The sequence below is a fragment of the Vipera ursinii genome, assembly GCF_947247035.1.
Source record: "Vipera ursinii genome assembly, chromosome: 6".
NCBI lineage: Eukaryota > Metazoa > Chordata > Lepidosauria > Squamata > Viperidae > Vipera > Vipera ursinii.
The window spans coordinates 48,389,967-48,444,376 of NC_139515.1; the positions used below are offsets into that span (position 1 = coordinate 48,389,967).

The window sequence follows — 54,410 nt, forward strand, 5'->3', positions numbered from 1 at the left end:
AAGCTTAACAAAAATGTTGCTGTATATTAATTAAGGAAGGCTTTGTTAAATTTTTTGCATCTGTTGAACAGACATTTATAAGTGGTCTTTGTTCAAAGAAGCTAGAAGAAAAATGTCAGTATATTTAAATAAAATTGTCAGGGTGATTTCTAGCTTTATAAATATTTATGCGTTTAGAAACTATCTCTTGACAGTCAGTAATAGCTTAGTCATAGTAAATAGTTACATATAAAGTACAAAGTATTTAACTGATGAAAACTTGCCATGAAAATTATATTCAGATTTTTTTTAACTGCTTCACATATTCTTTCACATTCTTAGGGAACGGACACTCAATTTATTCACTGTATTCCATTAGATCTAGCTTTTGGTGCATTTTACTATATATAAGGAATGTTAAGCTTATGTCTGCATTTTCAGGTGTGGCATTCATGTGGCCCATAAATCTCTCTTTGCACCTATTAGACATCTTGTTATTCCCCAATATTTTACATATAAACAAATCAGTTAATAAAAATGGGAGGCTGACAAGCTACCCAGCAAAATAGGAACCTGTAGCATTTTTTCACTTCTGTGAGGTCTGGATTCAGAATGGGTTACTGTTTATAGTGGAAGCAGGTTTATGTGCCTAAGAAAAGATAAAAGTAAATAGTTGAATGCTTCTTTTTGAGGAACTAGGGGAGGGTAGCATTGTTAAACTAATACTTTGTAACTAGGTATACTCTCCATGTTATCCATTTTGTGACTGGCTACCCATTGCGCTTGAGTCAGTCCTGTTGAAAGCTACAAGAAAAAAAATGTGTATTCAATACAAATAGCTGTTTTCCTGTGGTGTATAGACATTTGTGTTACAATATATATATGCTTTGGTTAGAGTTTGAAAAATGACCTTTGACTACTAGGATCAATTGGAATCACAGATTTGAGAGGAATCTCTAGCAGAATGAGTAGCCCGTAAGTTGGAGACCCCAAACCTTTCCCAGAAGCCCTCTGGCCCACCTCCATATTTGGATAGTGACTTGGCAGTTTGCTGCCAGTCTCTTTTAGAGCAACGGTCCCCAACCATTCTGGTTCTCTGAACTGGTGGGGGAGCCATATCAGCGATGGGGGGAGACGGGATAATTTTGCGTGCATGTACACTGCTTTCACAAATGCAGCTTCACACCTGTGCACATGCACACACTCGCACACCACTGCGGCAGCCTGGTTCCAAACAGGCCACGGCCCGGTACCAGGTCACAGACCAAGGGCTGGGGGCCCATTTTATTCTCATGTGTTATTTTCCCCTAATCCTTGTGTGTGAAAATGATAGTGCTTTCATACTCCATGCTGCATTTTGGGGTGATTAAAAAATAAAAAATAAAACTAAAAAGAGAAAGCGAGAAACGTAGCTTGAAGGTGTATGACTAGAAGATTCAAACCTTTCTTGGGAGTCAAATTTTTAACTTTACTTAAAAAGAGAAAAGGTAAAATATAAATGCCTCTTTTAACTTTAAACATTAAAATGTAAACAGAGAGCTATTTAAGAGTTACAAAAGAAAATGCAATAGTCCAGGCCACAAGATCCTTCTTGCTTGCTAGAAATAGCTTCTTCTCCCCCCACCCCGAACCTTCACACAGACTACAGAAGATCCAAAAAGATTTTTCAGATCACATGATGATTGAGGTGGGGGAAAAAGCCAATAGTGCCTCATGTTTGATCCAAGATTCGCATAAAAATCAATTTTCTAAGTTGTACAGGGAAATAAGACATTTAAATTTTAATTCATCACACATCATAGCTTAAGAATATAGGAGACAAGAGTCAGCCAAGTCCTTGTGGTAGACATATTTACTAATTTCCTTAGAAATGGGGTGCTCCTAAGGCAAATATATTCTGCTTCATTTTACTTTTTTTCCCTGGAATTCAAAATTTTAATATGAGGTGCTGAAGAGATCTTAGTTGTTTTTCTTTGTTTGTTTTTCCCCCACACCTGCTTCATAGCTTTTAGTATTCTGACACTCATTTTAAAAGAACAGTTTTCTTATATCTATCAAAGTGAACAAATTGGGTCATCTTTGTATACCTGGAAAAGAATCATCTCTCTCTGTGTCTGTCTCTCTCTCTCGCTCTCAGAATTTGTATTCTTTCTGAATCCAGCAATAGTGCCACCTGAAACAATTGGTACACATATATTTTGAGCGGCCTGAATAGATAGAACTGATATTTCATTTCCCCCAAAAATTCTGTGTAATCATTTGTACTATATATAATGGCATGATTTGTGAAAACAAGTCAGAGTCATTTAACTAGATAATATTAGGAAGGTGGATTCAGCGGCTAGTTAAATTTCTGATTTGCTGGCTAGGCTCTTGCAGTATTTGCAAGATCCTGATTGTCTTCTCATTTACAGTAATGTATATGTGTCTGCCATAACAAAAAAGGGGGGGGATAACACTATCTTTTTGATGTCTCAGTTTTTCATTAAAAACAAAACTTTTCTTTTAGTTACAGGGTTAAAAAGAATGATCTAGAAAATGGAAGCAGCTAGCATTCTAAAATTATAACAAATATCAGTAATTCTATAAGGAGTTTTTGACCAATAAATTAGAAAAACAAAAACAAAATATGTAACAAATACTGGCCAGATCTAACAAAATGTATTAGTCATTGTAGGATTTATGTCAGAATCAATATTTGCACATTTACATACATTTTAGCCAATGGAATATGCATTTTGAGCTTTCCAGGAACAAAATAAATCTAATGGCAGCATATGACTTTGTTTTTTGTGCTGCAATAATTTAAATATCTTTGGGAATATGGATAATAATCCACAGCACAATACTTTATAAAAGAGAGTTTGTGATTTTTTGCATTTTTGTTTCCAAAAAACTTTATCCAAGGGCACTAACTGAGCATTGACAACAAAGATATGTACAATATTTGTACAAGCCTACTTGGAGTCTTTCTGGAAAGATTCTAGTTTATACATTGCAATTTACTGGGAGGAAGTGTTATCTAGGGATGATCTTCATGCTAATTTCTTGCTGAAAGCCTGAAATTTATTTAAATGAAATTCTATTGCACAAAGAGATCAAATAAGATCCCTTTAATTTGAATCCCAAATAATTTTTCCAGAAACTTTTTATGAAACTTTTATGGAAACTTTTTCCAGAAACTTTTTATGAAAAATTGATCAGTTTTCCTTCCTATTGAATTGTCTATTTCTTTAAACATGAATCACTGTAACTGATGAAATCTATACAGTTTAGGAAGATAGTTAGGAATGATTGAACTCAGTTTAAACTAAGCTGGAAGCTACTATCTTGCAGAAGCGACTTGAGTATCCAACTAGGTTCTTTATTTATTTTAATCATAAGAGTTGCTCATTCAAGAAAATCTAAAATGTAGTTTTTCAGCTGAATATTTTACTTTTGGCAGACTGTAAAGAAGCTATAGGTTTTTTTGAATAATACATACATTTTATTTGGGGACATATAGCCTTACAATTCCCTCTACCAACATCTCAAAATAATACACTTAAAAGACTTTTACACTGGGATTTGAACTTATTTTGTCTCATTCTCCTTTGTTTTACTAGTTTTTTTCCCTGTTATCTTAATTTGGGCTACAGATAGATCTCAGAATATAACAGCAATGAGCACCAGAATTATTATCATTAAACAATGCAGCTACATAGTATGATATCATGTGACCAAATTGCTTACTGATGGCAATTCTAGCAATCCCAGTTGCTGTTGCTAGTCAAGAACCACACGATGCTTTAAAACTGCAGAAATGTTAGTGAAATTGTGAAAATTTCAGCTTTGTTCCTGCAGCCTCACAAAGGATTTCCTCTCAATGCTTGGAATGGAGTTGAAATTCTTTGGTAGCGTACAGAAACATTTGACAGTAAAAGGGCTATCTGCCAGGAAGATTTTGCTCCATCCACTTAACAACTAGTTTAATGACTGCAACCGGGGGTGGGGGGTTGGGGGTTGGCAGATACTGGGATTGCAGTAATTGACAAAGCAGTCATGTGGCATCTCACTTAATGACTGCTTTACTCAACAGGCAAGATTTGAACCCTAACTGCGGTCATAAATCACCTATACAGCCTTTAAAAATACAAAAATGTAATCTATTATGAGTAGTTACATAGTTGTGATCTACTAATAGAGCATTTTTGGTATGCTGCATCTATAACTACAATCATTAGAGAAAAAAGGCATAGACAAATTAGTGCATATTCTCAAATAGTGAGTCATGGGGGAAAAGTTCACTACATTAACTTTGTTCAGTAGAGATTGCCTCTGCAACATTAATACACTTTTCGTACATAAACATTGGCATTAGGAAGCAACTAAGGATGCCTTTGAATTCCAGTGCTACTCTAGGTCCAGTTGAAAAAGTATTTTTCAAGGCTATATAGCTGACTTCAAAACAGAAAAGGCTAGAAACACAATTATATTTTTTCAAGCAAAAGCAAAGGTAGCTGTGTTGCTCAAAAGAAAAACATCCAGAGTAAAGGGTAAGACTATCTGAAAAGTCAGAAATGCTGGTTTTGATTTTTTCAGAGTTCGACATCAGGGGAGCTGATTATTTTTTTCTACTTTTACTTCTCTACTTTTTTTCCCTACATCTTTTTTGCCTGACAAATCAGTGGAGGTATTTTGAAAGCTTAAATGTTATATTTAAGTTTCCTTGCTAAAAGTTATTCTCTAACTTTAGAGTTTTATAACTTAAAACAGAACGGACAATTGTTGCACAACAGTGACATAGACAACTGACACTAGACTATAACAGAACATGCAACATACTTTATTTAACAAACATTAGTGTTATTCTAGATGTTTTCTATAATACTTTTAGAGGGGTGAACAATCATAAAATTCCTTTGTAAACTATATCAATTAAAACTTTATCACAATTCAAAAACCACTATGAATCATATAAGAGCTTGGTAGATCATAGTGTTGCAAAACGAATCCATTGTACTTATTTTGATGCTAACCTGGTACATGTATTTTGGATGAAGTCCATTCACATAGGCATGGTTTAAATGAACAGTTTTGGTCTATAGTCATTTGGCCAAGAACACTAATATTTCTCAACCCAATGCAAAGGTTATATGATTTGTTAAACTATTGTTAGGCAATGATTCTCACTGTATCTAGATCAGAAAACTGCAACTTAATATATAAAATCAGAAAGACTGTTCTTAGTCCAATAAACTGTGATTGTAATATTTGAAGTATTTCACAGTATTCATAAATTTCAAAAAATGGCACCCTCTGAATTCTTCCTGTGGAAACATAAGCTCTGTGTGGTAGTATGCAATATACACGTTTTTCTAAAAACTACTTATTAGTTGTGATAATTATTGATGATTTATTTATGATTTATAAAACATTTTCATCAAACAGCATCTATACAGGAAAATACTATCTATTACTGTCAGTACTTCAGATAAAGTATAAAATAAAATCACAACATACAAGATTTTTGCAAAGTAACACTCTGTAAAATGTTTTATATCAGTAATGCACTTTTTACCTGTTCAAACAAAGAACAAATACCTCCCAAAATACTTATTTTGACCCTGTGTAAACAGATTATATTCCTATTTCTTCTATTCATAGAGCAGGAAAAAGCCCCTCCCCTACAAATAATTTCCATATTGACTAATTGCGACCTTTGTAATCAGGAATTATTTAAAAAGTATAACTGGGTCAAATATATAGAAAGACCTAATGCATCTCAATGAGCATCTCACTTTGGGAAATTCAAGGGAATGAGCTTAGAAGTAACTGCATCATGTAAAACATTCATCATTTCTCCCTGCTCCTTAATAATAAATATAAAGACAATTGTTTTGACATATTGCCACAAAGGAAATATCCTAATCTTGACCCTTAAACATTCAAATCAGTAGTTTCATATTTCCTTCCTCACTGAGGCTTCCATCTTCTATTTTGGCAGCTTCCGTCTTCTATTTTGTCAGCTGTCCAACAACTTTTAACAGTGTCTTATTTTCCTGCTTTAATTGCTCATTTTCATCTTCTATATCATCTAGATCCTTTGAGAGAGAATAAAACAAGATATATTGCTATTAATTAAGTTCTTTTTAATCATTCAGTTAATAATTCACTCTGTAATACATGATATGAATTTTAGTCCATAAAACCAAAAAATGGTGAACTACAGATTGAGATGGCTTAACAAACTGGTTGGGAGCTACTTAATAAACTTATAATTTATATTCTGTAACAAACAATTTACTCTGATATGAATGCTTTATATATTTATCTTTATTATGGCTGTTAACCAGGACAGGAAAATTGGTATTTGTATCTGGAATATCCAAAATTAAATTGACAATGTCAGGATAGTTAAGAAAAGTACATACAGACAAAACAAATCGGCTAAAAACCAATTATTAAACAAAAAATACGCTAAAGGACTTGCTCAGGCTACACATATGCAACAAGGAGAAAAAAGATTAAAATTAATAATATAAACTTTGAAATAGTATAAAATACAAATATACTACATATACACAAACACCTGCAAACGTACACATTTATTTACCATGTATATTTGAAAATAAAAGAATAAAGTTAACAAAAGCGATTTAAGAATTATAAATTCTCTTACACAAACCTGTTAAACCTGAGAAAGATATATTATAATAGCTGACATGGCACAGCCACCCCAAACCTAATGGTTAATGCAGTACTTGCTTACTTGTGCCGTTTTGATGGTTGGTTGAGATATGATTCTGCCTTCTCCCAGCTTGGGATCAAAGGCAGCTCAAGAGATCTTTTGTCACCATGGCAACAGCAAAGCTGATCCAGGGTAGAGATGGTCTGATTCACTGGAAGGGTTTATACACATGACCTGTTTTTACCCCCTCTTGAGGCAGAGGTGACTTGATCTGCATTCTCACCTACACATCACTCTGTACTAGCCTTGAGCCATTAGACCTTCTGGAAAGCCTTGAAGACCTGGCTTTTTCCTCAAGCCCTGGTATCAGGATGTTAGTGGACCCCAGGACATGTGTTTTGCTCTGGGTTGCAAAGCAGTTTTGTGAAGCCTTGATTAATTTTAATTTTGCAACATTTTATGGCTTTACTTTATGCATTACTATGTTAATTGTTTGCAACTGTGGCTAAGATGGCAACTGTAATCCCCCTATCTTTTTGAGTTGTTATCTCTGGTATTTGCTCTTTGCAGCAGAAATTTTAGTTATCAGTATAAATGAAAAGAAAACCTTATCAAAACTGGTTGTGGGGACTCATCTGAGAAATACATGTTCAACAGCATTGTTTTTTGTTGAGCAACACTGAACTTGTCAGCATGATATTGTTTTATTACTTAAGCCAGGGATTACTTAAGCCAACCCCCAGTCCATGGACCAGTACTGGTCTGCAGCATGGCAGAAACCAGGCCGCGCAAACAAGCAAAGCCCCATCTGCAGGATGCAGACAGCCTGCAAAACCATGCTCCCTCAGAAAAACCTCTCCATGGAACCGGTCCCTGGTGCCCAAAAGGTTGGGGCTGCTGATTTAAGCAATACAGACACTTCACATTTGAAAAATAAAGTAGCATTGTCAGGATACAATTTTGAAGTCCCCCACTGTTTTTATTTAATTTCTGAAAAAAGTGTGCACCATATCTAGGAATTTCAAATATCAAGAAAGCTACAATTTAAGTTTACTTTTGTCTTCCAGGTGGGTGTCACAAATACAAATCAAAATAATTGTTTTAAAGCAGACACAGAAACATTTAAAAAAACTTAATATTTGATATAAACACATTCTGGAATGTTTATCTAGCACAAGTAACATTCCAAAATGATTAAAAGTATGAGTTACTTGGACTAGGTCCAAACACAACCACTGGCTGAAATTTAAATAGTCAAACAATAAAAAAAACAAATTAATTGCATTGTGTGCAGGATTTGTTTCCCAATGAACTGAAATTCCTTTCCTAAATTACAAACTCTGTTTAAAAAGCAATGCCATGTAACACACAATAAAATTCAAGTAAGAAAATATTGGGCACATAGAACAGCTCTCTATTATGATTAAAGAATTCATGCTGCATTTCTCAAGAGTGTTTCTTAGAATCCCACTAGAACTGGTCATTTTATTTAATACTTCTAATATGTTTCAACTGCTAACAATAAATCAGTAATAGTTTATCCATTTTACATGCATACAGTTGCAAGAAAAAGTATGTGAACCCTTTGGGATTACGTGGAGTTTTGCATGAATTGGCCATAAAATGCGCTCTAAACGTCATGTAAGTCACAACAATAGAAAAACACAGTCTGCTTAAAATAATACTACACAAACATTAGCTGTTGTCATGTTTTAATTGAACATAAGATGGAAACATTCACAGTGCAGGGTGGAAAAAGTATGTGAACCTTTGGGCTTAATAACTGGTTGACCCTCCTTTGGCAGCAATAACCTCAACCAAACGTTTCCTGTAGTTGCAGATCAGACCTGCACAACGATCTGGAGTAATTTTGGACCACTCCTCTGCACAAAACTGTTTCAGTGTAGCAATATTCTTGGGATGTCTGGTGTGAATCGCTCTCTTAAGGTCATGCCACAGCATTTCAATCGGGTTGAGGTCAGGACTCTGACTGGGTCACTCCAGAAGGCGTATTCTGTTCTGTTGAAGCCATTGTTTTGTTGAATTACTTGTATGTTTTGGGTCATTGTCCTGTTGCATCACCCATCCTCTGCGGAGCTTCAGTTGGCGGACAGATGGTCGTACGTTTTCCTGCAAAATGTCCTGATAAACTCTGGAATTCATTTTCCCATCAATGACAACAATCCGTCCAGGCCCTGAGGCAGCAAAGCAGCCCCAAACCATGATGCTCCCTCCGCCATGTTTTACAGTGGGGATGAGGTTTTAATGTTGGTGTGCTGTGCCTTTTTTTCTCCACACATAGTGTTGTGTGTTTTTCCCAAACAACTCAATTTTGGTTTCATCTGTCCACAGTATATTTTGCCAGTAGTGCTGTGGAACATCCAGGTGCTCTTTTGCAAACTTCAAACGTGCTGTAATATTTTTTTTTTGGACAGCAATGGCTTCCTCCGTGGTGTCCTCCCATGTACTCCATTCTTCTTTAATGTTTTCCTTATTGTAGATGTGTCAACAAAAATGTTAGCATGTGCCAGAGATTTCTGTAGGTCTTTAGCTGACACTCTTGGATTCTTCTTTACCTCATTAAGCATTATGCGCTGTGCTCTTGCAGTCATTTTTACAGGACGACCACACCTAGGGAGAGTAGCAACAGTGCTAAACTTTCTCCATTTGTAGACAGACTGTCTTACCATGGACACATGAACATCAAGGCTTTTGGAGATACTTTTGTAACCCTTTCCAGCTTCATGCAAGTCAACAATTCTTGATCGTAGGTCTTCTGAGAGCTCTTTTCTGCGAGGCATGGTTCACATCAGACAGTGCTTCTTGAGACCAGTAAACCCAAAACAGGTGTGTGTTTTTAAAGGGCAGGACAGCTGTCAGCAACACATCCAATATCATCACACTGGTTGGAGTCAAGGTTGGCTCACTCCTGGCTCCAATTAGCTCTTGGAGAAGTCATTAGGCTAGGGGTTCACATACTTTTTCCACCCTGCACTGTGAATGTTTCCATCTTATGTTCAATTAAAACATGACAACAGCTAATGTTTGTGTAGTATTATTTTAAGCAGACTGTGTTTTTCTATTGTTGTGACTTACATGACGTTTAGAGCGCATTTTATGGCCAATTCATGCAAAACTCCACGTAATCCCAAAGGGTTCACATACTTTTTCTTACAACTGTATATACATACCCATAACACTACTCCTTCTGAGCATAGGAAACCTTATCCAAAATGCAAAAATTAAAGAGGTAGTAAACAGAGAAGAATAAGACATTAAAAAAGGAACTGCATCCAAGCTACTTTAAATCAAGAACACTCACTATGTTTCTGCATAACTTTCTATTCTTGTGAACACCCACATTTCCACCATCTCTGTAAACTCCATACCATATATTGCTTTTTGTTAAATCTGATACTTTTGTGAATCTCATCTCTATCCACAAGTTTTTCACTCTTTTCTTTCTTTTCAATCCATTCACTCTTCTTCCTTCTTACAATTTGACCCACATTTAATCTCTCTATATAACTAAACAATCTCAATATTCTTATTTCAGTTTTGTACCAAGTCCATATTACTTACAATTAGTTCTATCTCCTCTTTTTTTATCTTACATACTTATGTAATCCACACCTATTGAATTCAACTGTTTTTTCCTAATAAATCCAATTTTCAAGTTTAAATGACCACATGGGCATAGCATGCTGTTTTATACACCCATTTACACTTATTTCATCATTCTTTGTTCCCATTATTCTACCAGTATTTCCCCTTCTTCAAATTTCTCTACCCATTTCCCCATCTTTCCTAAACCATTTTCCAAAATATTTGCTCTGATTTTTCACTACTAAATGTAATTTGCATTCACTCCATTATTTTGTCAAATAGAATATTATTTTTCAGAATTATGCTCTTTCTTTGCATTATACAAAGTAATTTTTCGTGTAAAGTATCTGGGTCCTCAGTCATCAATTGTATATCTGCTTGTAAAAGTACACACAAACATACTTCTAATATTCTGTTCATTCTCATTGGCATAACATATTACTTTTATAGCATTAAGAAACAGCTTTTACCTCTATATTCATAAACAATATTTACAAATTGTTAATAATTCATCACTATTCACTCTTTTAGCCTCACCACTGCTGCATGTTGCAACTGTTGTTCTGTCCATCTTTGATGGAACTTGCTGTACTTTTTTCCTTTATCATTCTGCACTGCTCTCAATTACCTTCTGTTCACCCTAATGCAGGGGTGTCAAACTCAATTTCATTGAGGGCCGCATCAGCATTGCGGTTGCCCTCAGGGGTCTGGGTGGGTGTAGTCTGGGTGGGCGTGGCTAAAGTGTGTGTGGCCTACTGGGTGGGCGTGGCCAGCTCTACACCGTTTGCATCAAGGGTGCCTATGGGGGCCTGGGCAGGAGTGGGACAGATCTGGGGGTCTCTGGCAGGAGGGTCTCTGGGCCAGGGCCAAGGCAGTGGGGGCCGTTCCCTCACTGTTTCCAGGATGGCTTCACGGGCCACATGAAACCACTTCACGGGCCGGATCTGGCCCCTGGGCCTTGTGTTTGACATGTCTGCCCTAATGCCTCAACTATTATTTTCATACCACTCCTACTTTCACCTGCACTCACAAAAGTCTAGCTGACATATCTACAACATATATGTCCAAATCATAATTAAACTTGTACTTTCATCCCTTATGTATATTCATCAACACAACTCAATAGGAAATTCTATCAGAACTATTACATCCTTTCCCATTTCTTATCTTCACAACAAAACACACACACACAGACACACACACTTCAATCTGGTTAATTGAAGCCTTCCCATAAGTCTTTCTAGAAAAATACAAAAGGAATAGATCAGGGCACCAGTCTTATTTGTCCTTCTGCCACATGCAGAATTTCCTGATAAAAATTGTACCAGGTGTTTTTGTTGTATTTTCACCTGTGTTACAAATACAGCGCAAGCCCAGTTTTACTCCAAGCAAGATCAAACTACTCTATTTAAGTTAGGCAAGATCTCTAATTTTGGCAACGGACTGTTGGCTTGCAAATCTAAAGTTTAAACATTAGATTTGAAAGCCAACATTCTGTTGCCAAAATTCTTCTCTTCTAAAGACAAGAAACTGCAAGTACACTTCTCTCTTGGATTCTTTGAAAGAAGAATGAATGAATAAAAGAGTGAACAAATAAATGAACATCAATGTGCCGGATTATGCACAAATGTAAATCCAAATTTTGGGGTGGGTGGTGGGTGGGATGGGCGAGGGAATGTATGACTTGTACAGAAATTCTAGGAAACACAGCTAGGTTGAAGAAAAACTTACCCTATTTAATAAATCAATTTCCTCCTTTAATTTTCCAATCAACTCTTCTTTGTCTTGGGCTATCCTCACAAGCCTCAGGTTTTCTTGTCGCTCCTTTGCTAGATCCTTCAAAAAATAAAATTTAAAATAGTTCATTTAAAAACAGTAAAAACAATAGACATTAGATTGCAGCTTTTATAATGATTATATTGACCTTTTCAAGATCATCAATCTTCTTTTCCAAAGAATTAGCTGATACAAAGTTTCCAGAAGAATTTGCATCCCTGTTGAATCTGCTATATCCTGGCCTGTCTGTACGTGAACATCTATTAGAAACTTCATCATCTGGTGTTGTGCTGTGAAAAAAAATACAACTTACAATTTAACATACTTGATGCATAATAGAATTATCAAAATTATTTCCATGTTCCCCAATTTAGTTGTGGCAATATTGATACTAAATCACTGAAGGCAAGTAAACCGCAGCTTGTGTTAAACTACTTGCAACAAGCATTTGGAATGGCTGTGCTAAATTATGCCCATCTTCTTTATTGTAGCATGCCCATAAGACAAATCCACATTACATCTGTTTTACAGATAAGCATCAATTAATGCAAACAAGCCATAAAATATTTCAGTCTTCCAAATGTTCAACAATTTACATACAAAAATGCCTACATCACTGTCAGTTGCTATATTTAGGATGAATATATTACATTTAATGCATGGCACACCTGATTCTTTTATTTTTGTTTGCATTATTTTAAACCAGGATACAGAGTACCTGTAGACTGCTGAGCCACAGTCTGAATATGGACTTCAAATTCAATACAGAACCCACTGGAATACTCTATTATTATTTTTTTAGGAAAAAAACACCACTTAGTTTTAGGACCCTTATGATGTGGAAAAAATGATTATACCAACTCTTTCTATAGTCATTTTTCTCTCTCCCCAATTTATTAATTAAAATATGGGGGATGGGTACTGTAAGGGACAATAAATAATTACAGAAGGAAAGAAAAAATAAAAATAATGGATTAAAAATATCAGTAAGTAATCATTTTTCTAAATAAAAAAATCATTATTTTTATTCCCTGAAACAGAGGTAAAATGTAAATTAAAACCTGAGTTAAACTCGATTCCTCATAATTTCATAAATGCATACACACAGTGTGCTCTTGGTAATTATGTTCTCAGTCAGACAGACAAAAACTTTATTTCAGCATTGACCAATAAAAATACATTCAGTAAAACAAAGTTAGCCCCTATTGTCAATGACAACCATTCGTGAGCGAAGCTTACATATAATGTAGCAAAGCTTTATTCTTTTAGAGAAACAAGATTTATCCTGGTTTATTAACACTGCAAATAAAAATTATTGGAGTGCCTAGGAAACGTAGATGAAAAGGAGTAAATCATCTGAATGTCCCTGTAGAACTGGTTGTGCAAAAGAATATGGGCTATGGTTTCTATAAAACCTGTGTCACAGGGGTAGTGTTGAGTTTTATAAGAGGTTATCCTATATTTCCCTTCCAAAATGGGGAAAGCATCACACTAAGCCAGGGGTGTCAAACTGCTGGCCCACGGGTCAGATGCGTCATGGCAAAACCGCACCCCACCCACTGCCAGCAATGGAAAAAAAGTCATAATACGTCATGACACATCAAATGATGCTGCACTAAGCCATAGATAAAATACAAAATTTGAATTCTGAAACTGCGATGCAATGTAAATATGAAACTGGTATGGAATTAAAACTTAGCTTCTTTTGGATAGCTGTTTCTCAAGACAATTTAGAACAATTAATCAGTGGAACAACTTGCCTCAAGAATTACCGGATGCTCCAACACTGGAAGTTTTTAAGAAAAGACTGGACAACCATTTGCCTGAAATGGTATAAGGGTTTCCTACCTGACCAGGGGGTTGAACTAGAAGACCTCCAAGGTCCCTTCCAACTGTTATTCTGTTATTCTTGTCAATCTTAGTCAGTTAGCTGGAATTGGGATATAGTTTTAGATAGTAGAGATATTTATTCAGAGATTGGATCCAGGCTTACTGACTCCTGCTTCCCATGTTCTCAACTCTAAAAGGGGTAGATCTCTCTGATCCTTTGCTGCCAGTTACTAACCTTTGGATTTTTACAGCCCAGATACGATAGCACTAATTACATAGTACAAATGATAGCACACTTAAGCTGGCTGCTGCACTTACCTGCAGTTTGCTTCTCATTGCCATATGCTGCTGTCCTTACCAGATATGCCACCCTATACAAGTGCCATGATTCTCCTAATGTGCACTTGCATGAGCTCTATGAATTGCTAGGCTACTTTCCACTAAACCACTTCTGAATTTTCAAAGAAAGCCACAAAGCTAGGAGTGACCATATCTAGCAAACAAAAATGTAATTATATTTGCAGTGTTTACAACAAAGTTGTATAAGTTATGCACTGCATACATTATCTTCTATAATGTGTGAGTGGGGAAGTTGGAGAGGATGTTAATATAGTTTCAGCTTTCTAGGAAAATGAAGGGGACTGTTACTATATTGCCACTAAAAGAGATTTCTTAAGGCAGTCTTGTTCAAATGGGGCTCTGCAGATTCCATGAGAAATCACTAAAGGATGTGTTAGAGATTGTGACCAGGAGGTGGGGTGAAAATAATTTTTTTACACTATGCTAGCACTAGCAGTGGTGCAATTTTTACACTGCCAACCTTACACCTTTTGTTATAACTATCACAAAACATGGATAGTTTTGGTTACAATGAATTCTACCAGGAATTTTTTTTTGCGATTTTTATCCAAGGATTCCCAGATAGATGAACATTATTTCAAGGATTCCTCCACGCTAAAGAGTTATGAAGGACTGCTGTAAACATATTCCACAGAGTCTATTTTATAATTGGAAAAAAATTCCTAAACCCTATGTCTAAAATAATACAGTGAACTATTTTGTGGATGTAGCAAGCCATGAGTTGCCAGATAAACAAGATTCTTTCAAAGTAGCTTTACCCAACTTGGAAGATGGACGACAACATTTATCGTCCTCAGCCAATAATACCATCTTGGCTGGAAATAATAGAAACTGAAGTCAATACATGTGTAAGGATGAATGTTTGGGGAAGGCTGTTTTAAAGCATGATGACAGAGCGGTAAGGAATTTTGCAGCTTAATACTATTACCATATTTGGCATTCCTTGTTCTGGACTTTATTATCTACAAACAGGAAGTATCTGTTGCAACACTAAACATAAAGTTTAGAATTCAACTTTTGAAAGTTTACTGAATTCATACTTTGTAAAAGACCTGTTCAGTTGTCATATGCATTTCACATGACTGAAGTTTCCTTGTAAAAAAAATAAGTGTCTTTTGCAGTTCCACCCACAGGATTCTGTTTTATGTGTGTTCATAATTAGCAAATTGTAAGATTAACGTCTATATGAATTAGTTCTTTATTTGGCCAGGAAAAGGAAAGAAATTTTGTGACAGATTGCACTGGTCACTCTACTGAATGATCTGCATCATGACCTGGATGGGGAAGCGTGACCTTCACAGTATTAGTAGTGGCTTTTGATATAGAATTGACTACCCTTTTTTATACAGTAATTTTTATTAAACATTATATTTATTCCCTTTCCAGCACTGATGTTGTTACCTAGTTTGGGTAATGAAACGTCTACAAGCTGAGAGAGCACCAAAAACCCCTCGTGTTAACCCTGAGCTACAAATATCCTCCTTTATTGACAACATAGTTAGTATTATATTTTTGGAAATTTTCTTTTTATTTTGTAGCATTGGTTTTAGGATTCAAAGGTGTATATTTTTCTAATAAAAATAAAATAAAATAAAATAGATTGAATTTCTTTTCAGAACAAAATGCTACAATCAGAAATACAAATAAAAAAACCCTGGGCATTGGCCTCTCACTATGACTTCTACTTACAGATCTAAGAGGATCTCTAAGTCCACAAGCACTCTTAAGTCATGAAGCATCACCCTGATAGATAAGAGCCTGCCCATCAAAGAGTAGCAGTGAGATTACAAAGGACCCCAAACTATCAACAGCAACTGAGATGTAACATTAAATTGCAGTCTGTTCTCTCCAATACAGACCAGGAACAAGTAGCAATAGCAACTTCCCAATATGAGGTGATGTACAATTGGGTATCCTAAGTGTTGTGATGATACCCCATCCTGATAACCTCTTCCAGTTACTTTATATAAATGTTAAAAAGCAGGAGAGACAGGACTGGCCTTTATGCATACCACAGATCACGGGCACTAGGCTGGTCTCTCCTCCCCCACCTATACAGATTAAAGCTACCCACTAGGGTAGATATGGAACCACTGCAAGACAAGACCTGTTTTTCCTAATCTTCATAAGCAGTCCAAGAAGATACCATAGGGCATAGGCCAACTTCCAAAGAAGAAAAGGTGGACTGAAGATGGGTCTATGAAAAGCAGAGTTGGTACCTGTGGCAGCATGAAGAGCCAGTAAGTAGACCAGCTCTTCTGTTATTCCTCTCTAGGCAAGAGGACTTGAGATCACCCACAAGTGTTTCAGATAACTGTTCTTGTGAGGAGACTGCAAGACAATAGTCTCTGAAAGGTTTAGAGCTCTGGGAGATGAGGGAATAACCATCTTGCTGAAGTCGTGATCAGCCCCTCTGAAAGGACACTAGGTTTATAAACTTCTAATTACTTTCAGAAATTGCTTATTAATTGCTTTTCAACTATTGGGAATTTTTGTACTGTATTGAGAGGTCCAACAGCACTGGGTAAGTGTTCCTTCAATCCTAAGCAAAGAAACAAAACTTTTAACTGTAAGTTATATACCGGTAGCTTAATTTTTTAAATAAACAGCAAAAGGATGATTATTTGATTTTAGAAGTTTATAAATGGACTAAGGGTCCAGATAAATTTGAAATAAGATTTTAGAATTAATTATAAAGAATCCTCCCCATGGGAAACTGCTTTTGTTTTGAATTTAAACAATCATTAAAGGGTACGATTGTAAAAATTGAACACCAGAGGGAACTAAAGATTATAAATAAAGGAGAAGAACACTCAAACTGAACTTACAATTATAGAATGAAGCAAAGTATTATAACATTGGGCAAACTGAAGGACATTTTTGAACAAGGAATTCAGAAGTTAATATTAATAGTATCTGCCTTTAGCTGATGTCTTAATGAATAAAAAGGATATATACACAACAAATCAAGAGTGACCTGGGTCATAATCCCTATATTGGGTTTAGAAAAAAGGCTTGTTAAAGGATTGAATTTTTTTCTGAAAAAGGACAAAGAAAAAAAATGAAAAGAAATCAAGTTCTATGATATTGTTTGAAGGGACTAAAGATTAAGATTGTTAGAAATAAAAGGAATGTAAAGTTGATGTACTTGATCAAAATTAAAATAACTAGGGTGTAACTCTTAATGGACTTTTGCTGACATCAGAACTGAAGATTTATTATTAATAAATAATAATAATTTATATAAATAATTTATTGCATTATTAATACATGCAATAAATAATAATAATAATAATAAAATAATAATTAAATTAAATTATTATTAATAATTTATTAATTTGTTTACAGATAAGAGATATGGGAAGAGGGGATCATTTGTTGTATTTTAAGAGAAATAGATAAGTTTATACTTGTGACAAATGTGGGCAATCACTTCTTTATAATTTTTTTACTACATTCTTATTTTTCTTTTTTCTATCTTTTCCCTTTTTTCTATTTCTTCTATTCTTTTCATTTATTCTGGTTTTTTCAACTTGTATTAGTTTTCACTGTTGTAATTATAATATTTAATAAGCCACTACTAATACTAGGAAGGTCACACTTCCCCATCCATAATCCAGGTCATTCAGTAGAGTAATCAGTGCAATCTGTCACAAAATCAGGCCTTAACCCCACCAGAAAAGGGTCCAGATAATCCATTTTTAGAGTGTTGCGAAGTTGATCCATGCAAAATCTAAAACTGAGGTTCATTAAAACTTCCTGTGATGGGCAATGATACGATCCACTTCAGAGTATGGCATAGGATATTCAACACTCTAGAAACTAGAAAGGAGGGTGTTGGATACTTAGAGTAGAATGAAAAGGAAGATTCATCTTGCAAAAGATTTCTCTCGTGTTAATATAATAAAACCATATTTTTACTTCTTTCGGATGTTGTAGATTTCTTTTAGGAAGTTAATGCTGTCATTACCTTCTGTCATTGTATAATGGCTTTTCTTTTGCCATCTCCCTTCCAAATCTTTGGCTTAGATAGGTTTATTTTCAGTGTCATGGTTTCTTGGGGATTAGGTATCAAAAAAAAAATAGTAGAATAGGAAGATAAAGAGAAAAGGGCCAGGCTTTATTGCCATTACTTTCTCTTTAAGTTTGAATAAAAATAAGTTCACACTGTATTATGTAACATATTGTGCTAATTTGCTCTGTCTTGGGTGTCTTTTTGGGATTGCGTCCAGGAAACATCTGTTCCCACAGAAGCAACACTGCTTTAGTTACCTTTCTTATCATTACTTTGTAATAAAAAATACTATTGGTATGTTTAGCTCCTTAAAACTGTGGTATTTGCTAAATATAATTACAGAATTATTGGAAAAAATAGGGTGTATCAGTAAAAGTAGAGTTTTTGTTCCTATGTTGATGGACTTACAATTTTGATAGAGCGATTGTTTGCTGATAAGGTACAAATGAGTACCACTGACTAGGGCACAATAGATTAAGAAAGCTTGGTTTAGCTGAACAGTAGCACTTAAAAGCAGTAGCATACATATCAAAAAGGAGACCCTCTATGTCCTGAAGTGGATATGACTGGAATGCATCTGTATCTGTAGATAACCAGTGAAAGCTTGCTAATATATTGGTTCTTAGGTATTTCTATCTAGTATCCTACAGAACGTGAATTATTTTCCTGAGAAGGTCATTTAGTCTCCCATCTTTTCAATTAAACTTCTTAATATTAAAATTTATTTTCCACTTTTTCCCTCCACTCCAAAAGGTGGTAGTTCAGTAAGCTATAGCTTACATTAAGTCTATTTTGGAGTCTCATCATGGGCTATATAAAACTAGTTGAGAAAGAGCCTTAACTTGCAATTCTAGGTTTTATGGAGTTCAAATAAAATCTACTATTAAACAAGGAACTTTAGTACCAAATCTGAGTGTTTGTTTTCTAGAATCATAGTTATACTTCACTAATCAGTAATCTACTAAGCAATTCCTTACCTTTTGTATCTGTTTCCAATTGCTCTAGATGTGTCCTGTTAAAATATATTTTAAAAACATAATTCAGTATCTAATATTTATAACTGCTGATTTATAATGATTGTATAACTAAAAACAATTGGAGATGTGCCTTATATGTCTCACAATACCATTCTTTGGTCAATATAAACATCCAGCAATGACCACTTACAGTGAGATACTGCTTCACAATCATGAAGGTTTTTACAAAATGATCCAATACACTTTGGCTCACAGAGCTCAAGGAAAATTTTAAAATTCTGCCAAGAATTGTTTCTAGAATTATTTATCCATAGACAGAAGAGTTTACATACTACAACCGTGGTGGAAAACCTATGGCACACGTGCTACAGGTGGCATGCAGAGCCCTTTCTGTGGGGACGCACGCCATTGTCCCAGAGGGATGCAGGGAGGGGCTGTTCCCCTCCCCCTCTCCATGCGCACCTGACTAGTGGGAGCTGGAGAGGGCAGGGAAACCAAATCCAGCAACATTCTTGGTCTCTTTCTCTGCACCAGGAACCTGGCAGCAGCTATGAGAGCTGGACGGGGAGAGGGAAACTTATAAAAGCAGCAGGTTTTGGCGAGAGAGAGAAAGAGCATGTGGCCTTTGGAAGCAACGGTGCAGTCGGAACAATGAGCGAGTGGCATGAATTTGGAGAAAGGGCGAGTGAGGAAAGTAGTACACATGTGTTTGGACTTTGGGAAAGCGAGCAAGGGAAGCAGTGGCAGTTTGGACTTTGAGAAAGTGACCAGGGCGAGTGAGGGAAGTATCACGAGTGAGTTTGGACTTTGGGAAGGTGAGCAGGGCGAGCAAGGGAAGCAGCGGGAGTTTGGACTTTGGAGAAACGGCGAGAGAAGTGTGAATGAGCGAAGCAGAAAGCGTTTGGAGAAAATGCAAGAGAAGGGCGAATGAGTGAAGCCGGTTTGGAGAAAATGCGAGAGAAGGGTGAATGAGTGAAGCAGAAAACATTTGGAGAAAATGCGGGAGAAGGGTGAATGAACGAAGCAGAAAGCGTTTGGAGAAAATGCAAGAGAAGGGTGAAAAAGCAAAGCCGGTTTGGAAAAAATGCGAGAGAAGGGTGAATGAGTGAAGCAGAAAGCATGTGGGGAAACGAGATTCGCAAATGGCCCTTCACACACCTGTGGACTCCAGGGGAGGGGATGCCATGAGTGGCATGAGAGTCCACATTACCTGCGCTACACTGCCCAGACCCCAGCCTGGTTTCAGCAGGCAGCGGTGCGTTCTCCTCACTGCATGGAGCAGCTGGGCCGGGCGAGGCAAAGTGGTGACATGCCGAACCTGCCTGGGCATGTGAAGAGGCAGCGGCAAGCGCATACACCTGGCTTCTGACGTCCCAGATGATTGTTTTGCCACATTCTGAGTGCTTCTCTTTCACCCAGGATGCCAGGCACCAGGCGCATACGCTCGTCGCGGCCTCTGCAAATGCCCAGGTAGGTTCGGCATGTCACCGGTTTGCCTCAGGTGGCCCAGCCACTCGGTGCAGTGAGAAGAACACCCCGCTGCCTGCTGGGGTCTGGCCAGTATAGCCCAGGTAACATGGACTCTCATACTGCTCGCGACATCCCCTCCCCCGGACTCTATGGGTTGTGAAGTGGGTGAGAGCCATTTGCTGATTTCCTTCAGGGGATGACTGTTTTTCTCCCTCCCTCATTACAAATATCTTCCCGCCATTCTGCTCTCATGGCTTTGCGGCCCTTATCCAGCAATTTACAGTGGCCTTTCAAGCCATGACTGGCAGCACAGCCACCAGCCGCACTGGCAGAGTGTCCCTCTCCCCTTGTCCCTTCCTGGGTTTGGAGGGAGGGAGGAAGGAAGGGACAATGAGAGGGAGGGAGGGAAGGAAGGAAGGAACAATGAAAGGGAAGGAAGGAAGCATAAAAAAGAAGGAAGCAAGGAACAGACAATGGGAGGGAAGGATGGGACAAAGAGGGAGGGAGGGAAGGAAGAAAAGGAAAGAAGGAAGGAAGGAAGGAAGGAAGGAAGGAAGGAAGGAAGGAAGGGACAATGGGAGGGAGGGAAGGAAGGAAGGGACAATGAGAGGGAAGGAAGGAAAGGAAGGAAGGGACAATGAGAGGGACGGAAGGAAGCAAAGGAAAGAAGGAAGGATGGATGGGACAATGAGGGGGAAGGAAGCAAAGGAAAGAAGGAAGGAAGGAACGGACAATGGGAGAGAAGGAAGGGACAAAGAGGGAGGGAAGGAAGGAAAGGAAAGAAGGAAGGAATGGGCAATGGGAGGGAGGGAAGGAAGGAAGGAAGGAAGGAAGGAAGGAAGGAAGGAAGGAAGGAAGGAAGGAAGGAAGGAAGGACGGGACAATGAGAGGGAAGGAAGGAAAGGAAAGGAAAGGAAAGGAAAGGAAAGGAAAGGAAAGGAAAGGAAAGGAAAGGAAAGGAAAGGAAAGGAAAGGATAATGGAAGGGAGGAAAGGAAGGAAGGAGGGAAGGGACAATGAGAGGGAAGGAAAGAAGAAAAGGAAAGAAGAAAGAAACAGAAAATGGGAGGGAGGGAAGGAAGGAAAGGACAAAGGGAGGGGGAAGGAAGGAAGGAAGGGACAATGAGAGGGAAGTAAGGAAAGGAAGCGAAGGGAAGGAAGGGACTATGGGTGGGCGGGCACCTACCTCTGTCCCACCCCCTCCATCAGAGACCCACGGATTCCCCCCACAGCCCAGCCTGCACCCCCTAAAGGAACCCCACACTCTAAGTGGCATTGAGCTGGCCATGCCCCCCCCCCGGCCATTGACTTTGCTTGCCAAAAAGTTGCGAAAGGTGATCACATGACCCTGGGACACTGACCGTCATAAGTATGAATCAGTTGCCAAGCAACCAAATGTAAATCGCATGACCATGGGGATGCTGCAACAGTCATGTGTGAAAAATGATCATAAGTCACTTTTTTCAGTGTTGTTGTAACTTTGAACAGTCACTAAGTGAATTGCTGTAAGTCGAGGACTACCTGTACATTATCACTTTTTTCCTTTTTTTTTTTTTTTGGTCAGGTTTTTGACATCTTGCTAGACTGGTGGTACTCGAATACTGCGGCCATGCCCACCCAGTGGGCCACGCCCACCTGGCACCCAGCAATAAATAAGTGGGTTTTGGGTTGCAGTCTAAGCACTCGGTCTCTAAAAGGTTCGCCATCACTATAAGTAGAAATATAAAGAGCAATGAACAGAAATTATTCTTAGGCTTAACTCTAGAGCAGCAGCTTTGAAACAGTGGCATTAATGAGAAATTATATTGTATAAAGGAAGAAGGGAATAAATATAACTCAGGGGTGTCAAACTCAGTTTCATTGAGGGCCGCATCAGCATTGCGGTTGCCCTCAAGGGGCCGGGTGTGTATGGCCAGGGTGGGCGTGGCCTGGGCAGGCATGGCTAGAGTGCATATGGCCTACTGGGTGGGCATGGCCAGCTCTACATCGTTCGCATCAAGGGTGCCTATGGGGGCCTGGGCAGGAGTGGGACAGATCTGAGGGTCTCTGGCAGAAGGAGGGTCTCTGGGCCAGGGCCAAGGCAGTGGGGGCCGTTCCCTCACTGTTTCCAGGATGGCTTCGCGGGCCGCATGAAACCACTTTGCGGGCCGAATCCGGCCCCCGGGCCTTGTGTTTGACATGTCTGATATAACTTATTGTTGTTCATTTATATTCCAGCTTTGCCTCAAATTGAACTCAAAGCAACTTATGAAAACATTTAAATGTATTATATAATAATAGGACATATTTGTAGCTTGGGTTTTAGATTTTGGCTGTAGTTTGTTCTCCAAGCTTATTTTAATATAATTCCTGAACGTTTCGTTACTAAAGTAAGTAACATCATCAGCCCATATCACTTTGAAGTATCAGGAAATAAGAACCAATCAGCTGCTTGGAATTCAAATATAGCTCCAAACAACTGACCACACTGGCACACAAGATGCTTGTGAGCGAAAGAGAATAGGACAAGAAAATCCTGCTGCTGATGTTACCTACTTTGGTAACAAAACATTCAGGAATTATATTAATTTTGTGTTTGTTTTTTTCTGGTAATGAAAAGCCTATATAATGATGGAAGAATTCCAATTCTGAAAATCATTATTTATGAAAAGATTCACTTAACAACTGTCTCGCTTAGCCACAGAAATTTTGGGCTCAATTATGTCTTATCTTGAGGACTACCTATATTAACAGACAGAAACTCTGAGATAACCAATTCAAATGCAAAATATTGAATAGTGTCCATAAGGGAATGCTCTAGTAAGGTGGTTGTTGTGGGTTATAATAGTTAAGCTGATTTTTATTTATGTGAGTTTTAATCACTTGAATTTAATTAACATAATCAGAATATTCACAGACTGCACTAATAAATGTAATACTTAAATCCTGGTCTACGACCACAATAACATTTGATTTTTTACCGATTCTATCAGAAAGTAGTTACAAGTCGGTGTATCTATGTATTATCTTCACCCCTACTTATATTTCAGCCTTGACATCTCTTTTGATTGAAAAAGTGCCCTAATCCTTAAAGAATCTGCTTATTGGACATAGTATACTCCAAAAGTGGTGCTAGGTACTCTTGATTCATCCTATAAATATCAGAATACTATGCCATTTTATCTTATCCTTCATGATAGTACACAAATGCTTCTATGGGTTTTCACAAAGAGCTGCTATAAATTAATCCAGAAGGAAGAGGCAATAGGCAAAGTTATGAGGACAAAATAAATACAAGTTGTAATAAGATTTCCGTATCATATTATTCAACATCAACCAATAATGCCAGACCAATGTAACATTGGCACTAAAATCTGTCAAAATAAGAGTTAAAGATATTTGTACATATGCATTATAACATCTCACCTGTAATATATATGAAGGATTTGGATCCGAAATAGTGGATTCATTTTGTATTGTATTTTGTTGTGTGATTGCATCTTCTCTTTTACGTTCTTTTTGTCCTGCTTCATCATCATCATCATATTCATCCAAACTCTAAAATAAAACAAATCAGTGTTTTCCAACTTGCACGTTAAATCTGAAGTACTACATTTCATCAAACTTTGGATATTGCAAAATGTATCTATACACTATATGGCCTTTTGGGTGTTAACAGGTACTACTTGCCTACATTAAGCTGCGTATAATGAATGTATTGGTCTAAAGGCTTTCTTGGTTAAATGCAATATAATATTTCAAAGGTAAACTCTATCTATGTACATGATTGAGATTCAAGGCAAGAAAAGTTCTGAGGATAGGTTTTAAAAGAAAGGAATACGAATTGCAGACATTTAATTAAAATTTAATTAAAATTCCGATAGTTAATTTTAAAAATTGTAAATTATAATTATATACTACTAAAAACTCTACTGTTTGTAATCTCCGATAAGCACAAATGGTCCATCATGGTGCAAAAGGTTTTGAACAAGATTCCTCAAATCTATCTTAAAGAATGCATACAAAATCTTGTAACCATTACTCCTATGTAATTGAAATTTCAAGGGTCCTCACAATAGTGTATTTGCAAAGTTGTGGCCACTGCAGCATCATTGTAGTAAGCCATGGTTATATGACTGTGATTTCCAAAGCTCTCTGCCAACTTCCCACAAGCAAAGTCAATGGGCAAACCAGCAGGAAGTCGGAGGTTTTCCACAGAAGGTTGATAGTTTCAAAAGGTCAATAAAAAAGTCAAACTCCGTAATTAGGAATGGTAGTACTGAGGGATTGGGAATATGTACCATCACTCTGGGCAACACCTTTTCATCACGGCATGGCATGGCATGTTTTTCTTCTTTTCTATTCTTTTCTTTTTTGTTTTTCAACCTTTTAAGTTCTATTCCTTGCATCTTCCATAGTCTATATTACTCTATTTTTAAAGTTTTTAATAAAATTATATAAAAACGTTATAGGTATGGGAGTAATTAAATCAATACAGGATCCAATTTGACTTGGTCACCTGGACCAAAGGTTTATTCTTCCAAGCTTTGGGGCTTGTGCTGGAGCCCATCATCAGGGAATTTCTCTCTCACCAGAATATGTGCACTGGACTCTCTACACATATAGTTACTGGTTTTGTGTAGTTTTTAGTTGTTAACTGGGGTGTTGATGGCTGGCTATCAAGTTGTTAATGTGATTTCTTTGTGATGCTATGCCCTTGGTGACAAGGTACCCGATAGGCTGGTGTTTTCCAGGCTTCAATCATTTTTATGACTACTTTTAGCAGCTGGAGAATTGAAAGTATGGCTTTGTTCATTTCAATGTGAGGCTACCAATGAGTTCACATCTCACCTAACTGGTCACTCATGCTCTTGCAATCTTGTGATTAGCCTCCCACATCCGTCCCACATAGTGGCAGGGGCAATTCATGCAGGGAATCCGGTAAATTACATTTGAAGTTTCTCCCACCACCAAACGATCTTTGTAGTGCACTATTTGTCCTCGTACAGTAGAAAAAAGATGGCCATATACTTTAGAACTTCTGAAATTAGCTAATTATCTTGAGAAATAAGTAAATAACATTTGGCTATAGTTTATGATAATAGATAAAACACAGATTTTAAATCAGAAGTATGTGAATTACATGGAAAGAGACTGTCATGTACCTTAATCAATACCAGGTGAGCTCCCTTATGGCAGAGAAGGAATAAATTTTCATACAGGTCTATTTCATTTAACAACTGACTTGTTTAGCAACAGTTTGAAGTTACAATGGTGCTGAAAAATAACTTTATAAGCAGTCCTCGCATTTATGACCATTACAGCCTCCTTGTAGTTAAATAACCAACATTAGGGTACTTCACTACAGTGAAGTATTTACAACTGTTGCAGCCTCCTGAAGTCCTCCAATCATCATTTGCACACTTCACAACCAGTTTTGAACAAGCAGAGTCTATGGAGAAGCTGGCAGAAAATTCATGGTGATATGATGTTTTGCTTAATGATCCGTGTTAGCTCGCCTAATGACCATATGAGGTGACATCCTAAGTCCATTGGAATCATGTGATGTTTCACTTAGCAACTGCATCACTTACTGAAGGAGTTGTCAGTCCCAACTGCAGTTGGTAAATAAGGACTAACTGTATTTGCGTGTGCTATCTGCACCCCAAATCAGTGCACAGGTAGCAATGTAGTCCAAGACTTTGGTCACATGCCAATTCCAAACTGCAGCCAAGCCTCCAGCCAAACTGTTCTCTAGATCCTTAGAGAAAACTCGAAGTTTCCTCTGGAATCCAAATGAGTCCATCAATTATCTGCAACTCCTCTTGGATTTGAGGCTCCTCATTATAAAGCCTGTGGCAGCTGTGGCCAGCAAGTATATTACACAACTCCATCTAGTGTACAAATTGTGCTCATTCCTGGTCCAGAAATCAACATTCACAGTCATTCATGTGTTAAACATTTTTTGACTGGACTATTACAATGCTGCCAAAGACCATCTAGAAATTTCAGTTAATTTAAAATGTAGTGACACATAGTCAAGGATGCACCTCAGTAAGTATGCCCAGGTAACTACTTTGTGTGCTGCGCTGGCTCCCAGGATGATACCTATTCAGAGCCAGGATATGTTACCTCATAGTCTGTCAATAAATCACAATTGATTCATCTAGATAGAATGTAAACAATGATTTACAGATTACAATAACATCACTCTAAGCCAGGACTATGGTTAAGTTCTATGCATGTTGCTCCAATCACTTAGAATAAAGGATGTGAATTAAAGACATCTAAAATAAAAGCTTCAAAGCATGAAGAAATTGTAACTATTAGCAAACAGACATTCTCCTTACTTGTAGATATGTTAAGAGCACAAGTTGCTTTGCTTTTTTAAAAAGAAAACAAATAAGATACTGCCAAGAACTTTATATTTTCCTATTTTTTTGGAGGGGGGAGAGGGAGGGAGGGCTAGGTGTAATATGGACAGTTTTGTTCCCCTGATATTAGTGTCTTCAGGTCCTGTAGTTTGTTTCCGTATCAGCAAACAGACACATATATTAACAGCTTACTTGAGGGAAGCTAAACTAGAAGTCATAAACCTTTTTAAAGAAATGGGTTGCACAGTATTGGTGATGCTGTAAGAAATAAATATTAAAGTAAAAACATAACTGAACCTTTACAGCAGGGGTCACCAATCACCAGGCCACGGCGCACCACTGGGCTACAGCTTGTCCAAAACCAGGCCACGGGAGAAATGCAGAAGCATACGCGCATGAAGCTCTATTCATGTGAGCAAGCACACGAGCATGAAGCTCCACTCATGCAAGGTTCGCACAAATGGAACTTATAGTGCTGATTCCCATGCTAAACTCATTCCTAAACTGGTTTTGATCAGCAAGCTCTTCTCAAATGTGTCCAATTATTTCAAGTTGTTTACTTTTGCTAAGAACTGACACTAATGCACATTCCTATGAATTTTTGATTATATTAAAGAATTATGAAAAGATTAAATTGATTCATACGTTAATCCATATGTACAGATTTTTCAGCAGCTGTTTCTCCAAACAATACTAAGTAGCCAAAGTTATACAAAACAATATATTTCTGGTTTCATACTGGATTTCTTGACTATAATAAATGTTCTAGTACTACATTTCTGGTTTGAATCAAACCGATGACATCTGATGGAAAATATTAGCAAAATGATGATACCAAAGAGCATACAGAACCAAATTTCCTATTATTGCTTTTTAATCAGTTACTTTTCATTTTTCTTTCCTACATATTTTACAAGAGATATTTCCGACTGATCTCCAAGATAAAAGAGTTTGTGGCTTAATGTAGCTTACTAAAAGATTATCATTTATATTGCTGTCTGTATATAAAAAGATAAGACAAGTTCAATATCTATTGTCTTCATGGACGCAAACTATTTTTTTTTTGTAGCAGCAACACTGAAATGGTTTTCTATTGATTTATTCCTCCCCCACACTTTCCAGTCTTAGAAAGGTTCAAGCTTACAGCCTTGTTATTTTTTGTAGTTTCTCATAGAAGCACTAACCAGGCCTAACCCAGCTTAGTTTCTAAGCTCATATAAAGTTGGCAAAGTTTAGCTACCTGCTCTCTGATATAATATTGCTAAATTTCAAGAGATTAACTCTATTTCTATATACTGCAGACAAAATAATATGGATTCAACTATTGAGTCTAAGGTTCAATAATAGCACCTTTATAGCACCCTCACCTCTGCAAAAACGCATGGTTAATGCAAATCATTAAGACTACAAAAGCACTGCAATAATTAAACATGTGACAGCATTGTCACATATTCCAAAGTGCAATCAAATTTTTCTGTCCAGAATATTAAAATGCGTGCTTAAATTTTGCAAGTGTATGCAATATACTGAAATATTTTTTCTTAGAAGAAAGACAGCTGAACCAGCATCTGAGGGTGAAAAGGAATGTTTTCACAGGCATAGTTAGTAAATACCACTGGTCTTAACAGACATTCTTCCTTAAATGGAAGCTAATACTGACTAAGCTAAAAAAAAAATATTTTCCTACAATAGATGTTGCAATCCAGTTATTAACCTTTGCAACACCTTCAACCAGAATACATGAAATCTGTATACTTTATAATTAAAAAAAATATTTTTCATTTCATACTTTTAAATATTCTGTGTCATTCTTCATTTCTATATGACAAAGAAAAGCAATGGTTTTGCTATACACATTTAAATGTTCTCATGGCAAGAACAGCTCACAAATGGATTTACATAAGCACCAATCTTACATTCCTACATGTATAGCTATATGTACTAAGTGTATGACAGAGTACACACAATCCTTTAAACATAACACCTCTAAATGTTAACAGCATTTTCAAGGGATTGGAAATGAAAATTTAGAATGCCAAAACCAGCATTAATATACATAATCCGGCTGTCTTTTAGCATTTATTTTAGGATAGCCATGTAATTCAAACCATTAAGAGAAGAAGGGGAGAAAAGACAAAGGTTTCTGAAACAAGTCTTATTGTTAATGTTTTATATTTTTACATGTTTGCTTGAAAGTGCCTTGTTTAGAGTGACCCTCTGCTGCTGGAGGTTCTGTAATCTCGGAGTGGCTTATAGGTCACTTAGATGGGGAGGGAATCTGCTACACTTTCCAATATACTATCAAAAAACCCTGCCCCATTTAATGGATTGGTTTGTGAAATTTGCATATAAGGTAGTGTAGGGCAGAGGTCCCCAACCTTTTGGGCACCAGGGACAAGTTCTGTAGAGAGGTTTTATGGCGGACAGGAGAGGGCGTGGTTTTACACAGACCGGTTTCTGGCATGCTGCGGACCAGTGCTGGTCTACAAACCGGGGATTGGGGACCCCTGGTATAGGGGAAATTTAAGCAAAGAGGCAATCAACAAACAGGTTTTCCTTCCCCATTTTACTGGGAGAAGCTTCAGAAAGCCTCTCATTAATGATCTCCAGCACCAAGTACAGTTTGTTGCTTTGTATTTCTTTACTGCACTACCAGTGACAAATGGATTAAAATTTAATAGAAAGAATCTGGCAAACATTATTATATGAGGTTAGTTACAATGGAAATTAACGTAGAATCTCCCTAGATTTGCAAGTTCTATCTTGCTAGATGAAGCAGAAAGAAAAATGGAATTGTTTGCTTCCACTTTAGATTAAGTATAATTTAGCATGTCAACAAAACCAGAAGGTGTTGCTCATCTTAAATACTGTTAGACAAGAAAGGCCAGGCTCAACACCAATATTTAAATCCTTGACTTACAACCACAGCTAGCACCAGAATTGCCGTTATTAAGTTGATGCAGTCATAAAGAGAAATATCACATGATCACGCTGACGTACGACGGCAATCCTGGCATTTCCCACTGCATTCAGGAGCAAACAAATGTTTGCTGGTGGTTGATGGGCCAAGCTGGGGGACCCACGTGGGGCTGGGGAGAGAAGGTAGCTGAAAAAATGAATGCTTGCTGGCACTTGCTAGGACACCTGAGATTTCTCAGGGCACAGCAAGTAAGCCCAGAGCCGCAGTTCTGGGTCTGTTTGGAACCCCACAAAGCAGGTTAACAGGAAGTAAAATGGCTTAAATGGGGAGGGAGAGATAGGCGGGTGTGTGGCAGTTTGAATGTCCCTGTAATTTAAGTATGAGCTGGCTGCCAAAGGCCTGGATTTTAACCATGATTGTAAGGATGCTACAACAGACATAACTTTGGGTGCAGGTTGTAAGTCCATTTTTTCAGCACCATCATAACATTGAATGGTCACTGAATGAATGATTGTAAATTAAGAACTATCTGTAATTTAACCAAAAATTCAAATAAAGGTAACAAGTCTAGGTAGAAGCTTTGTAACTTTCTATTTTTGTAATTTTCAGTTGTCTTTTAGAAGCAAATCCCTACATGGTGATTTACTTCACATAAATATGTAACAGAAAGTCACGTTCATTTTTAAATAAGGGCATCATACTGCTTCTATCATAGAAAATAGCCAAAATTCCAGTTAAATAGCATATAGTCCTCAATTAACTGCCCTGTTTAACAACCATTTGAATTTATGACAGCACAGAAAATAATATCCCTGTGCCATGATTTTCTAAACGGGAGACCACAGCATTAGATACAATGTATACACGTAGTTCTAGACTTATGACCACTCATTTAGTGACTGTTCAAAGTTACAACGGCACTGAAAAAAGTGACTTATAACCATTTTTCACATTTAGGGCCATTGCAGCATCCCCATGGTCATTTGATCAAAATTTGGGTGCTTGGTAACTGGCATATACATATGACAGTTGCATTGTTCCAGGGACATGTGATCACCTTGTGACTTTCTGACCAGCAAAGTCAACAGGGAAGCCAGATTCATTTAACAACTATGTTACTAACTTAACAACTACAGTAAATTCACTTAACAACTGTGGCAAGAAAGATAATAAAAAATGGGGCAAAGCTCACTTAATTGTCTTGTTGAGTGGTGGAGACATAGTGGTTAGAATGCAGTACTGCAGGCTACTTCTGCTGAATGTCCGCTGCCTGCAGTTTGGCAGTTCGATTCACACTGGCTCAAGGTTGACTCAGCCTTCCAACTTTCTGAGATCGGTAAAGTGAGGACCCAGATTGTTGGGGGCCCTGGGCTGACTCTGTAAACCCACTTAAAGAGCACTGTAAAGCACTGTGAAGTGGTATATAAGTCTAAGTGCTATTACTATTGCTATTGTTTCGCAATGGAAAGTTGGGCTCAGTTGTGGTCGTCTGTTGAGGCCTACCTGTATCTGCAATGTACAGCTGTACATTGTACATTCCTGTACAATGTACAGGAAACAAAATATAGCTGAAATGCTTCACAGTGCAAATTTTTAGTGTGCAGATAACATGCTTAAGATTTTTTTAAAAAAAATTGATTTGTTTTAATATTTACTGCAAGACTCTCTTTCATCACTGGGCCTGCTCACCTTAATTATTTATTAAGATAATAAATCTATTTTAGGCATCCAAAAATATTTGCTGATACTGTCTCCTTCCTTTCAACCAGGATTACAGAAAGCGAGACCAAAAGCAGGAAAACACTTTCCCTTTTTGCTTCAATAAAACAAGAGTATCTTAAACGAGTCCATTTTCACTCATTAAATAGTTTGCAGCAAACACAGATTGCCAGCTGGACCTAACCACGACCCACCTTTATTGCCGGTGAATCCAATAAGTACTCTGCTTTCCCTACAGCGTCCCTAACTAAATTTGAAGTCCCTAAAGACTGGATCCTATACCCTCCCCTTGGCTGTCCTCAAAAACTGATACAGGAAGATTCCTTACCCAGAAAGAGAATACCCCTGTGACTCTGGACACACAGAAACAAGGGAGCATGTGCTTCTCAGTGCCTAATACTACGGAGACATCCACACTAGCCTCATTTCACCATTACTGTATAAAAATATCCAGGGCACACAAGACAATTCTACACCTCCCTGCTGCTTTAAGATATCAACCATGCTACAACATGCAGTGTTGCTACTTGATACCAACATGGTACAGCATGCAATGTTGTTAAGTTTATTATTATTCATTTATTAGATTTGCTTGCTGCCCATCTCATCTAAAGTTCTGCACAGCAGTACTCAAAATTCATCAGATGATGTGACCTGTGGCCAAAATTAGACTTAATGAGCATCTAGGTCGGTATACAAGCAGTCCTCAACTTACAATCACAATTGAATCCAAAATTTATGTTGTTAAGTGAGAAATTTGTTAAGTGAGTTTTACCCCATTTTATGGCTTTTCTTGCCACAGTTGCTAAGTGAATCATTGCAGTTGTTAAATTAATAACACAATTGTTAAGTGAATCTGGTTTCCCCATTTACTTTGCTTGTCAGAAGACTGCAAAAGGTGATCACATGACCCCAGGATACTGGGGAATCAGTTGTCAAGCATCTGAATGTAAATCACATGACTATGGGGATGTTTCAACAATAATAAGTGTGAAAAATGGTCATAAGTCACTTTTTTCAGTGTCATTGTAACTTTGAAAGGTTACTAAATGAACTGTTGTAAGTTGAGAATTACCTGTGTTAATGCTACCTCTAATTTGATACAGTCTCTCACATATTAATCTTTTATGTTCTCTTAATGCTCAGGTCCCCTTTTTTTAGATTTGTAGATTTTTACACTTTTTAAAATATTGTCTACCTTTTCATTTTTTAAAGCTTCTGATGCATCTTCTATGTTTTTTAATTGAGTGTACCCTACCCTATTTATGCTGGTCTATGACTAATAAAGATTTGATTAGTAGTCAATACCACTCCATAGTATCCAAAATATCAACTGAGAACTGAGTTGTTTTCTTCTATGATACATTTATTTACTTTCTTGACTATTGCTGATGTTTTCAGAAGTCTTCTCAAAATTCAACATTTTTGAAAAATGTTGGTGGGCTGTATAAGGCTGCTTTATATAAACGTATCATGGCATCCAAGTATCTTTTCCAAGGCTTTCGTTGCTACCACATCAAATGCAAAATTTACAGCTTATTTCTGCTGCTTTCTTTACTGTTACTGTCAGCTAAATCAAGGCAGAAGCTAACTACAACTTCAATATTTTCACTGCCAATTCTAAAACTGCTGTTTGTTGTCATTATCTTGATCTTACTTTCAACTTAAGTCACATTTTTTCAGTATGTTCTCTGAATTTCACTTTTAGCTATCAGAGTAGCATCACAACAGCACATCACTGATGCTTCCTCCATCAGTTTTAAAACCATTCTTGTCTTCTTTCAATACAGCTTCCCTCAATATGTATTCAAGTATATAGTTGAATGAGTGAACAACCTTATTTGACTCCTCTGCCAACCTAAAGTCAGTATTTTTGCCATATGTTATACAGACTATGGCTTATTTGGATTTCTTTTGCTTTCTCGGTTGTTCAACATACATCAGCAAGATCTCATGTCTTGAACATTTAGCATTGCTCTTTTCCTGTAAAGCTCTAATGTGTTGGATTACTCTAACAAATATTTGCTAGCACGTGGAATTAAGGATACTGTATGATAGTTTACACATTCAGTAAGTCCTCCTTTGGCATTGATATTTGGACTGACTTCTTTGAATCTATTGCCATGCTAGTGTTCTCTAGTTTTCCTGATACTGTTTAGTTAGAAATTTTACTGATTGTCCTTCTGTCTCTTCTATATTTATGAAGACATTCATAAATTTCTATTACTTTCCAATTTGGTAATGACTGAGGTGCTGTTTTAGGTTCCTTTTTTGTACTAGATATTATCATAATTAGGAATATCTTCTAAGGTACCCTCACAATGTTTTCCAAAAGTTAATTTACACTTTCCATCTTTGTTTGGCTTTCTTAGAATCAATAATCTTTATTGAAATACTTCAGAATGCTGTTTCAAGGTTGGAACCTCTTTCTAAGTTTGTTTATCTTTTGGAAGCCTTTCCTTGTGTTTTTGTGGTGGCATGGAGCCATGATGGCACAGTGGTTAGAATGCAGTACTGCAGGCTACTTCTGCTGACTGCCAGCTATCAGCAGATTGGCAGTTCAATTCTCACCAGCTCAAAGTTGACTCAGCCTTCCATCTCTCCAAGGTCAGTACAATGACGACCCAGATTGTTGGGGACAATATGCTGATTCAGTAAACAACTTAAAGAGGGCTGTAAAGCACTGTGAAGCGGTATATGTCTAAGTGCTATTACTATTTCCATCTACAATGTCTTTACAGATGTAGTTATAATACTACTTCTGAAATTCTTGTTAATTTCCTTCCTGAAAGCTTTGTCTTTGGCTTCTCTTCCTTTCTTGGCAATTTCTGCTATCTGTTCTTATATCCAGTTTGCTTTCTTGATCTTTGGCAGTCTCTTTTTTTATTAATCCATAACAATTATTTGATACCATTTCATACTTCTCCTGGTTCCGTATCAATGAAATTCAGGACTCAAAATAAATCCTGATGCTTTGAGAATTGTAAATATACATTGAAGCTCATATTGTGGAAACTGATTGGCTTTCTTCTACTTTAACTTAACTTGAATCTTGCACATGACTTTATAATCTGCTCCATAGTTGGCCTCTTTGTTTTATGATTCAGCTCTTCAAACTCCCTGTACCAATAGCATAGTCAACTTAATTTTGTTATACTTCATCTAGTGAATATTTATCCTCTCAACATTTATGTTAAACAGTTGCTGTGTATTCTTTCCTCAAGATTTTCACTGTGTAGTTAGATCACATTTGAAAAGGTACAAGCAACATCTTGTTTTAAGTTCTTTAGCCTACAGTGATAAAGTGTGATGTAACTAATATTATAAAGTAGGATTTAATTCAAGTTTCAATACGTTTCCAAAATTGACTACTATCAGTTATTGATACTTTTGTCTTCATATTCACATAATATTAACTCAAGGATTTGATTACAGGTAGTCCTTGTTTAAGACAATTGGGACCAGCAACTTGGTCATTAAGCAAAGCAGTTGTTAAGTAAAAAAATGACATCACCAAGACTGTACTTATTTTACTTCAGCTTTTCTTTGCTTTACAGTATCAGCCAGATGAGCTCAAATAGTGGGGATAGTTTCTGGAACCTGACTCATGAGGAAGCCAGATAAAAGGGCAAATCTTATAGATCTTTTCCCCCCACCCTTCCTCTCTTTGGAATGCTTACCCTAGCACTGGGATAATCAGCGGCAAGTAAATTAATGCTTGTATTTACATTCATTGCAGAGGAAGAGATTTCAAGAAAGCACACACACAATTGTGTTAGCCTAGCCCAGACATGTTAAACTCGCGACATCACAACGTCACGTGACATATCGGAACTTTTTCCCCATTGCCGGCCAATTGGGTGGGCGTGGTTTCATTGTGACGCATCAGGCCTCTGGGCTAGCAGTTTGACACCCCTGGCCTAGCCACTTAGAAGACAAAAAGGCCTATAGTGTGAAATTGATTAGGGTCCTGTCATTGTCAGGCAGCATCACAGCCTGCTGGAGGATTCTAATCAACTAATTAAAGGCACAGAGCACTTTTTAAGATTAGGGAATTCTTGTTTAAGCAAACTCTTCAGTTTGTGAGAAGAAAAAAAAACAGAGATCAGGACCAGGAGAATGGGTACTGACTGAAGCTGACTAATGTAACTGAGAGATGCTGCAAAAGTCAAAAATGCATACATTGATCAGAAAATTACTTTTTCATCACCATCATAACTACAGTCACTAAACAGGGATTAACTGTACTTTATTTGAAAGTTTTCTATAATATCCATCAAGTTAGAGAGTTTTTAGAGCAAAGCAAAATATGGGTGGAAGCTGTGACTCATACGTGTTAAATATAAAGTAGAATAAACAAATATTATGTTAATAAAGCATTTAGGTTATAACAATCAAAGCCAAAATATTTGTGTAGCTTAATGCAGCTTTCCTTACGTATACAGCTTATTATTCTTTTTTTTTTTTATTGAAAAGTTTTAAAAATACAGTTTTCCTTTAAAAAACCCCCTTCCCCCTCCCTCCTCCCCTCCCTACCTCCCCCCTTCCCCCCCCTCCCCCCCTCCCTCCTCCCCCCCACCTCCCCCCAACCCCCCTCCCCCCCCGGACTTCCCAGAGCTAAATACAAGGTATATATATATAAAAAAGCAATCATAAACAACCATATACTAACAACTATAAAATCTAAAATCCATCACTCTCTAACTTATATAGGAACAAACAAAACTTAGCATTATTAAATATATATAGAAGACAAAATAAAAAAAGAAAAAAGAAAACGAAAGAAGACTTATTCAAATGCTAGATAAAACTTCTTGACCCTATACTTATTCTGGATAAACTCAATCCATTTTCTCCATTCCATAATATAATGTTCTTGCGAGTAATCTTTCAAATAGGCCGAAATCTTCGCCATCTCTGCCAAGTCGGAAACCTTTAAAATCCACTCTTGTATAGTCGGCAGTTCCTCTTTCTTCCAATATTGACCTATCAAAAGTCTTGCTGCCGTAACTAAATTCAACATCAACTTAGAGTCCACAACTGTAGCGTCAACAATTATTCCCAACAAAAAAAATTGCGGACAAAACTTTATCCTCTGTTTAAAAATCTTCTGCATGTTCCACCAGACTTTTATCCAAAAAGCCTTGACCTTTTTACATGTCCACCATATGTGAAAATATGTTGCCTCTTCATCACCACACCTCCAACATTTAGGCTGATAATTCGGATACATACTTGCAAGCTTTTTAGGATCTAGATGCCATCTATAAAACATTTTGTAAAAGTTCTCTCTTAGACTTTGAGCTTGAGTGAATTTTACATTCCTCACCCAGATCTTTTCCCACGTGTCTATTGTAATAACTTCCTGAATATTTTGGGCCCATTTTATCATACAATCCTTAACAAGCTCTGTTTCTGAATCGATCTCTATCAATGCAAGATATATCCGTTTAATATGTGCTGGTCCTTGATTTCTAATTTGCTTTATCAAATTTTCATCAGTCGTTGCAAATCCATTTTTTTGGTCTTCTTTCCACCTGGCCTGTAACTGAATATATTGAAACCAAGTCTGAACAACCTTCTCTTCTCGCAAGAAACTATATGATTTCAAGCACCAAATATTCCTTTCCAAACTTAAAATTTCCTTGTAAGTAGTCTCATCATGTTTGAAACCAGCATGTATATTTTCTATTGCGTGTTTTGGGATTGCCCACAATGGTATCTTGCTGCTTAACTTATGTCTATACTTCTTCCAAACTCTCAGCAATGCCTGTCTTAAAATATGCATCCTAAACACAGTATCTACCTTCTTATCATACAACAAATATGCATGCCAGCCAAACAACAGATCATGGCCCTCAAGATTTAATAACCTCGATTGTGTCAAATTAATCCAATCGCTTATTCCTACTAGTGCAGCAGCTTCATAATATAATTTAAAATTAGGCATTTTAAGGCCACCTCTCTCACGAGTATCCTGCATAATCTTAAGTTTAACTCGTGGCTTTTTCCCTGCCCACACAAATTTATTGATACCACGCTGCCATTCCTCCAAGTTAGAGTCTTTCTTAAGAATCGGTATCATTTGAAATAAGAATAAAAATTTGGGCAGGACATTCATTTTCACTGCTGCAATCCGTCCCAACAAAGACAATTGCAATTTTTCCCAACTCTCCAGTTCTTTTTGAATTTTCCCCCATAACTTTTCATAATTATTTTTATATAGCTTTGTATTAGAGGGCGACAAAATCACCCCCAAATATTTAACCCTTTTAACAATCTCAAATCCAGTTAATCCTTCTATGAGAGCCTTCTGCGAAACTGTCATATTTCTAGCCAAAATTTTAGTTTTCTGTATATTTACTTTAAATCCAGAAACCTTCCCATATTGTGTTATTATCTCCATCAGGTCCACAACAGAGTTCTCTGGCTGGGTCACTGTAACAACCAGATCATCTGCAAATGCTCTCAATCTGTAATCCTGATCTCCAACTTGTATCCCCTTAATTTTTTCCGAATTCCGAATCTTAACCAATAATATCTCTAATGTTAATATAAATAACAAGGGCGATAGCGGACACCCTTGCCTTGTGCCCTTCTCAATATTACATACTGTTGTCAAACTGTTGTTAACTATAATTCGGGCAGTTTGTTTTTGGTATAATGCCCTAATCGGTTGTAAAAATTTTTCCCCAAAATCCATTTTGTCTAAAACTTTCAACAAAAATTGCCAGTTCAATTGATCAAAAGCCTTTTCAGCATCTAAAAAGATTAGCGCAGCAGAGATCTGGTTGTGCCTTTCCAAAAACTCTAACACATCAACTATATGTCTCACATTAGTTTTCATTTGTCTTCCACTAATAAACCCCGTTTGGTCCCCATGAATCACCTGTTGCAGAACCCTCATCAGTCTATTAGCCAAAACCTTAGCAAATATCTTATAATCTGTATTTAAAAGCGATATCGGTCTGTAATTTTTAACTAAAGTAGCATCCTGGTCTTCCTTCGGAATCAAAGAGATAAAAGCTGTTCTCCAAGACGGGGGCACCTTTCCCCCCCTTTGGATTGTCTGGAACAGTTCCTTTAACGGTTTTATCATCTCTAATTGTAAGTTTTTATAATAGGCCGCAGTCAAGCCATCAGTGCCTGGTGCCTTATCCACCTTCAGTTCCTTAATAACTGTAACTGTAATAACTGTACAGCTTATTATTCTGTCCTTCTATTAACAGCTTTGTTATAAATCCTCTCATTTCTATTTCATCTAAAAAACTTGTGGGATTGTCCACGATTGTCCTGCACGTTTTATTTCTAGATGGGAATTTGATTTTCCTCTACAATGAATGTAAATGTATATGTAAACAGCATCTTCTGCTTCTAAACATAAAGAAAAAAAGGCAAGTATTTTACAACAGAATTAATTCCATATCCTTTGAGAACGAATCACTGTATCATCATTAGTAAAAGTTGTAACTGATTATCCAAATTTCTCACTTTAAACTAATCCTCACAGGCTTTCTACAGTAAAACAACCAATGTAAGTAAAGTTGAACTTTGAAGCCCATCATGTAAATATTTTCAAATTAATACAGTGATGTTTCTTCAATTAATCCTATTAAACAAGAGTACCCGTTCTCCAAAATATAAAAAAGATATTTTGGAAACTAAATAACCTGACCAATGATACATTGTAAAACTGAATTTCTGTAAAACATCACCACTCCAAATAACTTGCACTGGGCCTCCTTATAAATGGCTACAATTAGAACATGTACTCATTTAAATAAACAAGATCATTACAACTTTAAAACAATATTTGATTTCATGCTTGAAAGAGAAATATGTCTAGTAAGGAATGTATTTCATTACTTCATTTTGAATAGTAAGTTTACTTACTTACTATTCAGTACATATTCAGTACATAGGGACGCGGTGGCTCAGTGGGTTAGGATGCTGAGCTTGTCGATCAGATGATCGGCAGTTTGGCGGGTCAAATCCCGAGTGCCACGTAACAGAGTGAGCGCCTGTTACTTGTCCCAGCTTCTGCCAACCTAGCAGTTCAAAAGCACGTAAAAAATGCAAGTAGAAAAATAGGGACCACTACGGTGGGAAGGTAACAGCGTTCCGTGCGCCTCTGGCATCTAGTCATGCCGGCCACATGACCACAGAGACGTCCTCGGACAAGCGCTGGCTCTTCGGCTTTGAAACGGAGATGAGCACCGGCCCCTAGAGTCGGAAACGACTAGCACGCATGTGCGGGGGAACCTTTACCTTTTACATATTCACTTTAAACAGTAGCATGGAGGAAAGAAAGATACGTAGCTTTGATTAAAACTCACTGAATTGCTGACAAAAACAATTTATTTCCAGATTTCTCTCACACACATTCTCTCTCCGTTTGTGTGCACGCACATTCATGTGTGTGTGAGAGGGAGAAACACTAGGACTATGTTCCAAATCAGGGTAATGTCAAAACACGGTGAAACTATTTGGGGCAGATTTTTATTTACAAAAAGGATAGTATGTCTCAGTTAAAAAAATATTAAATGGCTCCAATTTATCAGCAATGCAGGTGGGATTTTTTTTTTTTTTACAAAACATGTGTCTGAACATGTAAAATGCTTGCTGGACAAGGGGGAGAAGGAAGAAGCTTTGAATTCAGAGATTAACAGTTTTTTCCTCTGCTAACAAGTGACCTATGATCATATTGCAATATCTCAGCCTTTTTGAAAGGTTGGGTATAGACGGCAAGCTTCTGATTGGGTAATGTAGGAGTTGATTGGCAAGGTATAAAGGATCTTTGTCACATAGTATTCACAGATGATTACTGGAAGTTTTAGGAAACCTGTTATAATCAAAAGAGAAAAAATTCTGAATAAGATTTCTCTAACACAGACATGTCAAACACAAGGCCCGGGGGCCGGATCCGGCCCGTGAAGTGGTTTCATGCGGCCCGCGAAGCCATCCTGGAAACAGTGAGGGAACGGCCCCCACTGCCTTGGCCCTGGCCCAGAGACCTTCCTTCTGCCAGAGACCCTCAGATGTGTCCCACTCCTGCCCAGGCCCCCATAGGCACCCTTGATGCGAACGTTGTAGAGCTGGCCACACCCACCCAGTAGGCCATACGCACTCTAGCCACGCCCACCCAGTAGGTCACGCCCACTCTGGCCACACCCACCTGGCCCCCTGAGGGCAACCGCAATGCTGATGTGGCCCTCAATGAAATTGAGTTTGACACCCCTGCTCTAACAGGTCTGGCCAGACTCTGAAACGACTGCAATCCTACATAGAACCAAATCAAAGTAGACCTTGAAAGAAGAATGCAGTAGCTAATTTCCTCCTCACACAAACTGCTTTGTTATTGCTCTAATTTTTCATTGAGCCATGAACTAGTATGTCTGCACAGTAGCATTATCGAGAAACCTAGTCTTGCAGCTCAAATTGGACAAGTTCTAGATAACTGGCTGTTGAGAAGACAGATGATTAAAATGGGGAATATCTCTGTGGCAATAGCTAGACCTCAACCACTTTAAAAAGAGAATTTAAAAAAAACAAGCCCTAAAAATTTTAATACTATAGAAGGAATTGTCCCTGCTTAATTTCTTCAGAAATCATATTTCAAGGCAGGAAACAATCCAGTAAATCTATGTGGAATCAATACAGGACATTTAATTATTATTACAAAATATTTGTAATAATATTTGAACAAATCAGGCTGTGAGATTGAATTTGGGATGGTCACTGGGACCAGAGATTTACTCCTCCGAGCTCACAGAACAGCCCAAAGCATATATTTCAGTACAGAGAAGTTCCCTGAAGATGGGCTCCAGCATGAGTCCAAAAGCTCAGAAGAGTAAATCTCTGGTCCCGGTGACTGACCCAAATTCAATCTCGCATCATTATCCTGGGACATGTATATTTGCCTTCAAATCAGGTTGCCTCTGCACAGTGCTAAGAACTACATTAGACTATCACTCATTTTATAACTGAAAAGATCAATTATTAATATTTATTAATATTTTGTTCTTACTTATACCTCATACTAACTCTACTTGAAAATACAAGATTCAGAAGCACAGTAAACAGAAAGAGATAATCCATCTATTGGCCATATTTTCATTCTGCAAACAATGGGTAAGTCAGCATTTTTTGGTTTGGTCTTAGTTGCAGTAAAAGTAGACATCTTTTTCAGGCATTATATAAAATGATGCAGGTGCCACAAACACTTTTTTAATAATTAACTGAACTTTCACAAGAATGTAAGATCCCTCCTATAAAATTAATAGCTTGAATTACACATCTCTCTAAGCCACCAATGTCCAACTTTTAGCTTGCCTAGGCTGCACTGGGTGAAAAGGAATCATCTTGGGCTCCATATAAAATATATAATTAATGCATATACAGTAAATCACATAATAATGTGAAAAGTTTATGATCTTATGGGGCTCACTAGCTTTCCAGGACCACATGTAGTCCATGGGTCACAGCTGGACACATCTGCTCCAAACCTAATAAAAAAACCATATTTTGTGATAGCATTGTATGTTACACAAGCCCAAATGTAAATGAGTTGACCAGTGAGAAAAATTCTTTTGTGATGTCAAACAACTGTCTGTGCAATAGCTGTTTTTATCAGCTACCGGTAAGTCTGTAGTTTCTATATTTTACTTCATCTTGACCACACTGTTTCAGAAGCCCTTAAATACCACAGAGATTTACCTCCAAATCCCATACCTTCATGAAATACAATGATGTGGACTGCAGTGCACAAAGGTGTTAAGGATGCAGTTAAGACAACTGCTTATAATACAACAGACTAATATGACTATAGCTCTGGAAAACTATTTTTGTGTTGTGTTTGACAGCCACGCATGTTTGTTCACAGTTTTTGAGGGAAACTAATGCAGAGTCTTTTTGCATCTGCTACTTTAGTTCTTAATTCAAAATGCTGGCTTTGATCTTTGAAAAACAGAACAAACCCCATCCATCTTAAGAAATAATTATCTGGTGTACAATAGGTGGCTAAATACGCCTTTGTGGTCATTTAGCATGTTGTTATGCTTTTCTGATAATGTTCAGTTGCCTTATAGATCCTTTTCAACAGAAACATAAGATACAAATATTTACTTAAGACTGCCTAAACTTGTGTTATAATTTTTAGTCCAAATGAACAAACAATAAAAAGAGGAAAAGAATAAATATGTCCATCCTACCAAAGCAGATGTGACTGAATCCCTATTTATTAAAGTTTAGGAAGCTAGAAAAATAAAGCAAAAGGTATTAATGCCACCAGAATGAACTCTTAGTAGCATGATGGATTGCCTCTTGTGTTATTTTTGACCTCAGCTGATTATTTTACTGCAGTGTTACTGAAAGAAAACATTTTCCACTCCTCAGGTGCCAAAATAACCTGGCCAACTTTTAATGTTATATTCACTGGGGAAACCTGAAGGAAAGTTATTTGTTATTGCTCTATTTTTTCTAAATCTTCCACTATTTTTTCTCTTTTTTAATTATATAATGGATATACAATCAAGAACAACTTCTCCACAAAAATATCTTTTTCATAGATAAAATGCAGATGGTTATAAAAAAAATCTAGATTTTCAGTATAGAATTTGGCATTGTTTCATAAGACGTGTTTTTTTTTAGGCTTAATTTCTCATCCCTCCTAATACAGATAATACTAAATGATCTCACATTTAGATAAAGTCACATTTGACTGACAAGGGGCCCATTTTCCAGGCTTCAATCACTTCACTGGCTGTCTTTGTACCTGCTCGGCCAACAATCTTGTATCTGCTCAGGCAACAAGGCAATGCTTTAATTTTAAAAGAATAAAGAATAAGTTTAAATCTATGGTCCTAGAATTAAATCTCATTTTCAATAAGCTTTCTCAAATATTGTGCTAAAGGTAAAGGTTCACCCGCACATGCGTGCTAGTCGTTTCCGACTCTAGGGGCCGGTGCTCATCTCCGTTTCAAATCCGAAGAGCCAGCGCTTGTCCGAGGACGTCTCCGTGGTCATGTGGCCGGCATGACTAAACACCAAAGGCGCACGGAATGCTGTTACCTTCCCACCGTAGTGGTCCCTATTTGTCTACTTGCATTTTTACGTGCTTTCGAACTGCTAGGTTGGCAGAAGCTGGGACGAGTAACAGGTGCTCACTCTGTTACACGGCACTTGGGATTCAACCTGCCAAACTGCTGACCTTCTGATCGACAAGCTCAGTGTGCTAACCCACTGAGCCACCGCATCCCTTTTATATTGTGCTAATTGACATATAAAATGTATTTAGTGTTACCATGAGAATATATGGCTTTTACCTTTGCTCTTAATGATATCTTTATTCACAATAGTAGGGATATAATAAAATAAGCAGTTCAAAGTCAATTACTATTTTTTTGTGTAACTTTATAACCAAGTTGTTTAATAGAAACAAATAATCACACATACTTACTAATGAGTTCCTGAATGGTATTTTTTTAAAAAAGTCTATCAAATTGACAACAATAACAAAATCATATAGCAGTTCATGCCAATAGAGAGCCTTGGTGGAGCAGTGGGCTAATGCCTCCTTAAGTAACACCAGCTGCCTGCAATTAGTGCAGGTTCGCATCCCACCAGGCTCAAGGTTGACTCAGCCTTCCATCCTTCCGAGGTAGGTAAAATGAGGACCCAGATTGTTGGGGGCAATTAAGCTGACTTTGTAATAATGCCGCTGGGGTGTGTGTGAAAGCCCTAATAAGCAGGCATATACATAGAATGAAGGCTACTACTGCTAAGCTTGTAAGCCGCCCTGAGTCTTCGGAGAAGGGCGGGATATAAATGGAATTAAAATTAAATTAAATTAAATTAAATATACTGCTAATTATAACTGCTACATACCTGAAGACTAAATTATTTATTATTTTATTTATTAAATTTGAATGCCATTCATCTCTCTATTAAGCAACTCTGGGTGACTAATTAGAAAAAAATATTCATGATGTGAACATTAACATCCTTTTAAAAACATTGACGAAAATGACAGATGTCGGTAGCTATTAGTTGTGCGTGCAGCAAGAATGTATTAATAAAGCTCCCCAATATGCTTGTATTTTTTCCAGTCACCTAAAAGTTAAAGTATATACCAACTAGTCTCTATTTAGAAAATGTTAATTCATATGTCCTTATATCAAACCATTGGATTTTTAACAGAAAAATGAATCGCTTCCAAGAAATTGTAATTAAAATTCTACACAGAATATTTTAGCTTGTAAATATTTCAATTAATATTTTGAAGTATATTAATATATTTATATACTTCAAATATGTTATTATAAATATATTGAAAAAGTATATATAAACAAATATGCTTAATATGTGTAACTGCCAAGCAAGTTCATCATCCTTTATATATCCAAAATTTACAGACTTATCCAACACATCCATCATTCATACTACAAGATGCTCTATAAACAGTCTTCAGCTTTCATCCATTCACTCAGCAACTATTCAAAGTTATAGTGGTGCAGAAAAAAATGGACATACAACTGATCCTTGAAGTTCTGGCAATCACAACACCCACACAATCATGTGATCACAATCTGGGCACTCAGCTCATGATTTTGACATTGCAAGGAGCTGCAATACATGTTCGCCATTTGCAACCTTACCTGCTGGCTTCCCACGAAGTAACTGGAAAACCTGGCAGGGAAAGTCACCAATCATTACAGTAAATTTCTCCCATCCATAGCACACATACCTGCCCATGCGCATTCTCTACAGTTCCTCCCTAGCCTTCTCCCATTCTCCCTCTACTTGTCTGTGGCTTGTGCTGGATTTTCCAAGTCCTTCCTGGCCTCCCTAGCGGCACCTTTGTGTTCATTACCTGGGACATCCATTGTAACCTGAAAATTATCTGAAAAGAATCTCTCTTCTAGTTTTCTATACATCTTTGTGCTCAAGATCAAAGCCCACATTTTACTTCATCAATGCACCTATGCTTGCCTTTTCTAACCTTTGTTTTCTATTGTATACATTCGCATTCACATCATTCAGTTCTCCAATTCTACCTCCCTCAATTATATGAAAGCCTCTGATCTCATTATATAAAAAGGCTGCTCCCCATTAGAGGCTATATTCAAAAGGGTATCTTATACTCTTTCCATATTTCAGCCGTTTTGCTCCAAAGTGTCCTGCATGCTTATCTGAAGCCCATAATAACTCCAATCTTTCAGACCTCAAAGGCCATATCTTGGACTGCATCAGGGCACAGGCACATATCTGTCCATGCACACAGAACCTTCTAGTCCCTCTTTGCTCAGAGATTTTGTTCTAAATCTGTTACAATTTTCAACAATGAAATAATGCTCCGTAACAACCCACTAAACAAGTTTGATAATTTGAACAAGTGGAGCCCAGTGTTGTGGCTCCAGAAACATTAGTAAGAAATAGATTATCAAAACCCTTTTTAATATGGGATTAAGTTTGTATTTGGCACAGAAAAGCCAAGGTTACCCATTAGATAGCTTGTCTAGAGCAAACTATGACTACTGATACCATTAGGTATATCATTGGCCTTTGTTGCCATTGACAGTGGTATCTTTTTGGAGCAGCTGAGTAAGCTGGGAGTAGTACTTTTGTTTCTACCCTTATTTATTTGGGTGCTAACAGGGATAATACCTAACATCTGCCTGGCCTCCTGAATTTTAAGCTGCATTTTGCAAAGTTCTGTCCTGTTTCTTAAGTTATTTAATATCTCTATACATTCTTCTTTAATGAACAAATTCATAGTCTGGGGGTCCTCCTTCTTCCAGTGCCGATACTGAATAAAAGCTCCCCTTAGTGTCTGTAGCTTTAACTGATTAACCACCTGCTTTAACTGATTAACCACCTGATTAATACCTGCTTTCCAAGCCCAATTTAAAGGGCTCAGTTTGGTGTATTATAGGGCTCATATTTCAAATAAATTGTTACTGAATGTGAAACTGGCCCTATCTGGGACAGGGATGCATTTAACACCTCCTTTTACATAAACCTTTCTCCAATTTTGAATAATTAGACAATTTTAGAACTGCTTCAAAATTTTAAAACAGGCATTATCTATGCTTGTAAGATCTACTGGACTAGGCATAATATGGTATTCTAAATACCAATTCAAATGAATGGGAGAAGAGAACTAATGAACAAACAGGACAAGGACAACAAAAATTGTTTAACCTAATTCAGACTGGAAAAACCAGTTAGCAGTTAGCAAGAGAAAGCTATACCTTAATCAATGTGTTCAAATTATTCATGATCTGTAGATAATAAGACATAATGTAGCTAGCTATCTTCTAATTATCATATCAGTATTTTCATAATAATGCGGAAACAAAACTCTGATATATCAGATATGCTGAAAAATATACAAAAGAAGAATTGTGAAGTCATATGTTCAAAGAAACCATGCCTTCTATCTTTCAAACTCAAGTTAAATCACATGTCAAAATAAATAGCTAGGCAAAAAATGGCTTTTGGAGGATGGGCAGAAGCCACTGAACATTATGAGTTATCCAAAGGAAAAAAAACTGAATTGGTTTTCCTTTGAAGGAACAATTGCAGAAATAAGATGAACTTTGATTATGCCTATTATCTCAACAGATTTCTTTACATTAAAGATTCAGATAAATATTATTTTGCCCAAGATAGTTGCAAGTTCTTGGATAGCTGCACTTAGCAGATGGTAGCATGAATATCATAAAAAAGTCAAGACTGTTTTCATCAATAGCATCCTTCTAAAATTCATATCAAGTAGCTGTGAAATAATTAGTCAGTTGTGAAATAAAGTATTGGGTGATTTCAGATGTTACATTCCAGAAAAAAGGACAGTATTGTTTTACATTATTGGAATACTAAAGAGCAAGAATTGTGAATACCATTTTTTCCCAAGTTTTCTGCTTTTCCATTTAAAGAGACTCATGTTCTTGTCACATATTTACAACTTTTGGCAGCATTTTAAATTAATGGCAGAATACATGTAAGTTTTTAAAAAAGACAGTTGTATTAGCTAACAAAAATGTTCATTTTCTCCTTTTTCAAGCCACTGCATACATTAGTATTGTAGAAGAAAAAAACTATATTGAACACTATGTACCTGAACCCTTTTTGTCACAATATTGGTTATAACATGTTTATTGGCTTGTTGTATTTAACAGAGACCAATATCTTTAAAGCAATTTAAAATTTCAGTGAACTTTTTAAAAAGTATTAATACAGAACACAGTATACAGACTTTGATCATATGTTTAGGATGTTTTTCTTTTATTTTTTTATTTTTTTTATTTTAATCCCATTTATATCCCGCCCTTCTCCGAAGACTCAGGGCGGCTTATAATCTAAGCACAAATCAAATGTGTTTAGCAATAGCCTTCATTCTATGTATATGCCTGCTTATTAGGGCTTCCCCCCCCCCAAGGGCATTATTACAAAGTCAGCTTATTGCCCCCAACAATCTGGGTCCTCATTTTACCTACCTCAGAAGGATGGAAGGCTGAGTCAACCTTGAATGCCTTTTATGCCTTTCCTAACACTTTATCTTCAGATACATCATATACAAAACTAAGATCATGGGTTATTCAACAGTTAGCTATTCCAATCCATAATAAATTTTAGTTTCATTAGAAGTTATATGCAATTTTTTTAAAAAAAGATCTCTTATACACTACCATGATTTATTTTATTTTTTTTAGTTTACCCCAACTCCACAGATCTACAGACACCGTTGCAAGCCTGTGAAACCTTGAAGCAGATCAAGAATAAGGCTGTTCCGGGTTCAAGCAGTTTAAGTAACTTCATAGAAACAGAATAAAAACCAAGGCTACCTTCTTTAATGGAAAACAACGGCACCAACTTTACAGGCATTTATCCAAGGGCAAATTATCCCAGTTCGATCCATTTAGGTGGATTCGACTGAAATTCTCAAGCCACACGGACACAACCACAGCAATGAAGGAAGCCCTCTGCGGTTTTAGCGCCTCAAGCAGTTTCATTCCAGCGGCCTCCCGCTTGCCGCGAAGCAATTTGTAGGCAGCCCAGGCAGGCCCCAGAGAGACGGGGAGGGGCCGCCGTCTCGCAAGCCGCCAGGCTGCTCAGGTGCAGCCGAAGGGAGAGGCGTGGCTCTCCTCCCGGGCTGGGCCGCCCCTTCCTCCCCAACGCCGGCCCTCTTGACCCAGCGCCGACTTACCTCGGTGGCCGGGATATTCACGACACCTGTCGAGCGTCTTTTCTCCCTTAGCTTCCTTTTCTCGATCTGCCCTTTTCCCTTCCGGGCGCTGGGGCCGGAGGAGCCTTTGCCCTTGGAAGCCACTTTCTCCTCCTCGGGAGAAGTTGGCGCCGCGCTGGTTCTGCTCCCCGGGGGCTCCGCGCCTCCCGCTCTGGTTCCGGCTGTCGGCTGGGGTTCCTTCGGAGTGCTTCTGGCCAAAGGGACGCAATTCACGCCGCCGCTGCCATTGTTGTTGTTAAGTTCGGCGGCGGCGGCGGCGATGCTGCCGCCACTGCCGCTGGTGGCAATATTGGTGGCTACTTTGCCATCACTCACCCCGGCCGGCGGCGCTTGCTTGGCCCGCATCTTCTCCCGCTTAGCCTTCCATTCCTCCAAGAAATCGGTCGTGGCGGCGCCGCTGCCCCGATAGCCCCCGGTGGCCATGTTTCAGGGAAGCTGCCGATTCCTTTGCGCCCTCCCGACGAGCCCCGACGTGGCTGCTGCTGACCTTCCGAGCTTTACTAACCGAGCGGACAGGCAAAAGTTGCTGGCCGACCAAGAAGAGGCACCGAGCTTGGTGGGGAGGACTCCGCGCAACCCTCTGCAGGAAACAAAAGGGAGCGAGTGAGGCGACCGCGCCGTCTGCAGGGAGGTGCTCCTCCAGATCCCCAGGGCAGCCCCCCGATTGGGTCTCCCGCAGCCCCTCGGGCTCCGCTCCGCTTCTGCTTTGGCCCGCCCCTAGCTCCGTTTACCAGCAAATCTGGACTCTCTCGGCTCCTCAACTCCCAGCTAACTTAACGCGCTGGAATGGCTGTCGTTCTCACACACGCTCTACGCGCGAATCTTGCCAACTCTTTTCTTTCCCCGCGCGAAAAGCTCCTAGGCAAGCTGGTCTTGCCGGAGCCCTCCGCTTTCCTCCCAAACCAAGGTGGGCGGAGGATGGGAAGCCTCGGAGACAGGCGGATAATAACCCTGTCTTAATCTAATTTTGCTGGACACGCGTGTTTCTCGCCTTTCCGCGGGCTACGTCGCTCCCCCACCGAGCAGTTTCCTTTCTCCAACTCCCGGCGTCGACGAAGTTTTGCGTTCATAGCACCCTAACCAAGCGCCGTAGCAGGCTCGAGCTTACCCTCTGATGCTGCCTAGTAAGAAGACTGCGCAGGCTGCTGCGGCTTCCCCAGGTGAGTTGCCTGGTTGCGGCGCGGAACTCCAGAAGCGGGTCCCGGAAGACTTAGCAGCGCTCCCGAAACTTTCCGACTGTCTCCCGTAGGGCGGAGGGTAACCGGACGAAAGGAGCCGAGGCGGGAGCGGAAACTGCCGAGGTGGCCCTGACAATGGATAAAGGGGCGTGGAGAAGCCTCCCTAACCCTGAGTGCCTGGAGAAGTAGTAACTCCCTCCGAGCCGAGTTGTAAGCTGAGCGCAGCAGCGCCTGTTTTTACGACCGCCCGGGTGACAGACAGCTAATACCTGCGTTCTTCTGGGATGGCATAATTTCTTCCGCCTGAAGTAAATAGTTATCAGGCCGCGTGCAAATATTAGCATTGCATTATTAACGCGAGTACTGTACGAAGTCTGTTCTTATGAAACTGAGATCTACTGCTCCCTCCATTTGCAACTTTTAACATTTCAGCATTAACTTTTGGGGCAAGATTCTTATGCGAGCTGAAGTTACTGAAATTACACTTTCAATACAGGCTCGTTTTACATCACTTTCCTAACTATGTTTAAATAATGAAACTTTAATAACAGCAAAATCTACCTCCATAACTAATTGTCACAGGTAATTTATGAATATCTAGTTTACTGGAGATTGATGAATAAAGGGCATATTTACAATATTATACTTTTGAAACAATATATTCTTCTGTATAGGCACATGCCATTAGATTTAGAAATGTTATAGTGAAATTAAAATGGATAATTGAGTACTTGCTGGTGGTGGGGAGGAATCAAGCCAGATTTCAGCTTTAAGGATGATTGTCTAATGAATAACAAGCAAATAAGTATCTGATTGATTGAAACTGAAATTTTATTTGTAGGAGTCTTCTCTTCTGATTAATGATAATGTATCATTTGTTTTACAGATGTGCTGTAACTTTCTCCTATCTCAAATATTACCTGGGAATTGATGATGAATTGATTTTGTAGACATTTATTAGAGTAAGGTTGAAAATCTTATAGTCTTTGGATATCCCTCCTTGCTTGATTATGTGCTGACTCAAGAATCTTTTTTTTTCAGCGAGTTTTGATTAGGAAACACCACAATGTTCTTTCCTCCTATTTTTCCCACATTAGCATCCTTGTAAGGTGGGCTGGGATGAGTGAAATTACAGGTGGTCCCTTGGTTATGACTATTCAAAGTTCAGCAACTATTCAAAGTTACAGTGATGTGAATGAGTGGGGACTTATGATCCCATTGCAACACTCCATGGTTACGTGATTGCAGTCTAGGTGCTCAGCACTTCAAGTGCTTTTTTGCAATTTATTTTTATTTTATTTTAATCCAATTTATATCCCGCCCTTCTCCGAAGACTCAGGGCGGCTTACAATTTAAAGCACAAATCAATGTGCTTATGATGTTGCAGCAAGTCATATCACATGATCCCAATTTCCAATGTTCCCTGCTGACTTCTCAAAAAGGAAAGTCAGTGAGGAAGCCAGCAGATGATCATAACTTGCTTTTGGTTTTTTTTTGCATCTGTGTTTCATAGCGCCTGTCCATTGCACCTCCACCTGCCATTGGCACCTGTACTCCTAGTGCCTGCCTGTGGTACACTCCGTAGCACCTGTCCACCGCGCTCACCCTCTCATGGTACTCATCTGCAGCCCTCACCTACCAATCTGCTTGTTTGGGACTCCTGCATCTTCGTGCATGGATCTGGGAGTCATGATGGCAACTCGGGCTCAGGGATTGACATTGTACTTTATGACTGCATCACTTAGTGACAGAAATTCTGGTTTCAATTGCTATCATAACCCAAAGACTACCAGTTTTTATCCCTAAAAGAAAATGAGAATTTATGTTTGCCTAGTTTCTTGATACAGCATCCTAACTAGTGCACCAAAGGCCAGCAATTTATTTGGCCAATCTCATTTCTGAAATTTATTTGGAGAATATAGTACAAATAGCATAAGAAAAGTATTTCAATCCTGTTTTCCTATTCACAAAATGAGTATTGTGTTATTGCAGTACAGCCTTACATATAACTTCAGAAATTTATTCTTTGAGTTCACGTATTAGAGAAGTTAAAGTCCAACAATACAGTACATAGTGCAGCCATGGTTTTTTTTGTAAAAAAAAAAGGTGCCAGAACTCACACATGTCATACAAGCTGTCTTGCCTACCCTACAAGGTTCTATCCCAAAAAGGTGCCGGAACTCCGTTCTGGGCATTCTATGAGAAAAAAAGCCCTGGGTATTAATAAAGCAAGAATTCAATAAGCAAATACCCAGCAGTTTTTGAGCATAATAATAGTGAATATAAACACAGTCTAATAAAAATGCAATATTAAGCACTTCATTTCCTACTTATGACTTGAAGAATAAACCACTAACTCTCTTCCTTTGATGATCATCAGACTTAAAATTACTTCTTAAGCATCAATAGTGTTGAGGTGGCAATAATACATATTCATAGTTTTTTATGATATATTTTTAAGTATGTTCTAAGATATTTACATATTCAGAGAACAGGGATGCAAAATGTGCGGCTACTTTTTGCAGTTTGGGAAGATTTAAGGGGCAAAATTGAGTCTTTAGTATCCTGGATATTGGAGCAGATGAAGCCCAGATGCATGTTCTTCCCTGCCCCCTAAAATCAGGCCGGTCCTCTGGAATGGCCTCCCATACACAGTCCAATTAGCCTCACATGTATCCTCACCTTTCAGAAGCAGCTAAAAACAGCTTCTCCAGAGAATACTTGGAGGCTGCTTACCAGATGCTAATAAGCTTTTGTATTTTTTAATTCTATCATTATGTGCTGTTTTGTAACAAGATGTCAGCTGCCAAGGATCTGCTTATGATTGTGGCACGATGTAAATAAAGTCTTCAAAGATATCAGCAGTAATTTGAATATAAAATTACAATTACAATCTCATGTACATCCTAGATTTTTTTAAAAACCAGTAAACAGGAATTGGATCAGATTTCATGATTCTTACATCTGAGATCCATCGTTATATCGGCATCCATCATTGTAGATCTTTCCCAACACTAAAAAAATGGCATATTTTAAATTCCAAAAACAGTCACTGACCCCATGGTCTGTTATTGATTAACTCAAGTTCTGTTGTGGTGAGATTGGTGAAGTGCCCATTGCTAAAATGCTGACTTAAGATGTTTGCATTTCAATAGCGGTATCTCTTAATGGGAGCTTTTGGGGATAACTTTTAAATAAATGTAAATATAGGTTTTCATGCTCTTTTCCCCCATTTCTTGGAACAATGGAATATGTTTCCACTAGCTCTTATATGTTTCCAATTATAATAAGAAAACATTTGCCCATCTCAGGGGAAAACTCATTCCAGAAGAAAGACGCCACTACAGAGAAGGTGCACTTCCTGGGTCTTGACAGATGTCACCGTTTAATCAAGGAGACTTAGTCTGCCAGATCATACCAAATAGTTTATTAGTTAGAAACCACAGAAGACAATAATAAATAAATGGACCCTGCAAGCACCTTGCATCTTGCCCAAATGCACAGTGGCAACCATAGGTGTATTCTGGCAAGTCCATAACAACATACTGCCGCATTCTGGATTAGCTGAATTTTTCAAGCGGTCTTCAAAGACAGCAATGTGCAGAGTGGATTGAACCATGAGGTGACAAGGGTGTGAGTGATTGTCTACATTGTTAGAGAATGTACAAATTTCACATCACTCCTAACTTGGCAAGTGCAATCCTATCCAGAAGTAATGTCGGAAAATCCCTGAGTCTGTGAGGTCCCAACAGTCTTGGTAGAATTTAAATGGAGGCAGTTTCTCCCCATCTAGGTCTGTGTAGCTTCTAGGCATTGTGACATAGCGTCAAAAGCCTTATTTGGTCAGCCTGGGATTGCGATACAATTGGATATTAACTGATGGAGAATTGCAAACAGAATCTGCTTTGAGCTGCATTGACCTGAGAGGACAGGTTTGATTGTCCTCCAAATGGCAGTTTTATATAATCCATATATATAGTATATAGTATTGCTATATAGTATTGTTGTTTTCTTAAAAAGCTAAATGCAGATCTAAACTTTTTTCCAAATACATAAATGATACTAATACTGGAAGTAGTGAAATGTTCTTTCTTGATATTTAAAAGGACTGGATCATAATGATTTTGTGTACTTTAATATCTTGCTTATTAGTTCCACATGAATATTGTACAAAACTTGGACTGAAATTCTATATAATTTCCATGGAAATAAACCTCCCTTAAACATGCATAGGATCACATAGAAATACTTGGTATTCTTTTTTCTAGCCCTGGAAGCTACAGTACATTAGTAAATGTTGACATAAAATGTCA

At 37.9% G+C, this 54,410-nt stretch overlaps 1 protein-coding gene across 1 annotated transcript; it reads right to left on the reverse strand.

The window, feature by feature from the left end:
• Positions 1 to 2,665: 2,665 nt before the first annotated feature.
• PAWR (pro-apoptotic WT1 regulator) lies at positions 2,666 to 50,756 on the reverse strand. The gene is made up of 7 exons (XM_083365143.1): positions 50,028 to 50,756; positions 48,881 to 49,499; positions 24,088 to 24,219; positions 19,214 to 19,248; positions 12,180 to 12,321; positions 11,987 to 12,091; positions 2,666 to 6,062 (listed from the first exon to the last, which is right to left on the reverse strand). The coding sequence occupies exons 2-7, from the start codon at positions 49,340 to 49,342 to the stop codon at positions 5,976 to 5,978; spliced, it is 963 nt and encodes a 320-aa protein (XP_083221269.1). The 5' UTR covers positions 49,343 to 49,499; positions 50,028 to 50,756; the 3' UTR covers positions 2,666 to 5,975.
• Between the last annotated feature and the right edge of the window lie 3,654 nt (positions 50,757 to 54,410).

What these genes read in the sequence shown, in the direction of transcription:
- PAWR (XM_083365143.1), bottom strand. Translation starts at nt 49,342, where the DNA reads ATGGCCACCGGGGGCTATCGGGGCAGCGGCGCCGCCACGACCGATTTC. An exon ending in ATTGGAAACAGATACAAAAG is followed by an intron (nt 12,322 to 19,213) that starts GTAAGGAATTGC and finishes TTTTTTTCACAG; the next exon opens with CACAACACCAGATGATGAAG. An exon ending in AGATTGATGATCTTGAAAAG is followed by an intron (nt 12,092 to 12,179) that starts GTCAATATAATC and finishes TATTTTTTGAAG; the next exon opens with GATCTAGCAAAGGAGCGACA.